This window comes from Dasypus novemcinctus, chromosome 13, assembly GCF_030445035.2.
Source record: "Dasypus novemcinctus isolate mDasNov1 chromosome 13, mDasNov1.1.hap2, whole genome shotgun sequence".
Taxonomy (NCBI): Eukaryota; Metazoa; Chordata; class Mammalia; order Cingulata; family Dasypodidae; genus Dasypus; species Dasypus novemcinctus.
Window position 1 is genome coordinate 79,410,346 of NC_080685.1, and position 72,089 is coordinate 79,482,434.

General features: G+C 35.5%; 1 pseudogene; it reads left to right on the top strand.

Annotated features, from left to right (window-relative positions):
- Nucleotides 1-21,092: 21,092 nt before the first annotated feature.
- Nucleotides 21,093-23,329, top strand: LOC131280812 (bromodomain-containing protein 7 pseudogene; annotated as a pseudogene).
- Nucleotides 23,330-72,089: the final 48,760 nt, after the last annotated feature.

A 72,089-nucleotide genomic window follows, 5' to 3' on the forward strand; every position in this document is an offset into this window, starting at 1 on the left:
TGTTACACGAGAATTTATAATATCCCTACAAATACTGAATAGCATCATATTGTAAAATAACTGTATTTTATTATATCTGTGACACTGTTTTTTAATGGAAAAGACATCTGACTTGTAATGATTTCAAGGGGAATCAAATAGTTTAAATGTTTGTAGCATTTCTAAAGGCATTATCCATAACTGCCAAGAGATGGAAGCTACTCAAGTGTCCAACAGACTAATGTAAAAACAAAATGTGATATATCCATTCAATGGAATATTATTCAGTCATAAAAATAAATGAAATTTTGATACATTCAACAACATGGATGAACCTTGAAGACATCCTGTTAAGTGAAATAAACCTGACACAAAAGCATATATATTGTATGATCTTACTGATGAGAACTAATGAGCATAAGCAAATTCATATAGCCAGGGACTGGGATGGGGGTAGGGAATGGGAAGGTAATGCTTAATTGTTACAAAGTTTTTGTTTGAGATGATGGAAAAATTTTGGCAATAGATGGTTGTTAAAGTAACACATTATTGTGAATGTAATTAACACCATCCAATTATATATTTGAATGTAGTTAAAAAGAGAAATTTTAGGTTGCATATATCTTACTAAAATGATATTTTTTAAACAAAAACATAAGATTGTACAACACAACCCTATTGCAAACTATGGACTGTAGTTAATTGTATAGTTATAAATAATATATTTTCATAAATTGTAAGAAAGATACCCAATAAAGCAAATTGTTAATAGGGAAAATTGGGTATTTGAGGGCAAGTATAAGGGAACTCTGTATTTTCTGCCTGATTTTTCTGCCAACCTACAATTTCTTTAATAAAAAATTGATTAAAAAATTGAAAAAATAGCCTCAAAGAACAGTGGTTAGTTAAGTAATTTCTGAAATTCTTACAGATTTTAATTTGTGTTTTGCTTTATTTTGAGGAAAGGCATATAGAAAGAAATATAAAACCTATTTAGAATAAATAATTTGTCTAATATGTATAAAATTAGTGAATGAATCCAAAGCAGTTCATTTCATTCTGCTATAAATTGAAGAAAAATAAACTGGCATGAAGCGTAATTAAATTTAAGGCCATGTTCTACAATGCATGTTCTGCTCCTGAAGAATAAGCAGCAGCTTGTAAAATTTGACAATCTCTTCCTTTTAAAAGAGGAGCAGAAAATCTCTTTCAAAGCAGAAAATCACATGAATGAAATAAGTTTAAAAAAAATCTGTGGCGGACTAATAAACTGCAATTTGAGCAAGCAGGATAAATAATGTGGTACTGGCTTCTGCAGGAATATTATAGAAGGTTCATATTTCCACTAATTTCTTATAAACAATTAGATGTAATATGTAGATTTTAATATTATAGAAACTGTGTATTTCATTTTGTCTGGGACAACATGCAGTATCAGAGTACATAGTATTCAACATAAAGTCTGAAACTGTCCCTACTAGAGCTCAATAAGTAATGCTACTAAGTACTTAACTTATTTTCAGATTAAATTTGCTTCAGTGGTCTCAAAATGAAATACCACATATGAAATCTTGGCACATCTTTTATTGAACTCAAACTACTTCAAACTGAGTCACTTTTCTCTGATTAAAGCCTTGGCAACCACCACTGAGAGCTTACTTTTAACATGTCACAGAATCCAATACATGTACTTTTTCGAAGTTCATTCAGAGTCTGCCAAATAATTTCCAGATTTCTATTTATAGGATGAATGGGGTCAAGACATAATTAAAGTTCATCATCTTTTCTGATATACTCTACTCCTGTTGAAAAACTTTTAAATATAAAAATAAAAGTAATGAATAATAGACAGGAGGTTAGCAAACTGGATTTGACCAATTCAGTCTGTTGCTGGCAAGGTAAAGTATGTATGCCACCACCAATAAAATAGCCTAGCTATTGTCCAAGACAGAGTAAGCTTATCAAATACTTTCTCTTGTTTTCCATTTTGCAAAAAAGTACACTAACTCCCTAATTATCAGGCTTCGGCCATTTAAAAATAAAACTAACAGTACAGACCCAGGAAACAAGGGCTATAAAGCTGCTTAAAGGCCTGCACCCAAACCTGAAAACTTGTCGTTGCAGAAGACTCTATATATAAACGGTTATTCAGAATTTATTTACTTTTCATTTCTACACCATCATAACAACCAGGAATAACTGATTTCTCAGAAGGCAAAAACACCCAATGACAATTTTAAATTGAATGTTTTAGAAGTAAAAAATGAGGATAAGTAAATGTAATTTTTCAGTATAGCACAATCATGTCAAAATAATAGTGTAAATTATCAAGAAGATGGCACTTCTGTTTGGCATATTTTAATTAAGGAAACAAAAAGATATGCATTAAATGATTTACAGACATTTCCAAATATGGTTAAATTTTAGTTTGGTATAGTTTTGAAATAGGTAGATATCTCTACAAAAGCAATATACAAAAATGATACTTCATCCTTATGGTTACTTTTTAAATAAGGAGTTATTTCCTATAGGGGATTTTTTGTTGCAAAAGGTTGAGTTCCTAAGTAGCCTTAGATACTTAGAGTGTGAATAAAATTGTTTCAGTGGATTTGCACCAGATTAGTAATAAGAAATAATATTTAGAAAGAATGTTTCCACCTTAGATAAGTAAATTAGTCACTAGGCAACTATAGACTGGGTGGATTTTCAACATACATTGCAGAAGTACTACAAACAAGAAATGAATAATTTCCTATAATGGGTTGTTTGAAAAACAAAAAATATATATCTTTTTTAAAATCTGGAATTAAAAATATAAAGTAGTGAAATTCAAAGAATTTGCATTCAAATTGTAAGCACTAATTTTTCTAATTTACATAAATTTAGTCATAATTTAAAGAGAGAAAAATATTACTCTCCCCCCACCACACACACACACACACACACACACACACACACACACACACACACACACGCTTCCTATCTCTAATTGCCATCTCATCCTCTACTCCCAGTTTGGCTCCAGATTAAGCTGTCAGATCAAACTGATGAATATAGAAAAGCAAAATCTAAATGTGCCCTTATATACAGTCTTAGGTTAAGGCTTTAACTTTTAAATATTTGTGGGTAAATTTAAGAACATCTGAATTTCAAAACTTATTTAGAATCCAGGAAGACAGGTTCGATGACTCATCATTTTAATCCAATATATTTGCTCTGTCACAAAAATTTTTTTGTTTTTAAAAATGTCTAATATAGGGAAAAATGCACATCCCCACCTCCACCAAAAACCACAAAACTCTTTTAGCCAAAATATTTTAGTCAATGGTCTGATGTAAAGAGAATAAATGAAAGTACAAACCAGACATTAACGAGTTAGTGAGAATATGTTCTTGCTTCTTCCTTTGCTCCCAGAAAAATGACTGGAGAGGGAATAGGGTAAAGAACAAAAATCTAACCAAAAATTCCTTTAAACCCCAGAGTCACAAAATTTGTATTTCGTAGAGGAGAAAAACAAAACATTTCACTTTCTATAGAGCTAACATTTTGAAATAGAAGACTGAAAATGAACCATCTCAAGATCTCCTGAGATCACAAAGGGGAGGAGTTGAAATATCAAGACTATTAAGTGTTCTGGGCATATTCTGCACTCATAAAAAGGAGGATATTTGTAACTACATGTTCCTCTTGAATTTTCTTTGGAAACCAGATGTTCTGCATGGGACTATCATGCTTTGTACATGTTGAAGAAAGAAGATTCTGCATTTCTTTAAAAATTCAATGAAGCCCAAATAAAAAAAACTCATTCTCAAGTGAAAATAGTTTTTGACCTTAGATAACATTGTCAAAATTGTATCAGGAAGCAATCATTATTCTCAGCATGGTGCCATATATATTGGCAAGTGCAGTGTCCCAGGAATTTTTGTTTGCAGAAAGCAATTTTGTCATTTTATGTGTTTAAGAAAATTAGCCCTCTGAGACCGAAAATTGACTTTGAGTTAACCCTTGGTTCACTTGGATTCCAAATTAAAATTGAATGTGAGAAACAGTGAAAATAATATAATTTCACAAAATGCTGTGAAGCTCAATTTAGTTTCTTACATGTGAAGGTGCTTTAAAGATAAACAATGTGGGCCCATGCACAGTGCTGATGCGCACAAGGATGCCGCGCCACCCAGGGGTGTCCCCCGCGTAGGGGAGCCTCACGCAAAAGGAGTGCACCGGTAAGGAGAGCCGCCCAGCGCGAAGGAGGGAGCAGCCTGCCCAGGAATGGCGCGCTGCCTACGCTTCCCGTGCTGCTGACGACAACAGAAGCGGACAAAGAAACAAGACTCAGCAAATAGACACAGAGAACAGACAACCGGGGGAGCGAGGGGAATTAGATAGATAAATTTAAAAAAAAAAAAAAAAAAAGATAAACAATGTGCTATGTAAATGCTTCGGTTTATAGTGACAATCACTAATGATAATGAAAGTGTTAACTTCAAGATTTTAATATTGCCAAGACAACATAAGTTGTCAGCAATTTAGGAGTTACAAGATTACCTGAAAATATTAAGAAAGTCAAAATAAGCAATTTATTTCATCATCATGGCATCACTCAATTATATAATGATAGGTTGCCAAGAATTGGCAAAGTTGAATTGAAAGGAATTCTTGAATACAAAAATCATGACAACTAAAGATATATCAATCAAGATAAAATAAGTTTCAAGTTGTCTTTTTCAATATATGGCATAAAGTAAGGAATTAAAATTTTAGGAAAATACAGATATATAAAAATATATGTAGGAAGTAGTAAAATGAGTCACTGCAATGTTCTATTGGAACTGTCATGATATTAGTAACATCTATCTTACCTTGATTATAGAGACTTTTAAGGAAAAACAATTGCCATAACACATTATGTCACAGAATTACCACACTCCTTGATTTTGAAGCACTCTTATATATTATTAAATAAATATGGATTTGGACAGTAATCAGTTACTTTTTTAATCTGTCTGCTAACAAACTTATTTGTGTGGTGGGCAGCTGCTGAGACCAGCTCAGCAATAGGTTTGAACAAAGGGAAGGCAACACAGACCTGAAGAAATAAAAGGACAGAAAGAAAGACACAAGAGAGGAGATAAAGATAGGACCAGGGGACTCAGATTTTCTGAAACTGAGAGACTCAACACTAGTTTCCACATCTTATTTATTTAGAAACTAGCAAACAGCTGTTTGCTATCAGAAGTGCAACATCAACTGCAATAACAGGAAACAACAGCAACATCTACAATAAGGCAACATCTACAATAAGGCAACGTCTTCAATAAAACAGGTGCAACATTTTAATACAATAAGGTACAGGTTATAAAAAGTTCAAACGCTTCCTCACACAAATATTTCTTTGTGCTGACCACACGGTGTTCCATCTAGTCAAGTCGTGGCTTTCCTAAGCCTGCACTTGTTGTCTGCATTATGGAAACATTTCAACTTCAAACAATGTTCCTACTGTTTCCCCACAACAGACAGCCTCTACTATGGCCCCCAGTGAATGCAGCCTCTTGGTATTTGAGCCCTGGTGTAATAATGCCCTCCCCTTGAGTATAGGTAGGACAAATTGACTAAAGAAGAGAATAAATATGGCAGAAGTTGTGAGATGTCAATCCTATACTATGTTACAAAATGGCTGCAGCTTCTGTCTTCAGTTCCCTCTCTCATTCTTTCACTTGCTTACTCTGAAGGAAGCCAGCTACCTTTGTTTGAGTTGCCCTGTGAAGAGGCCCACATGACACAAAAATGATTTGTTCAACCAATAGCCAGCAATTCCCTGAGATTTACAAGCAGCCATGTGTATGAACTTAGAAGCAGATCAATTATTCCCCATGCAAGCTTTAAGATGTCTTAGTGTGAGTGGGTAATTTGATTGCAGTCTTAATGATAGACCTTGAGCCAGAGGCACCCTGTAAGTCCTGCCTAGATTCTTGATCCACAGGAACAGTGAAATAATAAAGGGTTATTGTTTTAAGCTATCAAGTTTTAAGGTGATTTATCAGGTACTATTATGAGAAAGGAGAAACACTTTTGCTATCTTCATTCAGGGTACTTTGAGATATTTATTGTTACTTTACATTAAACAAACAAACAAAACCACTGAATCTTTTCCAATTCAAGTGGATCTTCACACAATCTACAAAAATGAATGCTCACCTTAGTAAAAAATTCTCAAGTGATTGAGAGTGAATTAAAGCTAAATGCTTTTTTATTATAAGTTATCTTTGTTAAGAAGGCAATGGTTCTTAATTCAGAGAAGCTCAAAAATTTGTTATGAATCTGACAGGAGAGAAATACATTTCTTATGACACAAAGTTTAAAATGACTATCTGGGTTGGTGGGTAATTTTTCTCTAACCAATGATATAAAGAACCAGTCTCCTTCTATTTCTGGTATCTTCAATAAATAATTTCTAAAGTCACCATCCTCATTTGTATTAATCTAGTGGAAGACAAATATCTACTTCTTTAACTACCTTGGCCTGGAAATGCTACATATCACTTCAACTTATATTTAGCTGGTAAGATTTAGTCATACTTCCCTCTGAATGAAATTGTACAGCTAAAATGTATAGTTTTAGACTAGCCAACCACTTCCCACATGATACTTTATACTACTGTAAGGAAAACATGCATCTTCAGTCTGCCATTCTGGATACATATATTTCCAAATACCAGAAGAAATATATCCCTCCCTTCCCCAAAATAAGCAACCTACAGCATAAAATTATTTTAAATGACTTAAAAAATTGTTAGGCTTCATATTAACCTAATGACAAAAGATTGATACTGCACTAAAAGAAAGATGAAAAAAGATTTTATGACCAATACACATTTTTTCATTCAACTTGTAATATTAAGATGTTCTTAGATTACATGCCATGAACTTGTACTGTTTTCAAATTTTACCTATTTTTTTAAGCCTCCATATTAAATGAAGACTATAAAACAATGTTAAATTAGATGCAGGCTTATAGAAATAAACCGATATAGAAAACAGTAAATACTTTGTCAATAAAGATAACAAATTTAAATTTTGTTAGTACGTGATGTATACAAGATACAATTTGGTCATCAGAAATAATAGACTTTAATTTGGGGTTATACAACATGTGGAATTCTTTTGGTTCTTTATAAGACTGAAGTTTCAATGAAATTCATTTTGACTGAATTTTACCAGTAATACCCAAATGTAATCTCTTTACAACAGTCTTGCCATCTAAGATCTGAAATGTAGGACAAAGTCAGTGATAAGATGAGTGAAAACTCTGACTTTATGAGTTTAGGAATAAAGGAAGACTAACATTAATGGATAAAGTAAGAAAAATGAATAATTTTATTATTTAAAGTGTAAGCTAAAACAGCTTGTAACTATGTAACACTCCCACCAAAAACAAATATAAGAGATGGAGAAAATATGTAAAACAACTTGAAGACACAAGAGAAAAGGCAAGACATAAGATGCCATTACTTAAGAGAAGGAATAAGCAAGTCAGGTTCCATATTCAGTACAGTTTTATACTTGAGGACAGTTTCCAAGTCAGGGGAATGGAAAACTAGAACCCAGATTGAAGGCAACACTTTTTACAGCACTGAAGAGCCAGGTAAGGTGAATTGGACTTGGGTGGGGGATAAAATTCCAAAGGTAGGAGATCCACTGTGTTGTCGACAGACTCTAAGGTGATCCCATCCTCCCCACTTTCTTGTACTCATGCCCATGTGTAATTCCTTCCTTTGGCATGTAGGCAGGAGCTTTTTTTTTTTTCAATCACAAGAATATGGCAAAGGTGATGGCAGTCATTTCCATGTAACATTGCATGAGCTTGTAGCTTTCATCTTGCTAGATGTCCCTCTTCTATACTGGCTTTAATGAAGCAAGCAGTCACTTTGGGGAGGCCAAAGAACTGAGGGTGGCCCCTAGCCAACAGCCAGCTGGGCACTGAGAGTGGTCACTGGCCAATAGCAAGCAAAAACTGAGGGCTCCAGCCCTGTAACAGCAATAGATGAATGCAGTTAATCATGTGAGCTTAGAAGTGGATTCTACTCCATTTGAGCCTTGAATTGTGACCACAACCCTAGCTGCTGCCTTGATTGCAAGCCATGTGAAACCTAAAATCAGAGAACTTAACTAAGCTGTCCCCAGATTTCTAACCCACAGAAACTGTGAGAAAATAGACATGCATTGTTTTAAATCTATAAGTTTATGGTATTGTTATTACACAGCAATAAATAACCAATATACACAGAGGAATACAAGAATCTACTCACAAGTTTCCTTCAAATTATGTTTCCTTTCTTCTTTTTTTCAAAGAGCCAGATAGTTAACATTTTAGGCTTTGAAGACCATATGGCATATGTTGCAACATCTCCACTTGGCTGTTGTGAGAAAGCACTCATTGACAATACACAGATAAATGTGTAACTGTGTTCCAATATAACTTTATTTACAAAAGCAGGTGGTGAGCTGTATTTGGCCTATGAGCCTTTGTTTGTTGTACTGAGGTCTAAAATCACCATTTAAGAGACAGAGACTGTCAGAATGGATATAATAGCAAGAGCCACCTATATACTTTCTACCAGAAACTCACATTTAATATAAGAATGTAAATAAATTAGAAGTTAAATAATGAAAAGCATTTATCACACAAATACTAACCAGAAAAGTAGTTTGTGTTAATTTCAGATGATGTATAGGCCAGCACAAAGAAAATTGTCAGAGAAAAAAAGGGTGACATTATATGATGATAAAGAAGTTACTTCTTCAAAAAGACTTACTTCTATATATGTATGCACCTAACAACATGAAGCAACAATTAATAGATAGGTAAAGAGAAATGGACAAGTCCACAATTAAATTTAGAAGCATCAACACTCCTCTTTCAGTTATTGATAGAATATGTGGGCAGAATTTCATCATGTATATAGATGAACTGAATGGCATTGTAAACCAATTTGACTTAGTTGGCACTTATATACAACTCCACACAATATAAAAAAAATATGCTTTATTCTCAAGGTCATGAAGACCATTCAAACTAACAATGTTAAGGACCATAAATCTTAACAAATTTTAAAAACCAGAAATCATATAAATTATTTTCTTGATTCATAACAGCATTAAACTAGATATCAATATATTACTGATTCTTCAGGCATCAAATTAATAATCAGGGAAATCTATGAACAATCTATGCACAGAATTTGACAGACCAGTTTCTTGAAAGACATGACTCAAATTCATTCCTTAGAAAATTATTACCTGAATTGCCATATAATACAAATTCTGTAGAAAATAATTAAGGAGAAAAGAATTCTCAATTTATTTTATGAGGTCAGCATCATTCAAATTATCAAACCCAGGTAAGATATTGTGAGAAAAGAGCATAGATTCAAAACCCCCTTAAAAATATTGTCAATAAAGAACCAGCAATACATTAAAATTTTCGAACTAAAAAAATTTCAAAATTTCAGGAAGTGAGGAACACAGAAAAGGGATAAAATGAGAATAAATGTAAGGAAATCACCCGGCCCGCAGGTCAAATGAACCGGCACCTGAAAGAGGGAGTGGGAATTGGGGGACAAGAGGCGAGAGAAACGGAGACAAGACATGATTCTGATCAAGTCTCCGTTTATGGAGAGTAGAGCATCAGAATATATACTAAGGGGAGGGTATTAGCAGGGGGTGATAGGCTGATGAAGCGGCTCTTCCATATAAGGCAATAAAATGCTGTTACACCACTTGCTATAGGTTGTGAGTCTTCAATGCTGGTCATGGCTTCAACATCTTGTTGCGCAGGCGCGACACTTTTTGCCCGGGAAACTGGGGAAAGAGGAAGAAGAAGGCGGAAGCACAGGGGTGGAGTAGGCGTACTTATGAAAACCGCCATGTTGCTGGAGACCGCAAATGCACGTAGCTCTGGGCGGTTCCCCACAAGGAAATATGAACTGTGAATACAATAATAATACAAATATGTAAAAGCAAAATATGACAACAATAACACAAACTGTGGATGAGGGGGTTAAATGGAGCTAAAAATATTTTAGGTATATTCTCTGGTTAGGGAAGTGATAAACACACCATTTCAATACAGACTATAATTAGGGAATGATATTTAACAACTAATAGAGAAATTCCTAAGATAACATTAAAAGGAAAAATATGAAAGAGAAGAAAATAGAATTAAAAAAAAAATACTTGGGAAGTTCCACTTATGGTGCTGCATAATAAATGTCTCTAACTTGCTTTCCCATCACAAACAAAAACCAGAATAAAATATATGAAACAATTGTTCTTATGTATTAGACAAAAGACAATATAGGACCAAGTGAATTCTCGGTGAAATGAAACTAATGAGGTATGATTTATTATCTCCCCCAATTTCTGCCTAAAGACATTATATTAGTCAGCCAAATGGGTGCTGATGCAAAATGCCAGCAATCTTTTGGCTTTTATAAAGGGTATTTATTTGTGGCAGAAGCTTATAGTCACAAGGCCCTAAAGAGCCTCAAGATTACTTAAGAGGTACTTTCTCACCCAAAGTCTGTTGCCACATGTTGATGCAAGATGGTGGTCAATGGCTGAAAAGGTTCAGTCTTCCTTTTTCCTCTTAAGGCTCTGTGGACCCAGCTTCTTCCAAACTCAGCTGTAGGCTGGCATAATGCTCATCACTTTCCCTGGGGCTTGCTCCTTTCTGTGCTCAGCTGCTCTCTCCTCTCCCCAAGGTCAGCTATAGATATCAGGCTCATCACTCTTTCCGGGGCTTTATCTATGGAGCACCCTCTTCCTGTATATCTGCTTCTGTGTATTTTACTTTCGCTTGAGAGTTTGTTTTATTCCCACCAAGGGGGCAGGGACTTAACCCTGCATGCCCTAATGATGCAGTCGAATCAAAGCCATAATACTGATTTAATAAAGTAAAAGTGAAGCCTCTGAATTTAATACAATCAAAGGGTAACATGCCCAAGGGAACAGACCAGTTTATAAACATAATTAATTCTCTTTTTTTGGAATTCATAAATAATATCAAACTTCTACAGGTATTTTCTGTACTGTAGGGCAGATAGGATAACCCTAGAAAGGCACAGCAGTCATGCTGAGTTGTGAAGACAAGGACTCAACTTTTGGAAGACTGAGGCAGTTAGAATTCATAAGTTAGTGTCAATGAAGAGGATGGAGAAAAACTCCAGACATTTGCATACAAGTCTCCCTGAGAAATTGACTGATTACTGAGTTATAAACATGTAGGATGGAATACAGGAAGCTAGGCAAAAAAAAGTTATCAGACTGCTATAAATTTAAAAACTGAAAAAAGGGGAAAATAGAACCTCTACAGTTATAAAATACAAAGTTGTAAAATACAAATACAAATTTACTGTATGGGTTTACTGCCAGATGAAAGAATAGTTAAGAAAAGGTCAGTTAACTTGAAGACATAGCCTTCCAAATTGTCCAAGCTGTGTAAATAGAGAGAAAAGGAATGGAGGGAGGGAGGGAAAGAACAGGGAGAGTAGAAGAAAGACAGGAAAGGAAGTGAGGAAGGGAGGAAGGAAGGGGAAAAAAAGGAAAGAAAGCCTTTGTGGATAATATCAAGCTGTTTACTATACAAATAATTGGTGTCCCAGAAGAAAAGGAGGGGATAAAAATTATAAAAATATGAATAAATATGAAACATATGTGAAAGAAACAATGTATAAATATTCTTAAAAATTGATTAGTATTATAAACCAACAGACACCTACCCCCTCCAAAGAAAAAGTGGAATGATAAACTCAGTCTTTTAGAAATACAGGCTCTTCTGTCCTGGGAAGGGAGAGTAGTGTGTGTGTGTTTAGAGCGGAGGAAGAAAGAGAGAATGGATGGTGTTTTCAGTATCACAGTGTAGATAACACTACACAAAAAGACATTCTTACATTTCTTTAATAAAGCATCCCATTAACTAACATATATTCATCAATGGGAAGTAGTCAAAAAGATAACAGAAACCAATTAAAATACATATATATATTTAAAAGATCAAATAAAAAGGATTAATCTCTCTAGTAGTGAAAGAAATTTAAACGAGAAATCATTTCTGACCAAAATTTGACATATTTTGATTGTATTGTTTGGTGGTTATTTGAACAACAACATACAATCTTACCTAACATTTTGGTATAAATGTAGTGTCAGAGAGAGTTTGTGGACATAAATTTATACTTTTAGGATCCTTGGAAATATAGGAATAAACCAATTTAAATCAGTAACACTCAAGGGAAAATAAATATCTGAGTGTACATTCTTCAGAGTTGATGAGAGCAGTAGTTTTTTTCTTTCTCCTTGGCAGCAGCTCAATAAAAATATTACTTAAGTTAGACTTTTGCATCTTGCCATTATATAATATAAAGAACCCATGTCTAAATTTTCTCCAAAACTTGATTTTGATATTTATAAAAGAATATTTCAGGCTGCAAACATCTTTTTTGTGAACCATATAGAGATATCCATTAATACAATATTTCACTTTGAATTATGAATTTATTGAATGCTTTGCTCTCTTGGATCAAGTCCCCATAGTGTCAGATTCCTTTTTTTAATATATCATAAAATAATTATTAACCTTTTGGATATATTGTATAAAAATAGAAGGAGGAAACATTGGATAATTAATGTTTATTAAATGTCAGGGACTTACCAATCAATTTTAAGAGAAGGATATAACTGTTCTTAAATAAAATTTATTTTATGTCTCTTGTAGACTAGCACATGAAATACCATTCAACTGGGTTGCTACATATTAACTAAAACTGTGATAACTGGTTTTAGTCTTATAAATCTGTTTCAACTTAACGTATTTTCAAATTACTTTTACAGCTAGAAGCTCACTTCACTGGAGAAGCACCTTGTTACATCAACAACAAATGTTTCAATAAGCCCACATTAAATGCAATGGCATTTATGGCCACAAGTTTATTGCAAGTAATCTTTGGGATATTAACTATGCTAATTCAGTATTTATTCTTTCCCTTATGGCAGAGATTTATGAATTGTGTTCTTTTAAGAGTAGGATTACATATGGGGTATAAAGAGACTTCATAAATCAGTTTAGCATCTCTGATTACCATTGATTATCATGTAAGTATGTTTGAAACTTTGTTTTCAGATGATTGAAGCATTTCGGGATTACTAGGAGTAAAAAAAAAAAGTAAGCAATGTCTTACTGAAATTGAACTGAAAATCTAAAGGTTAAATAAGCTTGTGTCAATTACAGCATTGAAACTGTAAGTGTATTTTGTATTACTATTCATGAAAATTTTAAATAGAGAGCTATTCCTTTGAGACCTACCTAAATTCCAACATAGGCTTAAATGATACCATTGTTTATTTAGGTTTCATCTTCTCATTCTTTACACTTCACTGCTATAAAACATGTCAGGAATCGCAGAGTAGAATTGCTCTGATAAACTTATACTAATTTCTTTGCCAGTAGCAAAGTAGTTAAATATGTAACTATACACAAATAAGAAGGTATATGGTAGTTTACCTATAGCAGTAGGCTATTGTGTATTATTTTATATCAATAAAGAAAATATGCTAAATATTATGGTACTATAATGTATCAAATAACCCTTACATCTATTGGGGCTGTGGATATATTGATATATGTTCTTATGAAATATGTATTACTTTTAAATTAATCTAATATTATTTCATGCTCAGGAATCACAGCTAGAAATTTTTAAAAATTATATATATTTTTAATATATTTTTAAAAAATAAAAATAATTAAATTTTTAAAAATCATTTCATCTGTAGCCATGTTATCTTTTCAAGTAGATATCAATGATAAAAGATAACCAATAGTTTTATGGTCAGTGTTCCAATTAAAAAAGAAAGTGGTAGGTAAGACTAATTGATACTGAAGAATGAATAAAACTGGAATGATGGTGAATATTGAATAGATAATTAGGAGTGCCTTGAAACCCAATGTACACAAAGTACCCTCTCCTAACAATTGCCTCCATTCAAAATTTTGTATACACATGACTCATATCTATAAAGCACCCCTATTATCCATCATAAATTCAAAGATTACCTTAGAATTGTATTGGGCAAGGCTTGGTAAAGGATACCTTGGCTGTGCAGAGTAAGTTGAAGTGGTTTTGAAAGAGGTGTACAGGGCAAGATATAATAAAGAAGTTAAAGATCATTTGAAACACTACTTTAAGCATAGCAATTCTTAATAAATTTTATAATTAGGGAATATAATTAGAATAAATTTTAAATCCAAAATAACTAAATGTGCTAAGGAAAGTCATAAAAGGATGTATTTAACATTAAATCAAAAGTTTTTATTGTATTTCAGAAAATAACTTTGATGCATAATTGGTCAATTTGAACAACAGGCAAGTTTTTGTTTTATTTTGTTTAACATTCAGATTCAAGGTGTTGAGTCATTCCAAATTAATGACTCAGTTAATTAGGAACTATAAGGATAGGCAAGAAGACATCCTGTACTTCCTGTACAAATATAGTTCAAAAGCTTAGACCACAGAGCTACAGAGAGAAATAAAATAATCACCTTTCTTTCTGATATAACGGATGATAATACGAAACTTTATATTCTCATTTATAGTTTGACAAACCCTGAGCTACTACAATCTCTAAAGTAATTTCAAGAAAAATATGTCCTTTAAATCACAGTTGAAGGTTGTGTGGTAGAATAAAACAAATGCGAGGGACCATGTGGGCATGTATGTGTATGTAGGGGTGTGTGTGCATGTGTAAGTTTGAACCTAACACACAACGGTTTGAATTTTAGCTTTGGTACATATTATGGTAGCACTGGGTAAGTCACTTAATCTTTTTGATAGATTTTTTTCATGTCTAAAAAAAAGTTGATAATAACTATTGTGGTGGTTTGTAGTTGTATGTACCCCAGAAAAGCATGTTTTTAAATCTAATGCATTCTTTTAGGTGCAGACTCATTTCCTAAGACCTTTTGTTGCGCCTTCTTCAGTTAAGGTGTGACGTATCTCATTAAGGATGAGTCTTAATCCTATTACTGGAGGCCTTTATAAACAGAATGAATACAAGCAGAGAGAAAGAAAGCAAGAGGCTGAAATAAATGAAATCTGGAAGTAACTGCCATGTGCCTTGCCATATGACAGAGGAGCCAAGGATCAACAGCAGCCAGGCTTCAGGGTAAAAACATTACTTTGATGATGCCTTGCCTTAGATATTTCTCCAGCCTCAAAACCATAAATGAATAAATTACCATTGGTTCAGCTTGCCCATTTCATTTTATTTGTTGGAGCAGCCTAGGAAACATTATTTTAGGTATTATCAACCCTCTTTTAAAAATTGGATGATAACACTATATTCCAAAGAGACCAGAATATGGAAAATGCTTTGCTCAGTGCTTGCCAAATGAAAGATTCAATAAATGCTATCAATTATTTTCAACATCAAATTATTAGGAAAAATGAAAGAGAAACTTAGAAGATATTAAATTCTTAAAAAAGAATTATGCAACAATCAAAATTTGATGAAATTCTGTTTATTGTTGATTGATCTACTCAATGACTGAGAGACAATTTAGAAAGCCATGCACATTATTCTTTTATCAAATGTTTTCTGAATGTTTCATATATCCATAGGAAAATATCTGTATTCAAGCAACACACAAGAGATGTCACATGGCAATCTTTCATATGATTAATGCCTACCCTTATTTATTCATAAATTCTACATTAATGTAGAGGATTTTAAGATGAATTTACAGTATGAGGAGAATTCTGCATTGTCTGGTTCAAATAGCATTTCTAGTCCTTCTTCCTGCTATTCTCATTCACATACACTCTCTTCCACCCTTTACAAATTATTTGCAATTCTCTAAGGATCTTAAATTCTTTTATACTTTGGGCCTTTAAATATGCTGTTCTCTTTGCCAGGAGTGCCTTTATTTCCTGTAGACCATAAGCTTACAAAAGGGCAATGATATTTCTCTTCTTTTTAGAGCTCTATGCCCTAAGCATAACACAGAGTCCAATATATGTCAGGTACTTAATAATATCTGTAGAAAGAATGAATGCCCTCCAGAAGAATTGCTCCTTATTTCTCAAGACATCGTTGAAACCTCCTCATTCATGAACCTTCTCTTGGACATTTTATTAGTCTACCAAACATGTGCTGATACAAAGTACCAGAAATCTACTGGCATTTTTTATTCCCCCGACCCTGAGATGGTTCCTTCATCTGTCTACTCATTGTCTGTGCATCTTCTTTAGGAGGCACTGGGAACCAAACCTGGGGCCTACCCTGTGGGAGGCAGGTGCCCAACTGCTTATGCCACTTCCACCCCCTGCTGATTGCATTGTCTGCTGGTTTATTTATTTATTTTTTTGTCTGCTGGTTTATGTTGTCTGCTTGTTGTGGCATCTGCTGTTGTGGCATCTGCTCATTGTGACAGTTGCAGTGTCTGCTGGTTGCAGCATTTGCTCATTGTGGCATCTGCTCATCTTCTTTAGGAGGTACCAAGAACCAAACCCAGGACCTCCCATGTGGAAGTGGTGCCCAACTACTTGAACCACATCCACTCCTTATTGGTTTTTATAATGGGGATTTATTTGGGGGTAAAAGCTTACAGTTCCAAGACCAAATCAAGGCATCAGCTGAGATGCTTTCTTACCAAAGTCAGCTACTGTTGATCCTGGTGTGTAGTCACAGATTTCTGTGAGGTTTCTCCTTCCTCTCCAGTCTTCCTTTTCCTCTTGAGCTCTGTGGGCCCTGTCTCTTGAGGCTTCATGTGTAAGTGATCCTGTAATCCTCTCTCTTCTGGCATAAGTCTTGTTTATTTCTGGGCCTTCTGTATCAGTCTTGGTCATACTACTCTCTTCCCAATTTCAGCTGTCAGACAGTAACTCATTTCTCCCCAGGGCTTTCTTCTTTCTGTCACACGGCAGGATCAACAATTATAGAGCTCTCTCTTCTTCTGTGTCTGTCCAAGTGTCCATTTATATCAGCCTGAGTCAAGCCCACTGACATAGTCAAATCAAAGGCCTCTCTTGACAGGTAGTCTAACCAAAGACCTCACAACTGAATTTAATTCAGTCAGAGGATATCACACCCAGAGGAATACATTAGTTTATAAACATAATCTTTCTCTTATTGGGATTCATAAAATAATCTCAAATTGCCACATACATTTTCACAGCCATCTGCAGAGTTACATACACCATTTAGACTTCCAAAACATCCATGTTTGTAATTTGTATAAACTTTAAGATCAATAGAATCCTTCAGAGGTGAAGGAAAAGGGAGATTACATTAATCTCTTAAAACTCTCTCTAAAATAATAATTTAAAAATTGTAATTCTCAGATTCAAAATTCTGTAGTGTTGAAAATGTAGTACAACATTGGCAATGTGATCTGAAATAAATCGTGATCCTCCTCAGAAAATTAACGTACATTAAGGTAAATTATAAAATCTGCCATAATGTTTCAGCATAGATTTTAATGAAACCACGCTATTAGAACAAACTATGAAAATTTAAAAGAAATTTGTAGAGGCCATGCAATAAAAACACAATTAATGTCCTTTGATTTTGAATATTAAGATTTCCATGTATTACCGATTTTTATAAATTTTGAAGAATAAAATAAATAACACTTTAGATATTTGCAAGTTGAGACTTAGGGGGACAGAAAATACAGAGATTATAGAAGCTCAGTTAGTGGCAAGAAAAGAGCGAAATTGGAAAATTAAATGCTATATGTTAGGGAAAGTGCTTAAAATTTTTTTAAAGCAGAACTTAAGAGAAAACACCACAAATCTTGATGTTTCCTGTTTTTTCTGTGAGCGTTATAACAACAAATATTCTGTGATGCTGTTAAAAGAATAGAAAATTGTTCAAAAGTCGTTATTTTAAAATTCATGTGTATTGTACATTTACAAACGAACCTACTATTGCCATCCTTAGATTAGAAGTGGATAGCAAAATGTCCTTGGTTCTTGAAATTCTCTATTATTCTATGTTTTATTCACTGTTTTGCTCTTACCTACATTGGCAACATGCCCCAATTTATTATCATCAACGTCCGGTTTTAAAAAAATGTTGATCAGAGTCTGTCGTCACGGCTCTTACGGTTTTCTAAAATGATTTGTATCATGTTTGCTTCTGTTCTAGAATTTTTATGGTTGTCTTACTCTTTCACTGTGACTTTCCAATGTTGATTAGGAGTTATTAGTCTACCTATAGCTTTACACACTCTCTAAAAGCTCTCTAAAACAATAGCATTTTCAGTTAAACTCCTCATTGACAGATCATGTATTATAGCTTATATTCTTTATGCAGTTAGCAATTACTAATATATTTTTCATGTATTTGAAAACATGGTGATAGTAAAGAAGTGAAAGGAGAATAGTCAAATATTTATAGAAAATTTTCTGTGGTAGAGGTGACTTTTCCTTTGCAGCCTGTCCTAATTTTCAACCTCAAAAATGAATTTTTCTTTTTGAAAGTGAACACTATAGTTTAGAAATTGGAACAAATCCCAGATCCCAAGAATTCAATAGCATTCTAAGCCTACATATTCTTAAATAATTTGTTTTATGGTCCACTACACTCCAACATTTATGTATTGCTCTTGGTAGCAATTATCCTTGCTATATAAAACAATAAATTTTAACTTTCAACTAGTATGTTATAACTTATACATTTTCTATAATTTTTGCTATCCATTTTAAGAATATTAAAGTAAGCATAGAGCAAACTAATTGGATAATATAGTGCAAAATTAATATTGCATTTAATTTTTTCCTCAGGTTTTATGTTTTGGGGGAATTTTTGTATTTTGGTTATTTTGTTCATTTTTTGCCTTGGTTTTTTTTTTTATTATTATTATTTTTTGCAGTGGTTATTAGACTTTGAGGCTACTAAATAAAACTGAAATAGAGTTGATATTGATAACTAACTGCAAATGATTTTATGTTTACTGTGAGCAAAATTTGACCAATTTGGCATAAATTACCTCTGTGCAATGTACTGATAGATTGATTAGGGGTATTATTAAATGATCCCAAGTAGCATAACCAGTAAACACAATGATACTAAAATGTAATTATCAAAAATAAAGCCTAAATTATTCAACAGCTGTCATGATTAGAAAAAGGAGTATATTCCTCAAACCATTCATTCATGTATTGAATAAAGAGGCAATGAGTGTTTTTACCAGCTAGTGTATCTTTGAATAAGTGACAGAAAATGTTTTCATTTCATCTCATATATTCTTGTATTAAATTTAGTATTTTATCATGTGAATTTAGAATAGAAATTTCCTATTGATAGGAATAGTTTAAAATATTAGTGTTGATGTAAGAGATTATCGTCTATTTTATACATACACCCAGCTCACATCACTTTTTTGTTACTATAATATATAGCTATTAATCTTGAAGTCTTGCATTCATTAGACTTGAATTAAGTCAACAAAAATTAATTAGTAGTTCCTCACTCCAGTCAAGATAGCAACATGGCAGAATGAGAAGCTTCAGAGCTCTATTCCTCCACAGAAGTTTTGAACAACCAGCAAGAACTGAGAGAAACATCTTTCTCAAAAATCCACACATATCAAGGGCTACAATATCAACCAGGAGTACCCAAACAAGAAAAGCTCTACTTAAAAGTTATAAGATCTCATGGTACCCTGGCTGGTTCTCCTAGCCCTCAGCAGCTCAATGTAAAGCTGGTCTGCATCCTCATTTTGGATCTCTGGTCCTGGTTCTGGAGGAAGAGAGTAAACCTCACATATATATACTGGGAGCATGTATGTCTGATCCAATTTCTGGTGATGGTGTAAAGTTGTACTATCTGAGGCAAGAAATTACTTGCTGTAGGACATACAGTATAGTGCTAGTGAACAAATGGAAACTATTTTCCTGGGCAGAAGAGCCATTTGTATCTATGTAAATGGAGGAAATCCTAGGGCCACATGAGCATGTCCAAATCAAGAGGCACAAAGAGAATTCTGAAAACCACAAGAGGGAAGCATTGTGTCACATACAAGGGGCCTCAATTTCTCATCAGAAATTGATAAATTTTGGAAAATTAAGCGCCAGTCTCTCATCAGAAACTATAAAGGAAAGAAGGCAGTAGGATGGTATATTTAAAGTACTGAAAGCAAAAAATTGCCAATCAAGAATGATATGTCTTTTAAAAATGAGAAATTAAGGCATTCCCAGATAAACAAAAGCTGAGGGAATTCATTACCTCTAGAAAGGCCCTACAAGAGATGCTAAAGAAAATTGTATAGGTTGAAAGGAAAAGACACTAAATAATAAGTCAAAGCCACATAAAGAATTAAAGGTCTGTGGTAAAGATAAGAACAAGGGTAAATATAAATGCAAGTACTATTGTATGCCACTTTTTACTTCCTTCAAAATATAAAAGGAAAATGCATAAAGCACAATGATAAATCATGGACTCATAATGGATTAACATATAATTTATGGCAAGAATTACATAAAGGTGGAGGGACAGAGTGTCATAGGAACGTAGTTAGAGTGTACCATTAAAGTTAATATGAATTTAACACATAAGATGTTATAAATTTAGGGTGCTAAATTTCAGCTTCTTGGTAACTAATTACAAAGAAAATATCAGAGAATATTCAAGTGTGTAGTGATGCAAATTAGAGTACAGGTTGCCAGGGGCAGGAGGCAGGGGAAATGGGGAAGTTAGTGCATGTGTGTAGGGTTTCTGTTTTGGGAGTTGGGAAATTTCTACCCATGGAATGTAGTAAGGACATCACAATATTGTGAATGTGATTAATTCCTTTGAATGTTATCCTTGGGAATAATTGAGTTGGGAAGTTTATACTGTATATTTGTTCCCACAATTAAAAAGAAAAGGAAAGTAAGAGCAACTAAAGATGCAATGAAAATGAAAGGCAATACATGGCCTCAGATGGGATCTTAGCCAGGAAGGAGAAACAGCTATTAAATATTCAAGGAATATGTTGCATACAACCTATACTCAAGTGTTCATAAGTGGACTGAGAAATAGTGGGAAAGATGATAGACAGATAGATGGACAGAATGATACGGCAAAATGTTAAAATTAGTGCAGCTGTGACCATTAAACACCCAATGGATTTCAGTACCATGAAAGAAAAGATCAAGAACAATGACTACAAGTCCATAGAAGAACTAAAGGATAACTTCAAACTAATGTGTACTAATGGTATGATTTACAACAAACAGAGACCATTTCTTATAAAGAAGCTGTTGCATTGTTTTGAAACCTTTTTAACTAATGATTAAAGAGCATTGACAAAATATTACTACTAAACAAAGTATTTTTCCCCTAACCAATCCAATTGTTATTATCTTTATATCATTTATATGACCATACATAAACAATTAAGTGTATAGTAAAAGTTGTGAACTTACAAAGCAAACATGCATAACATCATACAGGGGTCCCATACATCAACCCTCCACCAACACCTTGCATTGTCATGAGATGTTTGTTACAAACTATGAAAGAACAGTGTCAAATCTTACTACTAATCATAGTCCTTATTTTACATTTGATGTGTTTTCCCCCAACCCATCCTATTATTATATTTTAAATATATTTATTATGACAGAAGTTGTAAACTTATAAAACAATCATGCGCATGTGCAGAATTCCCAAACAACATCCCTCCATCAACACACCACAATGTGGTGTGTCATTTGCTACAGATAAAATAATATCTGTTTTTTACCATGTCCATAGTGTACATTTGGCTCACATTTTCCATAGTGCGTCAGTATCAACACAGTACATATTTTGCATAGATGCAAGAATATTATATTATTACTACTAACCAGAGACCATAGGTCACTCTAGCTGTACCTCTCCCATGCTTCTCCACATTTCCCTATTGGTGGTAGGGTAAGATGTTATATATGTTTGTTTGATGTTATATATGTTTGTTTTGTAAGTTCACAACTATTATACACTTATTGTTTATGTGTGTTTATGTATGAGTGGTATATTTTGATAAATTTAAAAAAAAAAAAGGGAAGGTGTTGCCCTCAGGGATGAAAATTCTTAGTCAGGAAAGAATTCAGAGCCTGAAATAGCACAGACTTCAAGGGAGATTTACAAACCAACAAACAAAAAACCCAAAAGCAAAAGATGAAACTGACAGCTCACAGAGTAAGAAGGACAGTGGTTGTTGGTCCAGAGAGGGAAGACTCTGGAGATGTAGAAGAAGCCCAAGCCTTCACAAGTCCCAATAAGGAAAACAAAGAAAAAGATATGCTTGAAGATAAGTTTTAAAGCTGTGATTTAGAAAACAAGCTGGAGCAGATTGACCTCATTGTTAAGGAGTTGGGAGGAAGGCTAGTCAGGTAGCTTGTTAACACTCAAGTGTGAATTTGAAAAGAGAAAACAGGATGGGATAACAACACTGGGACTTCTCCATTGTAAGACAGCTAGGCTACTGCCCTGTTACGACTGGAGATAACAAGTGGAAGACCAGTCTGGAGTGAATATTTTGCAGGGGTTCAAAGAAGGTAAAAGAAACAAAGTAACTCCAGTGCTGTACTTGAATTATGGACCCTGCAGTTCTTATGTACCACCGTTATGACTCTACATTTGCAAAGTTCATCAAGGATGATTCTGATTTAATCTATTTGGCCTATTGAAAATACTCTGATCTACTAGCTGATTTCAGCATCCATGAGTTTTTGGCTACTTGCCAAGATTATCCATATGTTATGGCATAAAGTTTACTGGATGTTTTAACAAAAGGAAGGCATTCTAGAACCCTGCAAGAGTTGGAAGTGTCATCATCTGAAGAAGAAGGCCAGGCAAGGACACCTGACTCAGGATAAGACAAGGAGGCTGCAGGACATTTGGACTTGAATAATCACCATAAGCTCACAGCACTGAAAGCAGTGAAAAACTTTGGTGCTTTGGTTGAAGTTTTTGGCTTTGAAGAAGCTGAAGTGTTCCAGAAGAAACTTGAGGACCACTAAATTGCTCAGGGAGCTCCAGAAAACCCAGAATGAGCATCTGAGCACCAGACTTTGTCCCGACATGATCTGTCTCTTGAGCCCCTCACACAGAGAAATGCTCTCACTGAGCAAGTGACCAGTAATCTGAAAGAACTTGCACAAAAAGTAACTCCAGGTGAAATTGTGAGTATGTATGGACTTCAAAAAGCGAGGGAATTTGCATTCCTTGCCCCATCATAGAAAACTACTTTGTAGATTTAACAGAAAGTTCTGAAGAACCTAAAAAGACTGATGGTGCTGAATGTGACCCTGAAGGAATTTGAAACTAACTGGTCTTTGGTTATATATAATGCACATTGTTTCTCACTTTTAACTTGAAATGCTTTTCAGAGGATATTAAATATTTATAAATTGTGTTTTTAATTAATCTTAGGAACAATTGATTTTAATGTTCCAGAGATTGGACTTCTATTAAATAATACAGCTGAACTTGGGACTCTGAAAAAAAAAAAAAATATATATATATATATATATGTAAAATCAGCATAATATGAAAAGTGCTGTGACTCACAAAATGTGAAGTGGGGACTTAATCCAGAATATCTAAGAAGCTCAAAGCCAGAAATATGCCTTGGAGTAGTCATTGATATTTTGGAAAGAATTCAAGTTATAATTAGGGTATTTCAACTTCCTTATGTTCAACATTGCCATCTTTTGAATTATGGTAAATTGGGAAAAAAATTTTGACTTGAAAAAATAAAGTCCATATTGCTTTAAATCTAAAGCTAAAATGGATGCCATTAAAGCATTAAAAGCACATTTATTTTCTGTTTATTTCAATTCAAGGTATCCATATCTATATTTCATTGAATGAAGCCTAATCATATTAGTAAATATGATTAAAAATAAGTAAAGGATCAGTATGCACACAATCCTTGGACTATGAGATGGTCTTATAAGTCTGGGAAAACAAAGGTATCTAGAATTCCCAGGACTGAATAGCAGAGAAGTAAAAAATTCACTAAGATACAAACCTGGAGATGTGCAGAGCAACCCCCTGGAGTATTCACCTGTGTACTGCAAATAGAAATGAGGGTGCTACTTGGGGTCAGGGAAAAAAGCCTAAAAGGATTAGAGGAAACAGGACCTGGCACTTACATAAGTCTGGAAATTGTCTTTTTCAATAAAAAGGACTGGAAAACTGCATGATTCACAGGGCATTGGGCAGAAACACAGAAGGGTCTAGTCTTAGTAGTGAAGAATAATTAACACTAGAGTGAGCACTGCTCCAGTACCACCTCAAAAGAGGTACAAAAAATAAATTGTTTTGAAATAATTAAATATATCAGAAAACAAAGCTCAAAAATATTTATAGGAATAAAAAATTATCCAGCACCCAAAAAGGTAAAATTCACCAGTTCTATAATTTAATAAAAATTACCTGGCCTATAAAAACCTGGAGAATGTGGCCTATAATGAATATAAAAATAAATCAAATACCAATGACAGGTGATATATGGCTGACAGGGAGCTGTACAGAACATATGTCCAGGGGGCATGGTAATGATTGGATATACTCATAGTGGCAACAATTAAAAACCACAGCAGGGGGGGTACTGGGTTCCTGGCCAGTGGTGCTCTGTCGCGGTCCCTAGGGGAGCAGCGACAGTCTCCCAGGTACAGCGGCGGGGACCTGGAGGGAGTGAGGGTTCAACAGTGAGCCCCTGATGCTAATGACTATGCTTGTGAGCTGATAAACCTAAAATAGGAACAAGGCCTAGAGCAACATTGTGCCTGGGAATTTCCTCCTGTCAGCCTTCATGTTACTCAAATGTGGCCAGTCTCGAAGCCAAACTCAGCATGTAAATGCGATGCCTTCCCTCCAGCGTGGGACATGACACCCGGGGACGAGCCTCCCTGGCAACGAGGGACCACTATCAAATACCAACTGATGATGCAACTGGAAAAGGACCTTATACGGAAGGTTCAATGCGGATCAGCAGAATATCCATGTCTACATAAAATAACATGACTTTAAAATGCTGTTTGACCTAAAGTAAGGGGGAAATGGAAAGGAGAAATGAGTTTATATGGCTACGAGTTTCTAAAAAAGAGTCTGGAGGCTGGCAGAAGGATTGCCCTCATGCACAACTGAGCAGAGTCAGAGAGACAGATAAAGCAGATACAACCCCCAGATATTGGTTCCTTTGAAGGCTAAAGAGACCCATGAGAGTTATGGCCATGGCCGATGGGGTTAACTACCAGGGCAGATGGCCCCTCTTTGGAAATGGTGTTTATGTGTAATGAATCTGGACTCAGATGGGATCTCCCTTCATAAGACTTTCATGCTAATGTGCTGGAGGTGCAGTTAACGTTGGGATTTAAGATATATTTAGGGGATTTGAATCTCTGGACTGACAATGTGATAGCCAGGTCCTGAGCCTCAACAGACTCCAGCACCTACAATCTGATTTATTGGACTTACCACACTCAGCTAAGATGGAGTTGAAGAAGGACAATCACCACACCATGGAGCCTAGAGTGATTACAACTGAAAATGGGAGGATTGCATCCAGCATCCATGTGGAATTTGAGCCTCCTCTTGACATAGAGGTGCAATGGACACAACCAATCCAATGTCCACATAGAAGAGGTGGTATTGGATTGAGAAAAGTGGACATGGTGGACGATGGGTATGGGGAAAGGCAGGAAGAGATGAGAGGTGGAGGTGTCTTTGGGACATGGAGCTGCCCTGGATGGTGCTTCAGAGGCAATCACCGGACATTGTAAATCCTCACAGGGCCCACTGGATGGAATGGAGGAGAGTATGGGCCATGATGTGGACCACTGACTATGAGGTGCAGAGGTGCCCAAAGATGTACTTACCAAATCCAATGGATGTGTCATGATGATGGGAACGAGTGTTGTTGGGGGGGGAGAGGGGGGTGGGGGAGCGGGGTTGAATGGGACCTCACATATATATTTTTGATGTAATATTATTACAAAGTCAATAAAAAAATAATAATAAAAAAAAAGCAAAAAAAATAAAATAAAATAAAAAATAAAAATAAATCAAATGATATTCCATACATTTCTTAAGTGGATAAATGGAAGATTTTTTTTAAAATCCAAATTGAACTATTAGAGATGAAAGCTATAATGTCCAAGATGAAAATACACTTGATAGGATTAATGGGAGATTAGAAATTGAATTAAAATAAAGATTAGTAAACTTATTATAAATAGGAATGATGTTTTGAGAAATGCTGACATAAGAAAGACACATAAGAATAACGAATGATTTCACTCATAGTAAACATCTAGAAATAGCAATTTCATAGAGACAGAAAGAGTAGAGATTATCAGCAGATGGGGAAAGGAGTTTGGGAGTGTTGTTTTTTGGCATGTATAGAGTGTTTATAAATTTTATACATTTTAAAATTTAAAAAGTAGAAAGTTCAAAATCAGTGACCTCAGTATTCACCTTAAGAAACTAGATAAAGTAAAGGGAAAATACCAAAAACAAACAAAAACCTAAAGAGAGAGGAAGAAAGAAAAAAAGGAACAGAAATCAGTGAAATACAAAATAAATGTAATAGAGAAAGTCAATGAAACTAAAGCTTGTTTCTGAGAAAATCAATAAAATTGGTATTTTCTCTCATTCTGTTTGTTGTCTTTTCACTTTCTTTTTTTTTTTTATTCTTGAAATCTAGTGCTATTATATCCTGTCCATTCAGTTACTGCTTGGTAGTAAGGATCCTGAAAATTTTAATATGTCATATTTTCATTTTCATTCAGTTCGCAATACTTCCTAATTTCCTTTTTGATTTCTTCTAATCAGACTGATTAGGGAAAAAAAAAGAAGACACAAATTACCACTATCAGGAATTAGAGAGGTGATATTTAGTACAGATTCTACAGATATTAAAAGAATAATAAGACAAAAAATATGAATTGCTTTATGCCAGTAAATTCAACAAGGATTAATTCCTTGAAAGACACAAAGCTTACTAAGGAAGAAACAAATAAACTATATAGCTTTGTAGCTATTAAAATAATTTTAATTTTAATTTTCTAAAAACTCTTCTAGAAAATTGTGAAAGAGTACTTCCCAAGTAATTTTTTGCATACAGCCTTACTCTGACTCCACAAATCAGACAAAAACTTTCCAAGAAAAGAAAATTGAATAGCAATATATCTCTTGGGTATAGTTGCAAAATATATTTTAAAAATAGCAAACACAAAGCAACAGTATATGCACAATATAATACATCATGACAAAGTGAATTTTACTTGGGAATACAAAAATCACTTAATGTAATTTACAATATCAAAACATTTTTAAAAAATCATCTCCGGAGATTCAGAAAAAGCATTTGACAAAATCTAATATCCATTCCTGATAAAACTCTTAGCCTACTAAATGGTTGGAATTAAAACCATACCCTTTACAAAAACATCAACAACTAGGAAATAATGAGGGATAAATTTGGCAAGAGTGGTGAAATTCCTCTAACAGAAAACCACAAATCATTGCTGAATCTAATTAAAAATATTTAAATAAGTGAACAGACATACCGTATCCATTGGTTTGATGTCTCAGTATTGCTAAAACATCAATCCCCAAATTTATCTATAGATTCAGTGCAATCCTAATAAAAATTCCAGCAATATTTTAAGTAGAAATTGACAAAAGTATTATAAAATTCATAAAGAAATACAATATTCATATGGAAATAACCAAAATAACTTTTTAAAAGAAGGTAGTTGAAAAATGAATCCTATCTCTTAAAAACTTAATTTATAGCTACAGTAATCAAAAGAGTATGCTGTTAGCATCAGGGTAGACAAATAGATCACTGGAAATGGAGTAAAGTATTTAGAAATAGAACAACACATATCTGGATAGCTGAAATTTGACAAAAGTGCCTAGGCAATTCAGTAGAGAGAGCAAGTCTTTCCTACAAATGGCACTGGAACAGTTAGAATCCATATGCAAAAAAAAAAAAAGATCAATACTTCTGACCATATGTAAAAATTAATTTAAAATGGATCATAGACACAAATGTAATGCCTATAAGAATAAAACATCTAGGAAAAAACATAGGAGGAAATATTTATGATTTTATTATATGTAAAGATTTCTCAGGTATGAAGTGATATGCACATACATAAAATAAAAAGTCAGTAAATTGTACTTCATCAAATTAAAAAGGTTCTGTTCTTTGAAAGACACTCAGGAGAATGCAAATAGAAATAACAGACTGGAATAAAATATTTTCAGATTATAATGTTCATAAATAGTATATCAAAAATTTCTCAAAAATCCAAAAGAAAAAATCGAATTAAGAAATGGGCAAAAGACTTGAGCATAAACTTAACCAAAAAAGTCAATGATTGCCAAATAATATGAAAAGTTGCTTAACATCGTTAGTCATTTGGGAAATGCAAAGTTAATTTAAATAAGGTACTACTACACATCTATTAGAATAAAAAATTATAAAGACATTATTATAAGTGTTAATGAGAATGTGGAGGAACTGAAATTGTTGGTGGGAGTGCAAAACGTTATAGCTACTTTCAGAACTTTTGTCAGTTTCCTAAAATATGAAGAACATCTGCCATATGATCTAACTTTTTACTCTCAGAAGGGAAATGAAATTGTATTTACTTAGAAGTAGCAGCTTCATATGTAATAGCCAAGAGTTAGTAATAATCCAAATGTCCATCAACCAGTAAATGGATAAACATGCTGTGGTATATTCATACAATGGAATATTATTTACCAGTAAAAAGCAATGAACACTGATAGACCCTACAACATGGATGAATCTCAAAAATAGCTATGCTGAGTAAAACAAAAAACAAAACAATACAGTAAAAATAGTTCACACTATATAATTCCACAGAATATAGTGACAGAATGAAGACCAATGGTTGCTTTTTAAGTGGGGTTCAATCAAATAGAAGGCAGAGATTACAAGGAGGCATAGGAAATTTTGGGGGAATAAGGAAAATGTTCATTATTTTTTGTGGATAAAATTTCACTGGTATGTATATGTGTCAGAAGTTATCAATTTTATATACTGAATTTATGAGGTTTTTATATATCAAATAGGGTGTTGTAAATAATCCACCAGATAACATTGAATGGGTCATTTTAGGGGCTAAAATTTGAAGAAAATAATTAGATTCTTGAGATATTGAATCAGAAATAAATCTGTAATTCCCATTTAGGAAATTCATCCCAATGTTGAAGATGTATTGATAACAAAAAATTGACAGCAATTTTTGATGCAATATGATGTAATAGGAATAATATGCTGGGTGTAATAGAGTCCTAGATTAAATCTTGATTGGGTCACTTATGACTTATGTATTTCTGAACTCTTCATATTTATAAATAATGGACAATAACACCTTCTCTGCAGGGTAGTTGTTTTGCAAGGAGAGGTTATGCCTGTAACATGCATTAGCCTCTGCCATGCACATATAAGGCACTCAACAAATATGGTTTTTAATGCTGAAAAATAGAGTCTGTGCTTGTTTTATGTTTGTGTCCTTTCTAAGAGTTTGTTTGGCAGAAAAAGTCAATGGATTTAATACTTGAAAAAAATAACCAGAGTTTGAAGAAGTGCAGGAAAAAAATGCATCAAAAACATAGGAAGAATAACATATGGAATAGATGTTAAGGATTGTAAAGCAAAGATCATTTGCAAATTTTACTTCTGTTATTGTAGGTTGGCTAATCAGGAGACTAGAGACTAAATTTTCATTGGAAACAGGATTTTTATAAAAATGTGAATTTAGTTATATTTTTAGATGTAAAAGTTTTAATATCAAAAGGTTTAAGTCAAAAATATAAGTGTGCCATTGGAATCTAAAGATTGAAAATCTGTACACTAAAAACAATAATACATTTGGATGGACCTAAAATAATGCAAACAAGGTGGAAAATTCAATATTACAGAATTAAATAGTCCTATATTTATCTCCTTCAATAAATTGCCTAATACCATTGCCATTTGTGTGTGTGTGTGTGTGTATGAGAGAGAGAGAGAGAGAGAGAAGGGGGGGAGGGAGGGAGGGAGGGAAGGAGAGAGAGAGAAAAGGGGGGGAGGGAAAGAGAAAGAGAGAAGGGATAGAAAACATCATAGCAGAAGATGAGATTTTTAGTTTCTTTATTTCAACGTATTTGTTGTAAAGTTGGTGAATCAATTTAACATCAGCTTTAAAACTGACTTCTAACTTTATGTCTGCAAGACACCAGCAATTTATTATATGATATAGAGAATATAATAAAAACCGTGTCTTCAGGGAAAGGAATTCTAAAAGGGTAACCAGGACAGAGAGTCTGAATGACATTCACGGTATTTCTGAAATTGAGCTGTTCACTAGAAATCTTATACTGCAGTTTTAACTAACAGAATAGAAAAACACAGAGAAATTCTCAGCTGTATAAAGCTTCTGAACTGAATAATAACATCACTTGAGAGAAAAAGATATCACCTGTATTTTGCTTTTGCTATAGTAACACTCAACTGCCTTAAAACACAATTGTTCAAAATGAAAAGTTGAAAACATTTATTTCATTGTTTATGCAAAAGTTAAAATAGAAAATCTTTTTTTAAAGTAAAGATGACACAAAATCAATGAGGCATTTTGCTCTGGGGGGCCTATATTATTATAGCTGTCATGATTCCCCAAATCCTGTCTAATTATGGCCTTTATTTTAAAGGTAGCAAAATATATGCAATTATATTGGGACATGGGTAATTGATATTTGCTAGGGGAAACATATTGCTAAAAGGTCCTCAAGAATATATACTCATTTTTGTTATCACTATCATGCTCATTCCGTATATGAAAGGCCTAGATGTGTATACAGTCACGGGATTAGGTATAAATAAAGATTTGGATCAATAGACTGAGTAATTCACTCACAATTCATGTTAACACTTCTAACATTTTAATGCAAGATTGAAGCCCTCTGTCAGGGGCAAGTTTGGTATATGGTATAATTGAGGGCAATGATAGTGAAGGATAGTTAACTTTTGAACTTACTATTTGGTGAATAATAATGGCATTCCCCACACAGTACTTTCTGGATAATTACAGTATAGAAATTTGCCTTGTATAGAAGTTAATCCATTAACATTCCTCTTCTCTGATACTTTACTCATGAATTCCCAGGAAATGAAACCACACTTACAATGATATTTCCATGGTAGCTACTTCTATGTAATGAACCTGAACAAGAATCCATTTTAAAAAATTTATTTATAAGAAATTCACTTTATTTTTTAAAAGATACTTCAATTACATAAATGTTACAGAGAATATGTAGGGGATTCCCATATGCCCCACTCCCCACACCTCCCCCATTTTCCCACATTAGCAACATCTCTCATCATTGTAGTGCATTCACTGAAACTGATTAACACATTTTGGAGCACTGCCACTAAGTATGGATTATAGTTTACATTGCAGTTTACACTTTCTTCCATTCACCTCTGTAGGTTATGGCTGGGTCCTGTATCTGTCATTATAATGTCATTCAGGATGATTCCCAAGTCTCCAAAATTAGGAATTTTACATTTACACCTATTACACCTGCTTTTCCCTCTCCCTAACCCCGCAACATCCATAGGTCACTACCTCCACAACAATAGTATTTCTTCCATTGTTAGACTCACAATAAGTCTACAGTAGAATACTAGTAAGTTTATTTTAGTCCATAGTTAATTTCCCAATCCTTTGGACATTGGAATGGTGAGGCCCAACCCATCATTCATTGAGGGGGAGCATTGACCCATACATCTGTTATTAAAACCATGGCAAGGAAAAAATGAGGTCATTAATGTTGAACTATAAACTATGCTTACAGAAGCTCTTTCCCTACCAGAAAAGAAAACAAAACAAATAAATAAACAAAAAAAACTAAGGAAAGTTTTTCTAGTGAACATAATCATAAGAAAAGTTTTTCTTCATAAATATGTCCTCATGATTTAGATGTAGCATTTTTTAAAACTTGCTTAGAATGTCAATTTATTCATACTTTAAATTAAGCAATAATTATATATATAAATATTGAACATAATATAGTTAAATTTGATTTTTAAAGCCAGTATCATAAAATTATTATTGGTTTTTTCTTTCTGAGATAGACTATGTATGATTTGATAAATAGATTAAGATACAGAGAAGTTCACCACTGTACAATTTAAAATTCATACATGCAACAAACATATATATGTATATACATACAGGTATATATTTATGCATGTATATGTGCATTTGTGTATACATAAAGGTGTGTGTGTGTATATATATATATAACATATATGTGGGTTTATGTATATTTGTGTGTATACTCTAAATGCCTGTTATACAGAATTCTCATGTTTCCTCAGTCACAACTCTAGAACCATACTGATGTTACTTATTTTTTTCTTTTATCTTCTTTTTAAAAATATATATATTTATCAACAGAATGTTACATTAAAAAATATGAGGTTCCCATATACTCCACTCCCCAGAGCCTCCACTACTCTCACATCGACAAATTCTTTCATTAGTGTGGTATATTCATTGCATTTGATGAGTACATTTTGGAGCATTCTGCACAGCATGGATTAGAGTTTATGTTGTAGTTTACACTGTCTCCCAGGCCATTCAGTGGGTTATGGCAGGATATATAATGCCCTGCATCTGTCCCTCCAGTATCATTAAGGACAACTCCAAGTCCCAAAAATGCCCCAATCATAAACCTCTTTTCCCCTTTCCCTATCTTCAGCAACTCCTAGGGCCACTGTCTCCACATCAGTTATATACTTTTTTCCTATTGCTAGAGCCACAATAATGCTATAGTAAAACCACTCTAATCCATATTTTATTCTTCTGTCCTGTGGACACTGGGTGTCCACGCCACTTCTAAATGGAGAGGGGGCTTAGATTGCACTTCGCTGATAGATGCTATTCTTCCACTCGCAGTTGTAGACTCTCTCCATTCCCTGGTGTGGTGGTTGACCATCCTAATCTCCCTGTTAGGTGACCTGGGTAAGTCCAATGAACTGGAGAGTAGGTGTTGCAACTCTGCTGAGTCTCAGGGCCCAGCTGGGACATAGACAATCCTGAGATTCAAGTATCCTGAGCATATACCAACTCCAGCACCAACCACAGGTTCAGTAAAAGTGACAGGAGAGGCATATGTAGAGAGGTCACATCTGAACCCAACTCCATCACACACAGCAGCACAAATTCCAAAGTAGTGCTCACTGGCAAGGCACTGAACTCCTGAGCCATCTGCCATGACTGTAGGGCCTGGGTGTCTATGTACCCCTCAGGAGAACCATTACCTAGGGTTGTATCTACTTTGGTTGTCTCTGAGATCCTCCTGAGATGTGTGCAATCATGATCCTTCTGATGACTTCCCAACTCATTTAGAAGTCTATATAAACTCAATTGTCTTTACCATTTCCCCTATTTATTCAGGGTCTTTTTCTAGTTTCATCACCAGCTGGTGCTTGGTAGTAATCCCTCAGTGCCAGGGAGGCTCATCTTTAGGAGACATATTCCACCCTGGGAGAAAGGTAATGAATTTACATATGAAGTTTGGCTTAGATTCATGTTACTCAAATGTGGCCACTCTCACAGCCAAACTCAGCATGTAGATGCAGTGCATTCCCCCCAGCGTGGGACATGACACCCAGGGATGAGCCTCCCTGGCACCGAGGGATCACTACCACATACCAGCTGAAGATGCAAATAGAAAAGGACCTTGAATTAAAGGTTCAACACGGATCAGCAGAATATCCCTGTCTACATATAATAACATGACTTTAAAATGCTGTTTGACCTAATGTAAGGGGGAAATGGAAAGGAGAAATGAGAATATAAGGCTATGAGTCTCTAAAAAAGAGTCTGGAGGTTGTCAGAAGGAATCCCCTTATGCACAACTGAGCAGAGTCTGAGAGACAGATAAAGTAGATACAACCCCAGGTATTGGTTCTTTTGAGGAATAAAGAGACCCACGGGTTCTATGGTCATGGCAGATGGGGTTCACTGCCATGGCAGATGGCCCTTCTTTGGAGCTGGTGTTTCTGCATGATGGAATTGGACTCAGAGGGGATCTCTTTTCACAAGACTTTCATGCTACTTTATTGGAATTGTAGTTGGTGCTAGGGTTTTAGATATATTTAGGGGATTTGAATCTCTGGACTGATAATATGACACCCAGGCCCAGAGCCTCAACAGACTTCAGCTCCTACACTTTGATTTATTGGACTTACCCCACTCAGCTAACATCAAGTTGAAGAAGGTCAACTAGCCTAGAGTGTCTACAACTGAAAGCAGGAGGAGTGCATCCAGTATCCATGTGGAATCTAAGCCCCCACTTGACATAGAAGTGCAATGGACACAACCAATCCAATGTCCACAGAGAAAATGTGGAATGGGTGTGGGAAGGGTAGCCATGGTGACTGCTGGGTTTGGGGAATGGGAGGAAGAGATGAGATGTGGAGGCGTTTTCGGGACGAGGAGATGTCCTGGGTGGTGCTTCATGGACAATTACAGGACATTGTAGATCCCCCCAGGGCCCACTGGATGGAACGTGGGAGAGTGTGGGCTATGATGTGGACCATTGACTATGGGGTGCAGTGATGCTCAGAGATGTACTTACCAGGTGCAATGGATGTGTCACGATGATGGGAGAGAGTGTTGCTGTGGGGGGAGTGGAAGGTGGGGGTGGTGGGGTTGAATGGGACCTCATATTTTTTAATGGAATTTTTAAAAATAAATAAATAATTAAAAAAAAAGTTTGGCTTATAGAGTGGCCACATTTGAGCAACATGAAGGCTCTCAGGAGATAACTCTTAGGCACCCTACATCTCTAAGCCTAGTTGAAATTTCAAGCACACAGACTCACAAGCATAGTCATAAGTATCAAGGGTCCATCACTGGACCATCCTTCTTCACTAAACTTTGTCCTTTGACTGGGAAGATTGTTCCTGCTCCATTGGGGAGTGCAGCATAGTTTCCCAGAATAGGAACTCAGCACTCCCTCAGTTGTTGTGTGAAACTCTACCCCAATGTCAATACCCAATGAACATCCGAACATATCTATGTACCCTATAGGCATGCCCTGGAGAACTCCTTCTCACCCATGCAACCCCTATCAATGACACTTCACATTAGTGTTCCTCCCTTGCCATAGCTGAACCCCTCTGTGATCCAAAACTTCTTCAGAATTGAAGTCTAATATGTTGCCAAATTCAATTAATAGGAAAATGAAATAGTAATGATAGGTTTAAAGATTATAAATAAAATTAACATAATAATTTAAAAAACTAAAATAAAGTAAAAAATAAATTGGGGTATTAAAAATGAAAAATATCATAAAATTTTTTTTTATGTTTTACCTTTCATCACTGTGATAGGTGTTGCCCTGTATGTACAGTGAATGGTAAGGCAATTTCTTCCATTTCTTCCTCAGTGTCTACATCCTTTTTTTTAATGTCTTCAAAAATTTTTGGTCACAGTGAAGTCACATATAGAATATAGGGAACTCCTATATACCCAGCATCAAACCCTTTTCCCCCTTCCTTAGCAATGATCTTTTTACATGTGGATGTTACATTTGCTGCAACTGATGTACAGATATTGAAACATAGGTACCAACAATGATTCCATTATGGTTTACATTTTAAGCTATACATCTTCATAAATTTTTGGTTATATTTAGCATGGCCTGTATCCATCATTGCAGGTTCATGCAGAACACTTCCATTGCCCCCCAGTTTCCCCCTCTTCCAACTTTTCTATTCCTCTCTTCCCCACCCCTCAGAACCCACAGTGACAACCAAGCTTCACTGCTTGAAGGACAAGATTCACAGACCCTTGTGACAAAGCCGAGGTTTTGACATACTAGTCTGTCCTCCCACAGTTGGAGCTACCAATGCTCTTGAGACAACCCTCCCTCTTTTTGAGAATATCAGTCCTCCCCAAAATGTAAGCATAACACCTTCCTGCTAATTGTATTGGTCTCTCTCCACCCAGTAATATAATACATTATGACATTATGAGCACTGACATACTCCCTAAAAGCCTGCCCCAGGTGCATCCTGTGCCAGATGACCCCCATCAAACACCTTAAACCAGTAACGCTTCCTAATGTTTTCTGAACATTATAGTTTCAACCACATACCTGACAATCTCCCATGTTCACACACTCTTCTTTAACCCTCCCCACAATTCCTTGAACCATCTAACCCGCCGTCCCAATTCTAATCCCCCTCAAGGCATTACAGAGTAGAAATGCAGAAAAGAAATCCCTCTGTGTTGAAAGTTGAAAATTCTGAAGATCAAGGATTCACTAGCATGTCAGATTTCAACAAGAATAGTTCCTTCAAAGAGGGAGACTGTAAAAAGAGTGAGGAAAATGTCCATAGCTCTGGCCTTTTGGGACCCAGAGATGATTCCATGAAGAAAGACCTTATAAGTGTGATGACTGTGAGAAGAGTTTCAAACAGCATTCAGACCTCTTAAGACACCAGAGAATCCAGACGTGAAAAACCCTATGAATGTCAAGAATGTGGGAAAAGCTTTAGTCAGAGTGCAGCCTTACTAATCACCAGAGGACTCATACAGATGAAAAGCTATATATGTGTCCTAAATGTGGGGAAAGCTTCAGACAGAGCTCCCATCTAAATTGGCATCTAAGAAACCACTCAGGAGAGAAATACTGTAAATATGATGAATGTGGGGAAGTCTGCCATATTTCCAAACTTTTTAGACACCAGAGAATACATAAAGTGGAGAGATCCTATAAATGTGAAGAATGTGAGAAGAGCTTCAAACACTGCTCTGACCTCTTTAAACACCAGAGAATCCACACTGGAGAGAAACCTTATGGATGTTCTGTCTGTGGGAAAAGCTTCAGTCAGAGTGCAACACTCATTAAACACCAGAGAATTCACACTGGAGAAAAACCTTATAAATGTCCTGAATGTGGGGAAAGCTTTAGACAAATTTGGCACTGTATCCAACACCAAAGAATCCATAGAAATAAAATCTCATCATTTTGAAAAGTTTCTAGAGCTACAAGAAGAGAGACTTGGCTCCATGCTCTCCAATGTCTAGTGAGGACATGGAAAAGTATTCCAGTAAGGACAAATGCATGTGATACTTGCTATGAGAGAATTTTGAAAATGAACCTACATTGGCATAGCTTGGGAATTTTTTCCTGAACTCATTGTGAAAAAAATCTCAGAAAAGTGCTACTTGAAGTGAGTCTAGAGATCCATATTATAATAGAAGAAGAATTTAGCAAGTAAGTGCTATATCTCTCTTCGGAAAATGAAGGACATTTTGTGATATATAGAAGAGTTTGGATTTTTGTTCTGAAGTTATTAGGAATCAGTAAAAAAATTTAAATTGCAGCAGTATAGAATCAGAATTTTATTTTTGAAAAATCACTCGAAACATGGTGAAAAAAAATGGAGAAAGTAAAGGTAGAAATCAGGATTACATGAAAAAAAGATAAAGCACTAAACTAAGGCAGTGGTAGCAGAGATGACAAGGAGAGGAAAATTGAACTATGTTTAGGTGTTAGAATGATTAGATGCTAGGGAGAAGGAAGAACTATCTTGTATAACTCCCCAATGTCTAGGTTAAGGACTAGATCATTGTTGGTGTCTTTCATGAGTAGAACTATGTAAGAAGTTAATTGTGTCAGAAGATAAGAAGTTTGTTTTACACATAGTGTATATGGAACATTTAAGTATAAATAACAGCTGAATCTATAGAACAAATACAGAACACAGAGCCTGAGCATAGGGTATAGATTTGAAATAAAATAGCATATTACAAATAGAAAAATGAATGTGAAGGTGGAGGAAATTTTGCACAGAAAGGAACTAGAGTAAGGAAAGACAGTAAGGACAAAATTCTAGGTTTCACAGTCTTTAAGTAGCATATGAATGAAGCAACAAAAGAGTTACTGCAGACTTTAGAAAGTAACCTGAAGAAGATGGTAAACCAGAAACCTTTTGGAAAGAGTTGTAAGATGCAGGGTAAAGGTAAGGAGTGCAAACAAAGAAATCAATAAAAATGAAAAGTAGCTATGGTGTTTGTAATTTGGCTATATTGGTGACTTTTGCAAAAGCAATTTTAGTAAGTAATACAGGAGTGGAAGTGAATGGGAAATGAAGAAGTGAAAACGAGTACAGATCACTCTTTCCTTTTGGTTATGATGGAGAAATTAAAATTTATTTATTACATATGTTTATTATGTAGCAACCATGAATGTCAATTTTGTCAACTATTCTGTTAGACCCCAGAGATAAAATAAATAACAAGAATGCCAGAGTCTCTGTCCTCAAAATGCTTAAGCCTGGAAGGAAATGAGATTAAATCTAAGTAATTAAAAAAGCAAGATGGCACATTCTATAATGACAGAGATACACACTGCTACAGGACAACACAGCAGAGAATGCTAATTGGCATTTGGGGAGTTATAGAAAGCTTCAGCAGGGAAACAATGTATAAATTGAGGTCAAGTTTAAAAAAGAGGCAGAAGGGTGGCAATGGGATATGAGGGATGACATAATGCTGTGAAAAATGAGGCAGAAGAAAGTCATCTCGGAAGCCTTGCAGGTAAGGGAGGTTACAGACAGTGGAAGATAAAACATTAAGAGTGAGTGGAAGTAAGGACTGTTAGAGGTAAGAAAAGAAGCTTGAGATATTGTAGCATCTCTGTATCCTTTGAGTAGGAGTTGGTGAAAGATGCACTGAGAGAGAATGGAGGTTGCAGGTTAAGAGGAGGAAGGTAGATGCCAGAGGTAAATGTAAAATGCTAAGGGCTCTTTCTCTCCTCCTGCTCCTCTCCCTTCTGCTACCTCTTCCTCATCATCCTTTTTAATAATTTTTACTTTTTTTGGCCTCAGTTTGGATTTCTGTTGCTTAAGATAGAACTTTGAAAGGGTATGTACAAGAAGTGAGTTGATTTTAGTCCAACATGAGTTGATCAATTAGGCAGACATATTTTTTCCTGTTTGATCTTAAATTCATTCATTTAGCCAACTTACGTTAAGTGCCTTGCTATTTGATTGGCACTATTTTATGTGTTGCTTATATTTAAATAAATATACCAGGAGAAAATTATATTCCAATATTTAGCAATTCTAGTTACCTTTCTATATGTTATAACTTTTAAAACTGTTATATTGAATCAGAAAATACTAGTTTGTTATACAATTTATATTTTTTCTAATTTGTAATTTGTGATATACTGCACTGTCAAGCCAATTTGATAACATTAAAATTATTTTCCAGAAGAACACATCTTCAATTTTATATGAAGATGAAAACTATATATATCATAACTTACCTAAAAAGCAACTCTTACAGATTTCATCTACTTGTAAAACCTTATATAATGGACTGTATAAGTACTTTGTATTGAACTATGCTATGATTTAAAAAGCATTTCAATGAGCCATCATTCTTTCCTAAAAAAAGTGATATCTAAATCCATCAATCCGTAATCTATTACAAATATATTTTCCCCTCTAGATATTATCAACAAAAATGGAAAATGCCACAGGTACATGGCTCTTCCAATTATATGTACTCCATATTCTTTCCAAATTAAGTAATTCATAATTAAAAAAGCAGTTTTCTTTAAAATGTTCAGATGCAATATTGCTTTTCTCTTTCTGACTGAAGTTATCTTCTTAAATAAATTTCTCTCTCAGTAAAGGTGTAGAGTCTGAGTACTGTTCAAAGTTTCAAAAGCCATAGGATTAAACTGACCAACATATGAAAATACCTTTAAAATTAATTATGGGGTGCTAAAGAAATGTTACTTTTTCCCTGTAGAACATTGTGAATTATATATAAGCACAGCAGATTAAGCAAGGTCAGTTTTCAAAAATTATAGAGTGAATGAACATATATTAGATTTATTTCATGGTTTTCTAGTAAATTTTTAAAAGTATTAATTTAAAAACCTTTAAACCTTAATTTTGATAAGCTTATTTATACTATATTATTATCAAAAATTCATATAACATTTAATAATTTATAGAACTAAAATAATAAAACATTTGAAAATGACATGTCAAATGTAATGATTATGGTGTAAAATTTAAAAACTTATCTCCATATTCCTTCTGCTGTCTCTACTATTTCTTTCACCCATTCTCTATTCCTAAGAGTTTGTTAGGAGTTCGTACCCTTCCTTTCTGCTTCCCTGCTGCCTAGAGATTGTATTAATTTATAGATATGCAAAAACTCTGTGCTACATTGCCACATGCTTAATCCCACCTACCCAATCAAAGTTATTTCACCCAAGTTACAGTTTCCCTTAATCAATATTCTTTTTGGAAAGTAATTCAAAAAATGAATCCTATTAACAGGATATTGTCCGAACCGGCAGGGGCGGATTCCAGGGACCTGTGGGAAGAAGTGGGGGCAGGGGTACGAGAAGAATGGAGGCAAGACAGGATTCTGATCAAGCCTCGTTTATTGGGGGTAGAACAAGGGGATTTATACTGAGGGGAGGGAATGTGTCCACAGGTGGTGGGCTGGTCTTGCTAGTGGCAGACGTCCAAGGAGGGGATTGGCTCAAAGTTCATGCCGGGTCTGCAGAGTTTCGCGCCTTGCACATGCGTGCTGCTGTGGTTACCAGTTGTGGCGGGAAGGGGAGAACAAAGAAACAAGGAGGAAGAAGAAGGAAATGGAGGGGCAGGGCTGAGGTAGTTGTGAAATCTTCCCATGTTGTTGGAGGCTGTAAATAGATTTCACAGCAGGTGGCTCCCCACAAGATATAGCTGATTATGTCTGCGCATATTATCAATCAGGTGGAATTTGCATTTTACCAAAAATATCAGAATGCTTTAACTGCAAATATTGAATTTTTAGTCGTTAAAATTTAATATCTGGGGAGTGGATGTTGCTCAAGTAGTTGAGCACATGCTTCCCACATTGGAAGTCCTGGGTTCAGTTCCCAGTGCCTCCTAAAAACAAACAACAAGCAAACAAAAAAACTAATGCAGGGGAGCTGATGTGACTCTGTTTGGGCACCAGCTTCCCACATGTTTAGGAAATGAGGGAAGATACTTGCTTCAACATTTTTGTGTGAAAGATTGTCTCCATAGCTAGAATTGAATATATATTGATCTATTAGAGTAACACAAAAAGTGAAACTGCTAATCTTTAAATTTTACTCTAAAAGAGTTCAGAATTTTATGCAGTCATACCAAAATAAATGATAAAGATAATGGGAGAATAAAGATTCAAGAATAAGGTATTTTAAAATAGAATTCTTGTGAGGAAAAATGTTAATTAAAAATTACATATGCAAACTTGGGATTGTTATTAGATATTTTATACCAACAGACAGACTAATTTTATAATCTGTATTAAGAAAAGAAACAATAACATGGCTATACTTAATAAAAAAAATCATCAACTTTTATTATATTTTCTTATTTCCTTTACTTTTGTTCCATTAGAAAGTATGACAGTACTTTTGACTTCTCACATTTTCAATTGGTCTCCATGGTGATGTTTCATGTGTTTATGATGTATTGAGTGAAACTTCTCTCTGAATTTAATATACTTGAATGCTTATTTTTCTACTTTCCTAATCTTAAATATATCTTCCCCTTGTCAATGACACCAATAGTACAAAGATTATTCTTTTATAATGTTCTGAAACTCCTGTTCCAATTTTTCACAATTTTTTGCTAAATCATTTGGTAATATTTCTCAAATAACAAATAAATACAAGATCAACACCCTTAACCTGAGTAAAAGGTAGTAAATCCTTTGGTTGCTCTTCTATTTTTGAAATGAGTGCAAGAATTTGCTTTCCAAACAAACAGCCTAAACTAATCTTTGAACACACATCATATATATTGTATTAGTCAGCCAAAGGGGTTCTGATGTAAAATACCAGAAATTAGTTGGTTTTTATAAAGGATATTTATTTGGGGTAGGAGCTTACAGATACCAGGTCATAAAGCATAAGTTACTTTCCTCACCAAAGTCTACTTTCACATGTTGGAGCAAGATGGTTGCTGATGGCTGTGAGGGTGCAGGCTTCCTGGGTTCCTTCCTCCCAGGTTCTTGCTTCTTTCTGGGTTCAAGGTTCCTTTCTTCCCAGGGCTTGCTTCTTCCTGGGATCAGCATTCCTCTCTTCTTGGGGCTTACTTCTCTTTCCTCTGTGAGCTTACTTCCTGGGGCTCCAACTCAATACTTTGGCATCAAACTCCACAATCAAAACTCCAACATCAAAAACTCTCGACTCTGTCCTTTGCACTAATGACATGGCCCAATCAAAGCCCTAATCATAACTTAATCACACCCAGGTACAGACCAGATTACAAACATAATCCAATAGCTATTTTTGGAATTCATAACCATATCAAAATGCTACATGTATTATTATTGGTAAAATTCAATCTAGTCCTGAGTCAAATATAAATTCACTTGATCTATTTTTATCATATTACAGCCTTTTTTAGTATAATTATATAAAACCCATATTTAGAAATATTGTACCTTTATAGTAGTTCTAAATTCCTTGAAGCTTTGCTTCTGATTATCTGGACATATTACAAACTGTAGACAAAGTATTACTTTTCATTATATGTAACTAAAAATTAGTAAGGACCTAGAAAATATAAAAGCAAGCAAAGAACCAGTGCTGGTATCATTGTCATATATTAAATAAATGTTTGAGCCTCTTTTACTTAAAGATAAGGCTAGGTTTAGTAGTTTTATACATTTAGTTTATATAAATTCAGATTCTTAAAAATGGTAGTTGAAACTTTGGTTGTAAGGTATACAGGATAGTTGTTGTCTGGAGCTTTATGTACCCCAGAAAACATGTTCTTAAATCTAATCCATTCTTGGGGGTGTACATGCACCATAGTTTGGATCTTTTGATAAGGCTATTTCAGTTAAGGTATGTTCCACCTCAATCAGAATGAATCTTAGTCTTATTACTGGGGTTCTTTATAAGTGGGATGAATTTGGATATCAGAGAGAAAGCTGCAGTAAGCAAGAAGCTGTATCAATGGAACCCAGAAGAGAAAGAAGGGGCCAGAAGAGGCTACCATATGCCTTGCCATGCAAAAGAGGAACAAAGTATCACCAGCAGTCAGCCCCAGAATGCCACAGTCTTTGGGGAGAAAGCATCATCTTAATGAAGCCTTGATTTGGACATTTTCCTGTCCCTATAATTATGAGTGAATAAAATTCCACTGTTTAGGCTGAACCATTTCATCACATTTACTTGAACTGCCTAGGAAACTAAAACAATGGTATATATATTAAAATATTCAAAATTAAAATTGTATTTATACCACCCAAAATATCTTTCAACCGAGAAACTATTTGCTATTTTTCACTGCTATAAGCCTACTGGTGTTTTTTCCAGTTCTCTATAAAAACTAATTTAAACAAAATTTCCTCAGCAAATGGTACTTAGAAGCCACTATTGTTACTCAGGAATTGTCCCCATACTGAAGTGATAAGTTATACTTTTTGAGCTCTAACTCTAGGTAGGATTGGATTTGCATTGAAAAGGGGTTTAAAGACAACCTTTTAAAAATCTCCCTTCCAGGGGAAGCAGATTTGGCCCAATGTCTAGGGCATCTGCCTACCACATGGGCGGTCCAAGGCTCAAACCCAGGGCCTCCTGACCCAGGTCATGAGCTGGCCCACACTCAGTGCTGATGTGCACAAGGAGTGCCGTACCATGCAGGGGTGTCCTCCATGTAGGGGAGCCCCATGAGCAAGGAGTGCACCCTGTAAGGAGAGCCGCCCAGCATGAAAAAAGTGCAGCATGCCCAGGAACGGTGCTGCACACACGGAGTGCTGCACACAGCAAGATGATGCAACAAAAAGAGACATGGATTCCAGATGCCACTGACAAGAATACAGGTGGACACAGAAGAGCACACAGCAAATGGATGCAAAGAGCAGACAACTGGGGGAGGGGGGAAGGGGAGAGAAATAAAAAAAAATTCCCTTCCATCTTCACAGTGTCCAACATTCAGATTGATGTGCAACCCTACACAATCACAACCATCTTCTCTCCAGGTACACAGGAGGAAAGCAAGTCTATTCTTAAATACAAAATACTTCCTATAAATGATTAACTTTCAGTGAGGACAAAAAGAGTGGATTAGCACACTTCATTAAAAATAAGCAGATATATTTAGAGAGTACATGAAATAGGACAAAAACCAAGGAGACCACACTATATAGGATCCAGACCAAACAAACAGGATTATCCTTCCAGTCCAAGGCACTAAGAGGAAATTCAGATTTGTATTTTATCATGTGTTCAGGTTTTCACTTTAGAGTTTGAATATTTATCAATGAATCATTTTATCTTCTTTACAAAATATCAAGTAAAAGTATTTTTTATATGTGAACATTTTGAATGCTTAGCTCTGCATGGCTATTTTCTGACAAGTCATCTGGTGTAGAAAGCATGCAAACAGAGAAATAGCCACTGTTCAGAATCTAGACAAGGTCTACAGGATTAGATTCACACTTAGCTCATAATCTATATGGAAAAAAATGAATAAATATCAGGTGGAATTTTCCAATTTTAAAACTGCCCAGCAATAAAACAACTTCCCTAATGAAACAGTGAAAACCCTACTGCTAGAATTGTTCTAGCAAAGACTTAAATATTCTTCTGGGATATTATAAAGAAATTTTCTGCATTAAGGGAGGTGATACTTTCCCATTCTTAAGTATATAGGTTTCTATTTTATTAAGTTCTTCTACATAAATTGATTGGACTTACATTTTTATATTGTAGCTTCTTTTTCCTTAAGGACTTTCTTTTATCCTTTAACCTGAATATATACATAATGTGCTGGGGTGAGAAAAAATGGAGAAGAGGCATAATTTTCTTCAAAATGATACTCCTTAACAAAGAGAGAGAAAATAATCAGAGTAATTTGACCCCCAGAAAATAGCGAGGTTCTTTGATAATGGAAGAATAATGGAAGGGTCATCAATGTAAGTAGATGATCCAAGACACTCTAATATCTTTGTGAAATAGAAGACAGATTGATAGTTAGGAGGGTGGATATTGTTGTAGGAAACTGGCTTACTTATTTGTTGCTTCCTGTTATTGTAGAAGATGTTGCAAGTTGCTTCCTATTACTGTAGAAGATGTTGTAAGTTGCTTCCTATTATTGTAAATTACCTTATTGTAGATGTTGCAAGTTGCTTCCTCCTATTGTAGAAAATGTTGCAAGTTGTTTCCTGCTATTGTAGATGATATTGAAAGTTGCTTCCTGGAGCAAACAGCTGCTCATTAGCTTTCAAATAAATATGATGTGGAAACTGGGGTTGAGGCTCTCAGTTTCAAAAGCTGTGAAGCCCCCTGGTCCCATTTTTGTTTCCTTTCTTGTGTCTTTCTTTCTGTCCTTTTATTTCTTTAGTTATGAATTGACTCCCCTTTATGCAGACCTATTGCTGAGCTGGTCTCAGTTACTGGTGCCCAAACAGGGATTCAAGGGGAAGAAGAACTTCAAGCTAAATTAAAGGTGTTGTCATGGCAAAGAGCGCTGAGTGGTTTAGAAGGCCTTCCAAGTTCTCAGTGAGTAAGGACATTCTTGGATATTCTAGCAGGGTTATGGTGGGAAATGGAGACAGTTAAACAAAATATCCCCCATCTGTCCGTCTCCTCAAACAACTCCTCAAGGCAGGAGGAGTTGAGACCAGCAAGTCTCATATTTTATAACTTTTATGGATTATAGAAAAATATTGCTCATGGTTCCCAGCAGTAGGAACCTTAAAATTAGAAGACTGGGAAAGAGTAGGGAAAGAGAAAAATTACATGTACAAGGTGTTCCACTCCCTGTTACTATTTGGTCCACTTGGATGATTAAACAGCCATGCAGACAGAGAGAGTGACTGAAAACTGCATAGCTGGGTCCCATTCTGAAGGTCAGAGCAGATTCACTTCCCACCTGGCATTGAGTTAAAAATCTAAAGTCAAGAAGCCAAAGAACAGTTTACCAAGAGCTCAGTTATATCTTATATCAGGATTGAGTCCTTGCCTCATATTTATGCTTTGCTAGTATTCTTACAAAAAGTGTTTAAACACACAAAAAATGTTTACAGGCTAAAATGGCTTTACCTTAAGTATTAAAAAAAAAAAAGGAAGAAAAGATTGCTTTTGTGCTTATCTGTTTGTTCAATGTCATTGTGTGTGTGGTAATTGTTTCAGTGTATGTTGTAATGGCTTTTGTGATTGTTCATTGTCAGTGTATATTTTGACACCTCTGGATAGTGATATAATTTGATAAATAAAATTTCTTAAAAAGTTCTATTTAAAAATACTACTACTAATTATAAGTGCTTACACTATTACCTAAGTTTAAAGTGTTAATGAGATCTCTCTAATTGTAAGTCTTGATTAATAAAATGCATACAGTAAGTTGTAAAAGTATTGTGATAGCATTCAATGAGATAATGTGTTTCATAAAAGTAAAATAATCCTAAATGAATACAAAACATGCAAAAACTATGTGAAAAGGGCAACAATGGACTTTTGCAGTTCTTCAAGGCTTTCTGCCCTGGCCTGATGACAATGAATCAGGCTGCACAGAAGAAACCTGTGGCAGTGACTCTACTAAGGAACATCAGAGACAATGGTATCTTAAGAGCCTGGAATAGGCAAATGATTGGGACAAGCTGTAAGGCCCCTGCTACTCTATCAAATTATTAAATATTCTTTGGTTGAGTAAGACAAAACTATACTCTCTGCTGTAAGTGATAAAGTAAAATGTTTTGTCATGTTAATAGAATTTGTAATATTGTTGGAATACTAAATATCTTTTATCCCTCACTGAGATGTGTTAATTAGGAAAGGTCCTTCATGGGAGTAGGAGGACCTCCAACAGGCTGCTTTTAAAAAAATAATTTAAAAAAAGAGGAAGAAGGTGGATATTGACTTAGCCTGGGAATTGGATATAGCCAGCACCAATATTGGCTTAAGGTGGGATTTGTGGCAAAAGCAACATTCTAATTGAGTACCCCTCAGACTTTAGTTATAATTGTGGGAAGAGGCAATAAGTATAAAATAAAAAAGCAGTTGTGTGCAGCATAGGAAGCACTGCTGAAAGTGAAAGGCTTAACCCAATAGTGCCCGGTTACTCTGAAGACTCCCATCCCTATCCAGGGGTGGATTGCAAATACTAAAAGCAAGACAAAAACAATGGACTGTTGTGAATCACCCTCTATGGGGGAGAGATCTGTGGAAGAACATCTGGGACACCTGCCAGCAGTGATAGGTAAATGTCTGTCATGTCCCTGCCCACTCCTCTAACATCCTTCTCAGGACTGTTGAGGCAGATGCCTCATGAAGATCCAGAGCCATATAATTGAGACCCAAGAAGAAGCAGAGTGGCTCCATCGGAGGACTGAACATCATGAATGCCAGACCTTGTGGTGCCTAGCCCAGTGGTTCCAGCTACCTGTTGTTCACCAGCAGTTTGTGGACATCACCCATGAATGTCCTTCATACTCACTTCAATGACTGTGACATCAGTCCCCTCCTGCTCTTAGAAGGGCAAGATATGCTTTCACTGCTACAGAGACTACATTGGGACTCTTATAACAAACCAGCTATTGTTTTCTGCCAGGAAAATGAGTCCTCACAATGATGAACTAAGCTAATTCAACACTGAGTTGTTGCCCCAGGTCCAGTGAAAATGCTAAGAGCAGGACCGATAAAGGCATTGAAATTATGTGATAAACTTCCAGCTGCCCCACAGCCCAAAATGAGGAAGTAACAATAATTTGTCAGTGTCTATGTCTCAAACTATGCAAACTGGGAAAAATGAAGTCATTTTTGATCAAGTATTGGCCTATATAGTCTTGCTGGTAGGAAATCTTAAGCCCATGAGAAATAAATCATCTGCTAGTTGGAAGTTTGTATAATCTGCTGTAGTTATGGATTATGTACAAAACACTGTTCTCTGATTTGACATTGTTATTTAAATGATAACCATGCAATGAGCCCTTCAGGGTAGGAGGCAGTAAGAAACTACCTAATCTGCCTTTGTTGCTTTAAAAAACAAAAAGGGGAATATGTTGTGGGAAACTGGCTTACCTATTTGTTGCTTCCTGTTATTGTAGAAGATGCTGTAATTTGTTTCCTGTTATTGTAGAAGATGTTGCAAGTTGCTTCCTATTATTGTAAATGTTGCAAGTTGTTTCCTGCTGTGGTAGAAAATGTTGCAAGTTGCTTCCTGCTATTGTAGAAGATGTGGCAAGTTGCTTCCTGGAGCAAACAGCTGCTCATTAGCTTTCAAATAAATGCAATGTGGAAACTGGGGTTGAGGCTCTCAGGTTCAAAAGCTGTAAGCCCCCTGGTCCCATTTTTGTTTCCTCTCTTGTGTCTTTCTTTCTGTTCTATTATTTCTTCAGTTCTGTGTCACCTTCCCCTCATGCAGACCCTGTTGAGCTGGTCTTAGCAGGGTATGAGTCAAAGAAAACCTCTCCAGAACTGAGAACAGAGTATGTTTTTGAGGCAAGTGCAATTAGATTGAGGAGTTTACATATTATGGCTGCTATAGATTGACTAAATGATGACTATAATTTGTAGAGGATCAGAAATATGGCATAGATTTCTTTTCCTAAAAATTTTGTTTATTTTTTTATATTAATATGTTTCCTTTGTTGGACTATTTTTGGTGTTTTGTTATGAAAAAAATTTGTATGCTTCATTTCTGATAAAGTACTTTAGGAATAACGCCCTCACTACCCATTAAATTTGAAAGAGTGTGCCTTGAATAGAGATAAATAAATGTGACTTCCATTCATCCAAAGGAAGAATTATGACTTCATTTAGAAATAGATACTAGCTTTCCCATGTATCCTGAACTAGTTTAGTATTCCCCACAAAAATGTCTCATTTAAATGGCAAAGTATTTATTAAAAATAAATTAAGTGCCAACTACACAAACATTCCTTATTCAGTAAGAAAGATGACTTTCTTTTTTGAGATCTATGTAATGGTGAAACTAATTAAAAATAAGAGTGATTCCCAGTTATAGTTAATTCTAATATTTTATGAGTAAGTTAGATCTAATTTGAGCATAAATTATCCCAGAAATACTTCAGGGAGAAAATCTCTAGAATCATAACAATTACTTATGCTAAGCTCTCGTGTCAGTTTGGAATTGTTTATGAATTCCAAAAATAGATATTGGATTGTGTTTGTAAACCAGTCTATTCCTCTGGACATATTAGATTGTATTAAATTAAGGGATTTAATTTCACTTGATTAAATAATGATTAGGGCTTTGATTCAGCAACATCAGTAGAATATTGAGTCACTGTCCCCTTGGTGAGCAGGGACTCCCAGAGAAAAGGACAGAGCAGAGGAGAGAGTTTTGATGCTGGAGCCCCAGGGAGAGAGCTGAGTGTTTCACCTGATAGTTTACAGCTGGCCTTGTGGAGTGAGCACAGCATCTGTGCCCAGAAAAAGAAAAGCCTTGAGAAGAGAGATGAGCCTTATGCCAGTCTACTGTTGAGATCAGAAAAGCTGGACCCATGAAGCCTTAACAGGGAAGAAGAAAGGCTGAACACTTGCAGACATTGCCCACCATCTTTTTTTAAATTAATTTTTAAAATTGTTGTTTTGAAGATACATAGATGACAAAAAATGTTACATTAAAAAACTGTAAGAGATTCCCATATACCCCACCCCCCACCCCACCACTCCTCCCACATCAACAACTTCTTTCATCTTTGTGGCACATTCATTGCATTTGGTGAATACATTTTGGAGCAATGCTGCATTGCATGGATTATACTTCACATTGTAGTATACACTCTCCATCTGTCCCTGCAATATCATTTAGGATGACTCCAAGTCCTGAAAATGCCCCCACATCACATCTCTTCTTCCCTCTGCCTGCCCTCAGCAACTACCATGGCTACTTTCTCCACATCAATGCTACAGTTTCTTTCATTACTAGTCACAATAGTTCTATGGTAGAATACCAGTAAATCCACACTAATCCATATTTTATTCCTCCATCCTGTGGATCCTGGGATAGTGATGTCCACTCCATCTCTATATTGAGAGGGGGCTTAGATCCCACATGGTTGATGGATGTGATTCTCCTGCTTGGAGTTGTAGGCACTCTAGGTTCCCTGGTGTGGTGGTTGACCATCTTTACCTCCTTGTTAGCTGACCTGGGTAAGTCCAACAAACCAGAGAGTAGGAGTTGCAACTTTGCTGATACTCAGAGCTCAGCTGGCACATGGCCAGTCCAGAGATTCAAGACTCTTGAGTGTACACCAACCCCAGTGCCACCATCTTGTTTCAACATGTGGCAACAGACTTTGTGTGAGGAAGAAACTTTGAGTTGTATTCTTTAGGGCCTTATGACTATAAGCTTCTAGCCCAAATAAATATCCTTTATAAAAGCCAATAGATTTCTGGTACTTTGCATCAGCACCCCTTTGGCTAATACAACTCTGATATTAAATTATTAAACTATTTAAAAATCAAATGTTAGCCCCAGGTCCCAACTTAAAAATTACAAAGTGGCTCCACAGAATTTCCTAAAAAAAGTTGTTATAATCACAATCTTCCATTTAATATTAAAATACATATACACTGTGATGTATGAAATTTGAATGACATGTGTCTTACAAAAGAAATATCCAGAAGAAAATTCTTATTGGGTTCCATTATCCAAAATAGTTGCCTGGCCCAGAAATGAAATTAAACAATGTTCTAATAAACTAATATATCATATAGGTTAAAATTTAGACAAGTTTTAAAATATATAACAAAGAAATAAATATGAAATATTCATGAGCAATTGAATGAAAACTTTCTCTGTTGATTAAACCCCTCTCTCCAGTCAATAAAAATTTCAAAACCACAGGTCATTTTAAAAAAATTACTCTACAGCAGTTTGGTATTGTTTATGAATAAATTATACCAAATAAATAAGGTTTACAGAACTGTAGGAGACTCATGACTCATTTTCCTCCCAATTCCTCATTTCATTGTAATGAAAATGTTTAACCTTTGTCTGTCCATTTCTGTATTGGAAGCAGATATAGTTTTGAAATTTTCAGAGGTCCTAAAGCCAGATGGGAATTGCCTTAAGACAAAATGTTTTTCTTTAAACTGATTGTGATATGATTCTGTATTTAGCATTGTACTGATTTAAGATTTTTTAAAAAATACTGTAATGTCTTTTTGGAATTCAAAAGGTTGTGTGTAGCAGTTAGGTATTATTTATGAATTCCAAAAATAGATATTGGATTATGTTTGTAAACTGGTCTGTGAGGATGTTTCACTTTTACTTGATTAAATTATGATTAGGGCTTTAATTGGGCCATGTCAGTAGGATGCTGAATCCCTGCCCTCTTGGTGGGTGGGGACTCACAGAGAAAATGACAAGGCAAGGAGTTAGTTGGAATTTTGATCCTGGAGCTCAGGAAGTAAACCCACAGAGAAGCAAATATATGAGGAAAGAGAGAAGGCCCAATTAAACATGGCAGAAGACCTAGAAGAGAGACAAGCTGCTCTCCTGATAGTCTACAGCTGGTATTGTGGAGCAAGCAGAGCAGGTGAGCCCAGTGAGAAATGAACCTAGGGAAGAGAGGAACCTAGGAAGCCTGTACCCTTGCAGATGTTAGCAGCCATCTTGCTCCAATACTTCGCAACAGACTTTGATGAGGGAAGTAACTTATGCTTTATGGCCTGGTAACTATAAGCTTCTACCCCAAATAAATACCCTTTGTAAAAACCAACAGAGAAGTGGATTTGGCTCAACTGAAAGAGCATCTGTCTATCATATGGGAGGTCCAGGGTTCAAACCCAAGGCCTCCTGACCCGTGTGGTGACCTGACCAACATGCAGTGCTGATGCTCGCAAGGAGTGTCGTGCCACACAGGGGTGTCCCCTGCATAGGGAAGCCCCATGTGCAGGGAGTGTGCCCTGAAAGGAGAACTGCCCCATGCAAAAAAAGCACAGCCTGCCCAGGAGTGGTGTTGCACACACGGAGAGCTGACACAGCAAGATGACACAACAAAAAAAAGACACAGATTCTAGGTGCCACTGACAAGAATGCAAGCAGATGCAGAAGAACACACAGCAAATAGACACAGAGCAGACAATGGGGGGGAGGGGCAAGGGGAGCGAAATGAATAGAAATAAATAAATCTTTTAAAAAAACCAACAGATTTCTGATATTTTGTATTAGAACCACTTTGTCTGACTAATACATACATACTCTCTATCTCTCAAGTTTATAATTTCTTTACTCAATTTCAATAATTTCATAACTAACTAAAATATATTGGCTTTCTTCTTTATATTCACTTACCTTGGTTTTAGTGTCCATTAAAAAACAAAGCAAACTTAAAGAACTTCTTGCTATTTGCATGCAACAAAGATCCTATATATATATATATATAGCAAGTAATTTTCTAATTAAAGTTTTGAAACTTTTCTTGAAATCATTCTCTTATATACTCTCATCATAGTACTAAATTAATATTAATATTTTTATATAATATTTGATTAAAATTATTGGATGTTTAATATACAGGGATAGTATATAGAGCTATGTAGAAATCCAGATAGACAATTTACTTGATCTCAGAGATATTTAGACAAAACCAGGACCAAGTGATTCAGATATAAATTCACATAGAATTCTCTGAATATGAGTTAAGCTTCCCTTTCCTAGAACCAGCCATTGTACAATATATTTTATTGACACATGGAACATAATTGTATTCCTTTATATTCCCCTCATTTATTCAAAACAATTTATGTAGTTTTCACATCATAAGTTTTCTAACAAGTGAATGCAAATAGTAAATAGAAATAAGTGAAAGCATGCTATTTTTCTGCCCAATTATAGGTCTTAAAGTTTTAAAAGAAAAACATCTGTTGAACTAGAAACAGAACTGGGTACTGACTGAGAACAGCAGGAGAGCTTGCAGTTAATCATCTGTATGCCTACAAGGAGCCCCTCTCACCAATGTGAATTACTAAAGATAGTTTCCTGAAGGATAAGAATCTGTGCAGTCTCAGGTGAAAAGAAGTAAAAGTCACAGCAGGGAGAAATAGGAATTGGCACTATAACAAAAGAAAAGGTATTCTTAATAGTCAACATTGGTAGCTTAGAGGCTTGCATCAGCACTTCTTTGGAAAACATGGAATAAACCTGCCATACTATTCGATATTAGTTTTAAATATAGCAAATAATTAATGGATTTACTGTATCTGAAAAGGTGTTTACTTGAATAAACAGCATGGTAAATAAACTTCCTGTTTAATTTGTGTGCATGTAGTAGAGAGAGAAGCCAAAAGCATTATCCAAGTTAGAAATAGATGTAGGCAAATACAAAATGAAACAGAGCATATTTATTTCTTAGAGTAGAAAGGTCTTGCTAACTGAAAATTCAGGTTTGCTTTTGTATTACATATTAATGATGTATACATATATTTATGATTTCTGGATTAAAAACTTGAATTATAAAAATAAAACAGACCATCCTTTTCTGGTTTTTTTCTGGCTCTATAAGGTACAGTTCTGGTGCTCAGAGTCTTTACCTTTTTTCTTTTTCTTTTTCTTTTTTTTAAATTTTCTGGAGAAGGAATTTTTACATCCAATTCACTGACATAGTTCTTTTCAGCTTTCTCTTCTGTAGATTAAAACACCAAAGTACCTTTCAACTTATGATTTATATTTATCAATACAGTGATCCATTTTGTGTACTTTCATTTCCAGCTTTTTTATTGTTCTATCTTAATATTTTTACTTCTAGAAATCAACATTAACTGAATTTACCGAGACTAGTGAATTATTGAAATAACATCAATATTTTCCAGGATTTTGAACTGGTCATTCCTAGATAAATAGAATCACATACATTACCATATTGATCACAAATGTAAGCAATTGATTTAAATACGTTTTATTTTTGATAAGGAAGCAACGAAATCCTTAAAGAATACAGATGAATAATTTGGAAATTCCCTGATCATTTATCTTTATAAATGTCCACAAATCTCATTTGAACTTTTGAATCAGTGCACTTATACAGTATTAAATTCATTTGTCTCCAGGAAAGTATTCCGATTCACCCTACATCCCCCCAAAAAGACTATAGGAATTAATGGAATTTCTTCTTTTATTATGCTACACCAACTCATTTACCAGGAGATCATAAAGCTACAATATGAACAGGTCCAGGCTCCTGCAGGTTTCTCTGACCCTTGGGGTCAGAGTCTGACCCCAGAGTCTGACCCAGCAGATTCAAGGATACTAAAAGTGTTCTTGGTAGTTAGGAATGTTGATTGAAATCCTTGGCAGGTCCCTATAGGAGATGGAGCAAAGTCATGCCATCCCCTGTAGATAATTAGTCTACTTTTGAGAAACAGTTTTGGACTTACTACTGGACCGTAGTAGAGACTGAGAATTTGACCATGGGCCACCAACTTATCAAGAGACTTAAGCCGTCCATCAAAAACTAGGTGTTAAAAAAAAACACAAAAACAACAAAAAATAACTAGGTGTTTTCTGACCCACAGAGCTATAAAATTGAGCATACCCAGCACCATTCCATCATACAAGGAATTGGTACCCATGAATTGGGCCTTGAAGGCACAAATAAGTTGCAGGAGTAAGTATCCCCTGCTTCTGCCGTATTACGTTCACTCTTCCAGCCTACACTTACAGTTTTTCAGCTGAGCTCCCTATCATCAATTGACCAAAGAAGAAAAAAGTTGGGTTTGGTTTATCTATAGCTCTGCACAATACTTAGCACTTCTCTAAGGAGACAGCTATAGCACCACAGTCCTATTCTAGGATTGCCTTAAGATATGCAGTGGTTCAGGGAAATCCTCCCAGTAGGCAGGATTCAAGTAGTTAACCTGGTTATTCATTTTGCCTCTAAGGAGAAACTTCCAGAAATACAAGTTTATATTGATTCATGTGCTCTGGCCAATGGCTTGGCTGGAAGATCAAAGACTTCAAAGGAATATGATTGAGAAATAGTTGACAAAAGAAGTGTGGAGCGATGTGTCCAAATAGACACAGGGTGTGAAGATATTTATTCCTCACGTGAAGGATTACTAAAGGATCACTAAGTAGTACCACCTCATCAGAAGAGGATTTTAATAATCTGGTGAGTAGATAACCTGTTCTGTGTATGGCAGTTATCCTCTAACTGACCAATGGTATTATGACCACAGCAAATTAAAGTTTGGATTATTGATTCTTCAAGGGACACAACAATGTTTATATTGAATTGGAAGTCAAGACTTCCAGCTAACCAGTTTGGGTTCTAGAATTAACAAGCAAAGAATGGAATTGCTATTCTTGATTTCTGACTATCAAAGTGAAATTGTGTTACTACTACACAATGGAGATAAGGAAGAACATTTTAGAATGCAGGAGGTCCTTTAGGGAGTTTCTTAATACTCTCATGTCCTGTGATTAAAGTAAGCAAAAAAACTATCACAACCCAATTTAGGAAGGGCTGTGAATGGCCCAGATCTGTGAGGAAAGAAGCTTTGGATGATTGAAGCATAGATGAAAAACTATGAGCAACAGAGGTGCTTGCTGAGGTCAAAGGGTATATGGAATGTGGAGTGGAAGAAGGAAGTTATAAATACTAGCTATGACCACATGACCAATTAGAGAAACAAGAACTGTAATAGTTACGAGTATTTTTATTTTATATGAATAAGTTTATATATACTTACACATAAATCAGAATCTGTTTATATATACATAACATCTTAATTTTTCTCTACCTCTCATCCCAATTCACCTAATATAAGATGCGTTAACAATAGTTAACATTATATCTCAGTATTTAGGTTACAGTGTATTAAAGAGGTAGCATGAACCAACTAAAAGGATAAACAATACCCAAAGGAAAAATAGGACATTGTATCTGGGATAGTTGTAAAATGTTAGGTGGAAACATGACTTCGATATAGTCAATATTGAAGATTAGTACGGTTTAAGGAGATAAGTATGTATATCAAGTTGACAAGGGTAAACTGTAGTGGCTTTGTGGTGTGTTAGCTTGGCCAGGTTAAATGATATTTTCCAGAAGTTTCTTTTTGTATGTTTCTGGTTAATGTAAGGCACAATAGAATTTCTTATGGGAGATTTGGAGTGTGGAAATGAAGAAGCCATTTTGTGGTTCACACACACACTCTGTAACTTGCCTGCTGGTTCACTTCATTGGTTTGACAGTGGCTGGGCCTGCAACTGCCCCACTTTCGAATGACTCAGACTCTTGGGCCGAATGTGAGTATTTACTTCCATTATGAAGGCTTCTGCAGAACAGCCCACCACCAAGCATAGAGGCAACAAGAAATAAGACAAGGTTTCCTGTCCTAGTAGCCTCCAGCTAATAAGCTTAGGAGATCTGGATTGTTCTAACATTGCTTTATATCCATCTTCCATCCCCAACTGCCTTTGTCATGGAGTTTAGGCTCCAACATCAAACACAAAGGCACCAGTCTTACCTAGACTGCTTAATTGACAATTGCATAGGTCAAATCCTTGAATATGTATACATAAAATTTTAGTGCTTCTGTTTCTCTGCTTCACTGTTTGAACCGTGACTGATACATTTTCTTTGTATTGAGGAAATGAATAGTAATACATTCTTTCTTGGACATATGCAAAAAAGAAATATGGTGTCATTAATTTATTCTTGAATATCCACAAGGTCCAGAAAATTACCTCATGTCTTTTTCTCTGAGAGTCAAGAGTAGCATAACACACTGACATCGAGGATTGCCACTACCCTTTAGCTATCATGACAGAGGAACAATAACCCCTAACACAATAAGTGCTGATCTATCATGTTTTAAAACAATACTTTCTTATGTATATACCATTGGTGAGTTTTGGCCTTTTCTACGTATATTATACATATATAGAGACTGTTTATTCCTTTTATTTTTCTTCCTAAGTTACTTAAACTATTCTTGCTTTGTGACAATTTTTACTTTTTTATGTTAAATAATATCATTGTTTTGTGAGCCTCTGGTGAATTTTTCTTGAGGCTGTTTCTGAGATATATTTTTGTCCTTTTGTTTCAATGGGTATTTTATAATATAGGGATTCTGGCATTGAAGTGAAAGCCCTGGGCTTCAGAACTAACTCCTGACTTTAAAGTCTGTCTCTGCCTCTTACTTGCTCTGTAACCAAGAGCCTCTCTTAACTTCTCCATGCCTTACTTTTCTTTGTCATTTGTAAAATAGAGATGATAAAGTACCTACCTCCAAGATTTGTCATGCAGATTAAATTAGTTAATTCATATAAAGTCCTTCAAGTAGTGTTTGGCATAAGTTAAGTGCCCAATAAATGTTCCCCATTATAATATGTTCTTCTATATCTGCTAATCAACTATGAAACATATGGGCCTAAAGGACAAGATTCATAATTAACAAAAGAAAGGAGTAAAGCTCTTAGATGATTAAAGCAAAATAATGTATCTTTTAAATATAGCCCTCTAGACAGAGATATGACTAAAATAATAAAAGTCAGACAGCAGATGCACATAACTTTTTTATAGCTAGCAATTAGATTCTTAATTCTAAATAACTTTGAAATGAAATAGAAAAGTTTGATACATTTTCCTCAGTAGTTTCTCCAGATTGTCTCTGAATTTGTGCAAGGCCAATAGGTCTTTCAAAGCACTATTTGATGAAACACTACTTTTCAAAGACTGGCAACAGCATGCAATTACCTCTGCATGATATTTCTTTGGTAATTGCAGATAAATTGATTTTTAAAAGTCTTAACTGCTAGGAAGCAGGATATAGATTGCAATTTGCTAGACTATATGAAAAAGTGATTTTCTTTCATATTTTAATATTGATATTTACTTGTTTTACTTTATGCAAAATATAGAACTTTTCATATCAGCAACTCAAAGTCTTCATGGAAAAATTGCATGATTACTGATCCTCAAGATTAGCTTTCTGTATTTTTTGCAAGTATTTGCCTACTCATTAATTTCTAGTTGAGCAATTCCTTAAAAAATATATCTCCTATAACTATTTATTAGTTCATTCTATCAATATTGATTTTTAATGCAGAACTTTCAGAGCTTCCTGTAAATATTCTTTTTAGAAATTAAAGTAGAGAAGTAAAAATTCCTTCTTTGCTCTTTAGCAATTCTTAGCTCATATACTTATGAATAAAAATATACTTTATATCTAAGAAATTCATGTACAAGCTTATTCCAGTGCTGTTTTTAATTCTTATCTTTTTTTTTCCTTATGTTGACATGCAGCCTTCTTTAAGGAGACTTGATTAACCCTTAATTCTGAAGTGAAGATATATTCTGTATTACTTTTAATTGGGAAAGCATTGTTTGAACATTCTATTGAATTTTATCTATTTACTTACATTTTTTTATTTTCTTCTTGTAATTGATCTCAGTGGAATATTTGTACATTTGTAGTTCATTAATCATTGATTATTACCCAAGTATAACAGTATCCATTTAGTTATGATTGTAAGTTGTTTCACCTAACCAAAAACACTTCTCCCTAATTATAGGATTTTGGATCCATCACAGATTTCAAAGCAACAGCTGAGGCAGCAATGTGAGAGAGCACAGTGTGACTCAATTAGCTTATAAAGGGGAGTGGATTTTTGGACTTAAAGGAGGGAAATTGGATTAGTGATGACATTAGTTTAACTCTCACATGAAATCTCTAGCATACAATTCTTTTAATATTGGGAAGTAGCGTGTACATCAGAGCAACATTCTCTAAAACCTAGTGATGACTCTTCATTCCATCACAGAATCAGACTACCCTAAGTAGTCATATGTATGGGAATAAAAGTACTACTGAGGACAATAAAAACTAATGTTAATTTGAGAAAGACCATAAGTGAGGTACAGTCTTTTATAAATCTTTTATTAGAGTATGACATTTCTTCCTGAAAAGTCTCCATGAATCTACTGGCACAGTCAGCGGCAATTCGTTCTTTCCTAACAAAGCATACATGAGAAATGAGCCTAATAAAATTAAACAGTAGAAAATTAGAGCTGATGCAAGCAGGAAAGAAAATCAATAATATATAAATATTATCACATTGCTGAAATCCCTGCCCAATCAGCAGTCATTTATCCATATACTTTTTTTCTGCAGTATACTCTTCTGAACCAAAAGTACTTAGACTTACCACTTTAGAGAACATTAGTGGAGAAATATAGCCCAGCAAAAATAAAGAGAAAACCTATATGTATAGGGGGCTAGTGGCAGGCATTTGGGATAATGACATTCTTTAGCCAATCAGTTGATACTTTATTTAAAATCTGAAATTTTGAACAAAAAAAGCTAATCCAAAGAGCATTTGAGGAACTGTTATTTGTAGGCATTTAAAATATTAGAATAAGAAATATTTTTAAATGTTAAGTTAGTTAGAACACTGAGTTAATGTTCTTTAGGTCAATTAAAACATAAGCTTTGGGCTTACCTTTTATTTTATTTTTTTCTGTTAAGAAACAGCCAAGCTAAGATGTCACTTCACAGTGTGTGGATATTAATCAAATAGTAAAGAGTAAAGTCTAACATAAGTTGATTCTTCTAGGAAATTAAAATAATACTTCAGGTGGTTCTGTGAAACAATGACCTATGACATCAAAGGCCACACCACACCCTCCTTGCCTTATTTCCAAAATTTGGATAATTTTCCCTAACAAATTTCAATTTATGTTTTTTGATAAGACTATGTAAAGCACATTAGCCATTTTAGAGAATAAAGTGAGAAAATAGTAATGGATTCTACACATAATGTGGGATACAGTATATATATATCATATCCTCAGAGAGTTTATGGTATAGTTTGTGAGAAAGATATTGAAAAAAATTACCAATATTTAATTACAATCAGATATGGCTCTGAATGAAAATACAGGGTATGATGAAATCTTATACTGAGATAAGCAGATTTAACCTTAGGGAAAGCTTTTCAGAAAGCATGAAATCTAAAGGATGATTTGAGTTAAGTCAATTGGGGTGGAGGTGGAGGTAGTAGGAGAGCATTCCTGACAGGAAATAGCATGCTCAAATGTCCTGGACTGAATCTCTGCATGGGCTTTTGAGCAACTTAAAACAAACAAACAACAACAAACAGCAAAGAATCAGAAAGACTTGCAAACAATACTGTGGCTAAACTACAGAGATTGAGAGGCAGAGTGTAATGAGATGAGAATGAAAACCTAATTCTAATACTATGGTAAATTGATAGCTGAGTGCCAGGCACTGGTCAACGTACATAATAATACATAATAATACATATTATTAATAATTATTCAATTTTTAAAATCTGAAAAATGAGGCTAAGAGAAGAAAGTACCTTACACACACAGAAGTATGAGTGGAGTATGAATGGCAGGGCTTAGATCTGCACCCAGGCTGTCTGGCTTTAAAATTCTTATTTATAATTGCTATGCTAAACTTGCTCAGATAGCTGTGTATGGATCATGCAGGAATTATATGCCAAAGGAAGCATATTTCTCTTTCTCCTAAGAGAAATAGGAATACACTGAAGAGTTTTAAAGGGCAACCTGAACAGGATAGTCTTTTTCAGTGTGGATAACACAGTGAAAAACAGAAATTATATATTAGTGAGACCAACTAACAGGAATCTGTCTTAATCCAGGTAAGTAAAGGTGGTGATTGGGCTAGAGTATGATATAGATGCATGAATGACTTTGAGATATTTTGGAGGTGACCTTGAATATCTCTATTATGAATTATATATGGAAATGAGAGTGTATAAGCATTAAGGACAACATTAAATTTACTATGTTATGCAAATAGATTTGCCATGGGCTCATTCATTAAAATGGGAATAGTGAAAGAGAAATATGAAATTAAATGATGAGTTTAAGACTAGTTGACTTTGAATTATCCATATGAAGATACTGATTAAGCAGTTGGTATTGATGTCTGACTCTCACTGGAGCTATAAATTCAGATGCTATTTTCTGGAGATGGCATTTCAAGCAATAGATATAGATCAGACTACCAGGAAGGATAACACAGAATGAAAAAAAAAAAGTCTAGATTCAGGTTTAAAGTAGTCCTTGCTTAACAGCTGAATAAAAGGTAAGTTCTCAACAAAGAATAGCAAGAAAAGGACTATCAATAATATAAAGAAGAGTACAAAGATGAGTACAGCCAGATTCTTAGAATGAAAAGGAAGGTAGAGAACAGTCAAGTAAGTCAAGGAGGAGATTGTTTGAAAAGAAAGAAAGGCCATCATATTGAAAATTGCTAAGAGGTCAAGACATTGGAAAAATAAATGATCTTGGAGTCAGAAGTTACCTTAGAAACTATTTAATCCAAAATTTTATTGTTAATATATGCAATGGAGATCCAAAGAAATTGAGGGAATTGAGCTGGCGAATCTGTAGCAGGAAGATCCAGGCTCCTGACTTATGATCTAGTATGATGTTCTGATATCTTTCTCTCTGACTGGCTTATTAATTTAGTATTACTTGGATCTGTGCCTCAGTTTTTCCTTAGGAATGAATATGTTGCCATTGTCTCTGAGAATTTTATATAGGCCACTAAACACAATAGTTAACAAAAAAATTGGACAATTCTATATAGACTAAATGGCAGTATTTTCAACATAGCAAAAATAAATTCAATTTACATCTTTTAATCTTGGGCTTATGAGCTGTGGACAAAATAATTGGTCCGTTCACTATGTTTTAGTTTATCAAATTAATGAATTAAATTGTTTGGAATCCATGGTGATGTAATTTCGTGGTAACTTTTTATTGCTTCTTTTCTGATTAATTGTTAAGAGTGTGGATATGTTATAGAAGGGATTTTGGTATCATAACTGATCCTCAGCAAAAGATTGATAGTCAATTCTGATCTTTATGAAACGTATGGAGCTTTAATTGACAATACGGGTAAACAGTATTCTTAGCCAGAAGGAACTTCCTTATAACCAGGCCAGGATAATAAACTAAAAACATTCCATAAACATGATAATTAGATTACAAAGCTAGCTAGTTTACCAAAGAAATAATCCAAAACACTTGTAAACCAAACACATTACTCTTTCTTGATTTGACTAGATAAATATTATTATTTTAAAATTCTTGTAATATTTCACTAATGTGTTTGATATGTGACATTCTGAAATGTGACTTATTTTGTCTGAGTAATAAAACTGCATTTTTAGGACATATATGAAAACTTTACAGGCATTACTTCAGAGCTTTCTAAAAATTAATGTTGCAATAAAATTAAAACACATACATGGCTATATAAAAATCAAATAGCACTACAAATGTGTTTTTAAAAAATCAGTAGACTCCTGTTCCACTCCACCACCCCAGAGGCAAAAATCTTAAATATTTTAGCTGTTTCTTCTGATATTAATCTCTGTGTTTCTAAATAATATAACATTATTTCATGATGCATAAATGTTAGACATTATTCACTTCCTATTAAGGTAGAAGACCTTTTAAAGTAAGCTGCCTTATGCCCTTCTCACCTTATCCTCCCCTTACAATTTTATCAATATCCAGTAATTACATTATTATGACCATGTAAATATTGTGCATTGCTGACCCAAAAATATCCCATGGTTACCCTTCCATTTCAGTACATTTGTTTTTCTTGGAATTAAGAGTTGCTTCATATTTTTATTTGCTTAATTTTATTTATACCTATTGCTAATTTCCAAACATCAACACATCTCTAAATCCCTCTTATATTAGTTTCCATACCATCAGAGACATCAGGTAACATGTCAATTATACTTTTCCCTATGACAGCCTCCTCCTGGAGCCTCCACCCTACCACTCTGATCTGAATTGCTGACTGTTAAGCCTGTTGCAGGCACTCACATTGGGATTTCCTGTGAAACTCTCCTGATTAGGAGACCCCATTTCCTAGAACATGCATCTTCCCCTTTCCTGATCAATCTCTTGGTTTAGTTGCACACATCCTCTTGAATAAAGGTTTATGGGAGATAAATATTTTTGAGAATTTGCATACTTGAAAGTGTCTTTATTCTATTTAAAGCTTACAGTTTGAAAGGACATAACATCGTACCATTGTTGCATATCTTTCAGTGTCTTTGTTGAGAAGCACAATGCAAATCTTTTTCCTGATCTTCTGCATGAAGCACTTTATCTTAATTGCACCCCAAAATGATACAATTTCCTTGGTGCAGGTCTTTTCCCATTAATTATGCTGGCTGATGCCAAGTTGAAAGTTCCCATGCTTCCATTCTTATAAAATTCTTTTATTATTTCTTTGATAAATTATTCCCATGTTTTCTCAGATTTATTTTTAAGAACCCCTGTTAACTGGATGAGGGTATCCTGAATCGATCTTTTAAGACTCCTTTATGTATATATAGTATTTAGTTTCTAATGACAGTCTAATATCTGGTTTATCTGATGAATGACTCTTTCCCTGAGGAGTCACAGTAGTAAAGCCTTTGTTTACAGACTAATTATTAGCATGAACTTCTCATTTCTTGTACAAATTTTTAAAAAAGATTTATTTATTTGTTTATTTATTTCCCCCCTTCCTCTCCTCCCTCACTGCTGTTTTTGCTGTCTGTGTTGTCTACTCTTCTCATTTTCTTTCCTCTAGGATTCACCAGGATTGGATCCTGGAGACCTCTGATGGGGAGAGAAGGTTCCCTGTAAATTGCACCGCCTCAGTTCCTGGTTTCTGCTGCACTTCACCTTAACTCTCCCCTTATCTCTCTTTTGATGTGTCATCATCTTGCTGCATGACTCACTTGCGCGGGGCACTGGTTCACCATGTGGGCACTCACATGGGCACTGGCTTGGCACATGGGTATGTTTTCTCTTCTTTTTGATCAGGAGGCCCCAGGGATCAAACCCGGGTCCTCCCATATGGTAAGCAGAAGCTCTATCCCTTGAGCCACATCCACTTCCCTTCTTGTTCACTTTAAAATAGTTTAAAATGTTACCCATCCAAAGTATGCTTATTACTTTATTGGATGTAATTATTATTTAATAAAAGAAATTTAAATACAAATGTTATCAGCATACAATTTTGTGCATTTTTAGCACTTATGATTCAATGTCTGTGGCTACACATTTTTAATGCTTGTCATTTGTTGGAAACTGAGGCATGGTGGTCTCACAAAGGGAGACCTGCTGTTTCCATGGCTATGCTTTTAACATAGGAATGCAGCAATTAAGCCTTTCCAGTCACCAGGACAGAGCTGTCCAGGGCAGGGAGAAATACGAGTAAACACACTTTGTAGTTTGAAAGGAATATTAAATCTTTGTACTTAGAGATAAATTCTTTAATTTACGAGTCTTGTTAATGGGTAGTTACACTGCTTGTTATCTCGATAGTTTGAGTATATACAATGCCACATGTAGAAAATAAAGTTGTCTGAGGAGTGACTACTCGCAAACTCCCTAATCCCAGCTCTTTCTTTCTCTCTTTGTTTCACTCTCTCCTTTTCTCTTTCTTTCATTCCTGGTACCCTTTGGGCCCAAATCTCCAACAGTCATTTATAAATTTCAATTTCACACATGGTTGGATCATGTAATACATAAAATAAATAAGACAGGGGCGGAACTTCTAGTTGAACATTTACTACATTTCCTCTCTCTCAAATAATCTCAGTAAAATGTCAGTAAAGAAATAGAAGTCATGAACACACAAAGAAAAAGACATCAAGAAAGGAAGTAATAGAAGAGTAATTTATTTTTTTTTTTAATTTTTTTATTTTTTATTGACTTTGTAATAATATTACATTAAAAATATATATGTGAGGTCCCATTCAACCCCACCCCCCCACCCCCCCTCTCCCCCCCCCCAACAACACTCGTTCCCATCATCATGACACATCCATTGGATTTGGTAAGTACATCTTTGGGCACCTCTGCACCTCATATACATTGGTTCACATCATGGCCCATACTCTCCTCTATTCCATCAAGTAGGCCCTGTGAGGATTTACAATGTCCGGTGATTACCTCTGAAGCACCATTCAGGGCAGCTCCACGTCCCGAAGACGCCTCCACCTCTCATCTCTTCCTGCCTTTCCCCATACCCTTTGTCCATTATGTCCACTTTTCCCAATCCAATGCCACCTCTTCTATGTGGACACTGGATTGGTTGTGTCCATTGCACCTTTATGTCAAGAGGAGGCTCAGATTCCACCTGGATGCTGGATGCAATCCTCCCATTTTCAGTTGTAATCACTCTAGGCTCCATGGTGTGGTGGTTGTCCTTCTTCACCTCCATCTTAGCTGAGTGTGGTAAGTCCAATAAATCAGATTGTAGGTGCTGGAGTCTGTTGAGGCTCAGGATCTGGCTATCACATTGTCAGTCCAGAGATTCAAATCCCCTAAATATATCTTAAACCCCAACATTAACTGCACCTCCAGCACATTAGCATGAAAGTCTTATGAAGGGAGATCCCATCTAAGTCCAGATTCATCACACATAAACACCATTTCCAAAGAGGGGCCATCTGCCCTGGTAGTTAACCCCATCGGCCATGACCATAACTCCCATGGGTCTCTTTAGCCCTCAAAGGAACCAATATCTGGGGGTTGTATCTGCTTTATCTGTCTCTCTGACTCTGTAGAAGAGTAATTTAAATGCATTTTTGGAGATGGCAAGCATGTAGTGAAGTTGAAAGACTTAATAGAATAAAGAAGTCTGCAATCTAGACAAGTTTAAGTAGAATAGCAAAATAAGTGAACCAGTTAAGTAATGAAAGCAAGAAATGAAATGGGGGCAAAGATCAGTAAAATTGGTGAAATAGGTATACTAATCCTACTTCTGGAATTCTACTGTTAGGCATGTGAGCATATAATTCCATGATAGGAGATGATAGGCGTCTTTGAGAAACTGAATGGTCCTGGGATATGATAAAATCTTCAGATCCTGACACTTGGTGTGTACCTAACGATGAAAGCTACTCAATAGCATGTATACTAAACCTAAAAAGTAGCTTACCTGTCATGATCTGATGTAACTATATATGTCACAAAAGATAAAATAAATACTTTTTCAACAAGGTCTCAAAAATTTACCTCCAAATATTCCTTTTCAAGAAGATAATGAACAATGAATGTAACCAAAACAGGCAAGTGAACCAAGGAAAATGAGGGTGTGGGATTGGAACCAAGAAATTAAAGTCATTGAAATATGAAAAGGAGGACAGCAGACTTGGCCCAGTGGTTAGAGCATCTGTCTATCACATGGGAGGTCCGCGGTTCAAACCCCGGGCCTCCTTGACCAGTGTGGAGCTGGCCCATGCGCAGTGCTGATGCACACAGGGAGTGCCCTGCCACACAGGGGTGTCCCCACATAGGAAAGCCCCATGAGCAAGGAATGTGTCCCATAAGGAGAGCCGCCCAGTGTGAAAGAAAGTGCAGCCTGCCCAGGAATGGCACCACACACAGGGAGAGCTGAAGCAGCAAAATGACACAACAAAAAGAAACACAGATTCCTGTGCTGCTGACAAGGACAGAAGCGGACAAAGATGCAGCAAGTGGACACAGAGAACAGATAACCGGGGTAGGGAGGGAAGGGGAGAGAAATAAATAAATAAATCTTAAAAAATATATATGGAAAAGGAGTCCCCAAACAACAGCTGTACAATAGGTATAATGAGCTATTTGCCACATAGAATAGGAATGTAGAGTACTGTAAAAGGGGAGCTCTGAGAAAAAGAAATGAAGGAACTGAAAAGTTATGTAATTCATTTGAAAATGCAAAAACAATAATCAGAGACAATTTACAAAGATTTTGGCTGTCTCCTTACTTTGAGTTTTTGTTCCCACACTTTTATTAGTTTATATTCCCATTCCTATGTAATAGGGCATGAACTTTATATTTTAAAATAGCAGATGGCAATAAAAAATAGTTTTAAATAAATAAATGAGGAAATAATATTTAAAACTGATACATTTTTAAAAATTGGGTTAAATATAATTTTTAAAATAGTGAAGTAAAAATTAAACTTGCTAAAAGTGTTGAAAGTGATTCCCTTCCATAATTGAAAATAGAATGGGGAAAAGTATGGTCCAGACACACCTGCTGGTTTTGTACTGCTTAATAAACTCTTGTGCACTAAGTCCCCTAAAGATATGTGTAAATGGGAAAAAATGTTATAAGTGAAAGGTATACTAGTTTTTAAATGTTCTATATAGATGCAATTCTGCTATCAAGTAAGTATTTTGAAGGATAATGTTTCAGGGTTTTGTTGTTGAACAGAAATCATCTACCTATTTTGAGTAGAATGGCATACAGTATAGATAATTTCATGCTTACAAAGCCATTTGGAAGCTATAGGCTGTGTTTCCAAAATGATACCTAAAATGACATACAAAAGGAACCTGCCAAAGGAGCAACATTCACAAAGGTGGAAAATGGGGAAGCTGCTGTCCCCCTGCTGGTTTAGGGTCACCCCACTTCACTGCAATATAAAAATAAAATAAAAGACTGTTTTCAGAAATATTTCCCCTCTGCTGGATCCATCTCAGCAATATTGATGCCTTTTGTATTGTTTCTTTTATTCCACTTCATTTATCTCAATTTTGAATCAAACTTCCTCCGGAGTGATTCTTATTGGCAGAATCTATATCACATTTGAAACCCTAACTGTGAGGAGATCCGGGAAATGCAGTTTTTACCTTATTAGCTTTTTCAGAACAAGAAAGCAAAATAAAAGGTGATTAAGGCAAATGTTGAATGAGACACTTCACCACATTCTCTCAGATGGCTAGGCAATCAGATCCTAAGCAAGCAATTCTTTCATAGGAGAGAGAATATGCCAGGTTTTGGGGATTACTTAAGCCTTAATCCACATTCTTGTGGGTTGAACCAATTTTTAAATAGAACCATTTGAAGATGGTCATTATTAGTTAAGGTGTGGCCAAACAAAATGAGGATGGGCCTTAATCCAATATGATTGAAGTCCTTATATGCAAATGAAATGGGCATGAAAGTAGAGGCAGAATGGTGTTTCTAAAATAGCAGCATTGACTTTACTGGAATTGTAGTTGATGCTGGGGCTTAAGATATATCTAGGAGATTTGAATCTCTGGACTGACAATATGATAGCCAGGCCCTGAGCCTCAACAGACTTCAGCTCCTACACTCTGATTTATTGGACTTACCCCACTCAGCTAACATGGAGTTGAAGAATGTCAACCACCACACCATGGAGCCTAGAGTGCCTACAACTGAAAGCAGGAGGATGGCATCCAATATCCATGTGGAATCTAAACCTCCTCTTGACATAGATGTGGAATGGACACAACCAAGCCAAGGTCCACAGGAAGGAGAATACAGTAAGGATCAGAGTGGACTTAATGAGATCCTATTCATGAACTATTGTGGTTAATAATCAAGAAAATGTGGCATTGGTGTGGAAAAAGTGGCCATGGTGGCTGCTGGGTGCAAGAAATGGGAGGAAGAGATGAGCTGTGGAGGCATTCTCGGGACTTGGAGTTGTCCTGGGTGGTGCTCCAGGGACAATTGCCAGACGTTGTATGTCCTCCCATGGCCCACTGGATGGAACGTGGGAGAGTGTGGGCTATGGTGTGGAACACGGGACATGGGGTGCAGTGATGCCCGGAGATGTACTCACCAGACACAATGGATGTGTCATGATGATGGGGGAGAGTGTTACTGTGGGGGTAGTGGTGGGGTGGGGCCGGTGGGGGTGATTGGGGACCCCATATTTTTTTGAATGTAATATCTTTTAAAAAATGAATCAATTGAGTAGAATTTGGAAAAATATAAAAATACAAACACTTAAAGATTATATAAAATTTTCCTAAAATTTAAGAAAATAAAAATAAAATAAAATAAAATAGCAGCATTGGCAAAAAAAGACACCAGGTACACGACTGAGGATAGGCTGAGTTATCCTCTAGTAACCAACTAGAGTAGAACCAATAGCTTCCTTGGGACTACAACATCTTCATTTTCTCCTTGAATGACTTTGTCTACATGAAAGTGTTTACTGGATACCACTATTAGATGTTGTATTAGTCAGCCAAAGAGGTGCTGATGCAAAATACAAGAAACATGTTGGCTTTTGTAAAGGGTATTTATTGGGGGTATAAGTTTAAAGTTACCAGGCCATAAATCATAATACTTCCCTCACCAAAGTCTTTTGCCTGTGTTGGAGCAAGATGGCTGCCAATGTCTGTCTGGGTTCAGGCTTCCTGGATTCCTCTCTTCGTGGTTCTTGTTTCTCTCTATGCTCAGGGTTCCTCTCTTCCCAGGGTTTGCTTCTCTTTCCTCTGTGTGCTTACTTCCTGGGGCTCCAGTTTAAGATTTCAGCATCAAATACCAACATCAAAAGCCTCCAGCATCAAACAATTCCAATTCTGTCCTTTGCCGTGCCTTTTATCTCTATGCTTGTGATGGTTAGGCTATTGTGTCAACTGGGCCAGGTAATTGTGGCCAGGTGTTTGGTCAAGCAAGCACTCGGTTAACTGTAATACAAGGGCATTTATGGACTTTAGACACCATTGAATTTACTGCAGTGATAAATCATAGATAGCTGATTACAATTACATCTATCAGGGAGATTGCCATCAGGAATGAGTGACACTTTATCCAATCAGTTGACTGCCTTAAAAGGAGAAAGGATTTCAGCATTGAGTGAGAATTTACCAACTTGTCTTTGGACAGCCAACATCTCCCAGAACTCATTAAGAACCATCACTGAACTTTCATTGGAGCCCCTGTTTGCAGTCTGCCTGCAGAATCTGGACTTGTATATCCCCAAGACCACTTGAGAGACTCTCATAAAATTGCAGACAATTGACAGATATCTCTTGTTGATTCTGTTTCACTAGAGAACCCTGACTAATACAGCTTGGTAAGAATGGATAGTGCTTTTGCAATTACCAAAATGCTGGAATGGTTTTATAAATGGGAAAGGGGTATTTTTTGGAGGAATTTTGAGATGCTTAGAAGAAAAGACCTATAGTGCTTTGAAGAGACTGTTGATAGCAATATGGATGCTAAAGAGACTTTTTATGATGCCTTAGATGTAAAAGATGAAACTCTTCTTGGAAACTGGAGGAAACGCAATCCATTTTTTTAAAGTTGCAGAGAACTTAGCAAGACTAACTCCTGGTGTTTTATGGAAGGCAGAACTTGAAAATGGCAAGCCTGGGCATTTAGCTGAAGAAATTTCCAAAGTAAAACTGGATAATGTGGCTTGGCTTCTGCTTGCATCTTATAGCAAAATGCTAGACAAGGGAGATATGCTGAGGACTGAACTGTTGGGTACAAAGAAAGCAGAAATTTATTCTGAAAATTCCGGTCAAGATCTTAGATGAAAGTGCCCCATTGGAGGATTAACTAAACTTGGAACTGGTAAATCAAGATTGAAGATGCAGTTATCTAGGAAAGACTTGTGGAGAGTCTTACTGTCTGAAGGCTTGGACCCCTGCTTCCTGAATGCTAAAACAACGAGGTTTTCGAGAGAGCTATAGGAACATAAACCTGTCAGCCTGGAAAAAAGGACAGGGAAAGGAAAGATTGAAGGAGAAATAGCTTTAAGAGAAAAACCATGGAAATGGAGGTCTGGAATTAGGACATCACCTTGGGCCAAGAGAGGAACCCCACCCAAGTGTACAGAGAGGGTGAGATTGCCCCAGCAGTTGAAGAGGGTAGATGTTCCTGTTCAATATTCTGGGAGAGTTAGGATGCCCCAGGGTACAGAGAGGGTGGAGCACATTCCCCAAGGTCAGCACTCCACAGGTCTGAGAGGGGTGGACCTGTCCCCTGAAGGTTAGGGAAGGTCAGGTTGTCAACTCATTGCTCTGAGAGGCTTGAGCCTGTATGCCAAAGGTTAGAAAGAATGTTGTCTTCACATCACTGTACTAAGGGCTTAACACTCAAACCCAAGGATTGGGTGAGGTGTGGCAATCAACCCAACACTCTTGGAGGGTGCACTCTGGAGCTTGGTTGACACCAAGATGCTTGATGAGGGTAGAACCAAGACCATTAGGCAAGCCAGTGAACAGGGTGGATCCCCATATGGCCCCAAGCAGAAGAAACAATCATCTTAAGAACGACTCTCAAATTGAAATTGAATGGAAGATGCTCTACAGTTTTACTGAAATGTAGAGCACCAATGACTCATGTTTCCCTCCCAATTTCTCCTAATTGTAATAAAAATGTTTATCCTTTGTCCATTTGTGTATTGGAAGTACATGAATTGTTTTTTAAATTTCAGAGGTCTATAGCAGACAGGACTTTGCCCCAGCAAAACTGTGTTTCTTTAAATTGATTGTGATATGATTTAGTACTTGCATTGTAACTGATTTAAGGTTTTTTTGAATATTGTAATGTCTTTTTGGAATTCAGAGGGTGGAGTGTAGCAGTTTGATATTATTGATGACTTCCAAGAAGAAATATAGGATTATGATTGTAAACTGGGCTCTTCCTCTGGGCATATGAGATTATATTGGATTCAGAGATTTACTTGATTGTGTCAGTAGGGCATCAAGTACCTGCCCCTTGGTGGGTGGGGACTCTCAGATTAAAGGCATGGCAAAGGACAGAGTTGAGGGTTTCTGATGTTGGAGTTTTGATGTTGGAATTTGATGCTGAAGGCTAAAGCTGGAGTCTCGAGAAGTAAGCACTCAGAGGAAAGAGAAGAAAGCCCCAGGAAGGGAGGAACTCCTGAACCCTGAACCCTCAAAGACATCAGCAGCCATCTTGTTTCAACAGGTGGAAATAGACTTTGGTGAGGGAAGTAACTTATACTTTATGATCTGGTATCTGTAAGTTCCTACCTCAAATAAAACCCTTTATAAAAACCAACCAATTTCTGATATTTTGCATCAGCACCCCTTTGGCTGACTACTACAATGCCCTACTGATATGGCCCAATCAAAACCTTAATCAAAATTTAGTCATGCCCAGGTACAGACCCATTTACAAACATAATCCAATATCTATATTTGGAATTCATAACTATATCAAACTGCTCACTC